General features: G+C 38.4%; 1 protein-coding gene across 1 annotated transcript; it reads right to left on the reverse strand.

Moving 5' to 3' along the window:
* Positions 1-26,716: 26,716 nt before the first annotated feature.
* LOC127451707 (heparan sulfate glucosamine 3-O-sulfotransferase 3B1-like) lies at positions 26,717-53,719 on the reverse strand. The gene is made up of 2 exons (XM_051716598.1): positions 52,902-53,719; positions 26,717-28,617 (listed from the first exon to the last, which is right to left on the reverse strand). Exons 1-2 carry the CDS (start codon positions 53,396-53,398, stop codon positions 27,999-28,001), a joined length of 1,116 nt encoding a protein of 371 aa, XP_051572558.1. The 5' UTR covers positions 53,399-53,719; the 3' UTR covers positions 26,717-27,998.
* Positions 53,720-67,913: the final 14,194 nt, after the last annotated feature.

The raw sequence follows: 67,913 nt of genomic DNA on the forward strand, positions 1-67,913 counted from the left end.
TGGCGATGCAATCGTTGGTGTAGAGGGAGAAGAGTAGTAGGGAGAGCACACATCCCTGGGGGACCAGTGATGATTGTACAGGTGCTGGAAGTGAATTCCCCTGTCTCACAAGCTGCTGCCTGTCTGTCAGAAAGCTGGTAATCTACTGACAGATAGATGTGGGAACAGAGAGTTGGTGTAATTTAGTCTGGAGTATAGCTGGGCTGATGGTGTTTAAAGCCGAACTGAAGTCCACACAGAGTGGGAGCAAGCCGGTTGTGATGAAGTACTGCTCCGTTTTGGCATAAAATATCTCATAGCCTGTGAGTGTTGCTGAGTCGTGACATAGCGCTCACCAAACCAATCCAAAGAGCTGCCGAAAAGGCCAGCTGGAGACATCGTAGCATCAAATAGAACAGCTTTTTTCATGCTTGTGGGGAGTGTGCCGGCATGAGGTACACCTTAAATTCATCCTGTTCAACCTTGTGGCCCCACCGTGCCTCCTCATGTGATCCCTCAGGAGTCACAGAAGAGGAGGGTGGGAGGGCACGGGAGGCTAAATCATCCCTTAGAACGAGGGCAATTCACGAGCGAAGCGTCTTGAGACTCATGCCCTCACAATGAGAGCTGTCTCTGCATGGGTGTTGCCCAGATATTGAATGCAGCTCTCATGCTGATCTGATGGCGGGATGTGTCCCTCGCATAAGAAACGACATCTTTAAAAAGATGCAAACGCATAAGCAGTGAAGATCCTGCCTGCTGACTCGTGTATGTCGATGGCGAAGTAGAAGGAGTCTAGACTAGATTAATCGCTGTCTTGAAGGAAGAAAATTCTGAGGAATGGTATTTGTGTGCCTGCTTTTATACCGGACAGCTTTGCACATAAAAGGGCGGGGCTTAAACACCATAGCCAGTCCTGCCCTTATTGTAGAAAGGTTTCAACTAGGTTGTGTAGAAGGACACTCCCATAGCATCAGCTTAATGATGCAATGTCAAGTGTACTGAATCATAAGGGAACCCTGGAGATCAGCAGTTACAAAATACTCAAACCAGCCTGTCTGGCACCAACAATCATGCCACAGTCTATATCATTGAGATCAAATTTTTTCTCCATTATGATGGTTGGTGTGAACATTAACTGAAGCTCCTGACCCGTATCTGTGTGATTTTATGCATTGCACTGCTGCCACATGATTGGCTGATAGATAATCGAATGAATAAGTTGGTGTACAGTTGTTCCAAATAAAGTGATCGGTGAGTGTAGTTATAATATCAAAGATTTGCCAGTGTAAGAGTCTTGTAAATGAGACAAGAGTTTAAACCAAAAGCATTTTAGTTGAGAGCCATCACCACATTTTTCTTTTTTTTTCTTTTTTTTTATTATGCCCCCCTCCGTAACAGACAATAACACAGTGGAGCAGGGAAAGCCTTTCAGATCTCTCCTCAAAAGTGTGTTGAATAAAGATTGAAAACAGAGCATTGCCAAGGTGACAAGGAGTGACATGCCCAGGCAAGAAACCATGGAAACATTTGGAATTCTGCAAAGTAGGTCTGTAACGAATCAGGACTCAAATGTTCAGAGCAAAATGGAGGAACAGAAGAGTTTGAGGGAACAGCAGTGTTCACAGAAATATTAAATACAACCTTCATGACAGCGGCTGAGAAAAAGTCCTAGGAAGTATTGCAAAAAGTGGTAACCTGCAATTGTTACTATTTCTACTTCATCTAATGCATAAAAATGGCCAGATTTGCACTAAGTGTAAATAGCAACTAAAAGCATCTTCTTTGCACTACGTGCAAATAGTGTTAGATACTATTTACACCCCTAATTAAATACTAACATACAGTATCGGGAATCACTGCAGTGTGTTTATTGTGTTTATTTATTGTGAGTCCCACAGACAATGTGCAATGTTTTGATGGCTCTGTGGTACTATAGTGGCTGCACCTTTTGGAGAAATAAACCTACAAATGGCTTAATTTAGTTTTCTCTAGTTCTGACAGGAAAAGTATTTTCCAGAAAATCCTGGAAATTCATTTCAGTCAGATGTTGACAGGAAGTGTGAGAATATGTAGGATGGATGGAAGTGTGAAAGTACATGAGACCAGAAGTGCATAAACGTAATTTCTTTGTATTTTTGGCAGAGATACGTCAATGCCTTGACACCTGCTATTGTGCAGCTGCTATTATTGTAACCTTTTACCAGTCAAGTGGCATGCTGGAGAGGGTACAGATGGTGATCAACTTTCAATAACTGCGCTTTCATCAGATTTACCTACAGGAAAAGCAGCAGCAGGGCATCGATCAATTAAAATCAAAGGGTTGCCAATTGCAAGTGAGGATGCGTGGTGCTATTTTTACAGTCCTCAGTGGCCTATTTGAGTCTCGCTTGTCTGAAATCAGCTGTGAAAGCGAGTAAATTTTATATTTAAACAATAAAAATCTAGTCTAGTGGATGGGCCATCTTGGAAAATCCACTGCTATGGCATTTCTTTAATTTATGTTTATTCCCATGAGGACACAATTAATTACATTTATCAAATTAAATCACAGAAAGACTAGAAATATGAAGAACATCAGTCGATTTACTCTACTACTGATTACTCATACCCTATAATACTACAACCCCATAATATCTATTTTGACTATTGATCAAGATCATTTAAACTGCATTTAAATAAGAATCTTGACCATGAATATTCTTGTGGTCACACATAAAATCCAAAAATAAAACCAGATAACAGAATTCATTTGGTTATCTACATTGGGGTCCAAAAGTCTGAGACCACATTGAATATCTGGGATTTTATTTAAACATGGAAATAAACATAAACCTTAAAGCTTTATAAGGTCATACAGGCGGTTCCTTTACAATTAAACAGGGGTGTAAAAAGTACTCAGAAATTATACTGAGGTAAAATTTTACTCTATTAAAATCTAGCCAAAAACAGACTTGAGTGAAAGTAAAAAAAGTATTCACATTAAACTCTACTTAACTGTACTTAAAAGTAAAAAGTAACTTTTTTTCCTTGCTAGAATGAGATCAAGAGATGAGATTGTGTGATGGAGGATGTTGTTAAATTTGATTGGTTTGTTAAGTCGCCTTTTTACTGTCTTTGACGACTGTCATATTTCTCCCCCAGTGGCATTCGCAACCTGGTCAAAGAATACATAATGATTTTATGTGGCCTGTTGTACGTAATACCGCAGTTTCCTGGTGGAATGAGCACAGAGGCGCAAAAACAACAATTACTTCTATCCCCTTTCACTCACATCATGAGTAAAATGGCAGATTATCAGTTCATAAACACTTACTTTCGCCCTGTTCCTCATACAATGCTATCTTATGACATATAAACACTTTTACTATAGTGCATGACTCATTTTAATGTTTGCATTACATAACCAACTACATTTACAAGCTTGTTCAAGTGTGATCAAATTACATGGAGCTCAACTGACAAAGTGTTGAATATACGATACAAAGGACCGGGGTACGAGTCCTGAAGAGCATGCAAGTCCACATGTGAATCCAAAGTGTCAAAGAAGCACCACAAAATTATGTGGTTACACAAAAATTGTGTTTTTCATGTCACATTTGCTTTTTCTGGAACTATCGATTAGGTTTAAGGTTTAGGGTAGGGAGTAAAGTTGGGGTACTCAAGTTTAGACACAGACTCGAGTCATGAGTCCAATTTTAATGGACTTGGACTTGTCACAAACTCGGATGCATTTTTACTCAGACTTGACTCAGACTCGAGACTTCGGGACTCTGGATTTTTTTCAGAGTCCATGACATTTGTGATGCAATGAAATAAAAAAAAAAAATAACAAATCAGAAATTAATGAACACATTTCTGTCTGCATGCAGCTGTATTAGCCCCTGAAGTCATAGACATAGCCAGAGTTGTTTTACTGTGTTTAATCAAACACACACACACACATACGCACGTGCACACTCATCAGTCAACCAATACGCTTGAATGTTACTACAGAGACTGCTGTATAACATCGACTACCGAGGTGGCTGGCACGACAAAAACATAAAGACGGGTATGTATCCAATGTAATAGAAACTAAACAAGGCAGATCACACAACATGGGAACTTACAACTGGTAAAACTGTGTGTGGCATTTGTGCAGCCAAGACGGTGCTCGCATTACGGTTTCATAGTGGTTAAAAACTTAAAATCAAGAACTTCATTGAGTCAAGTCACCCACATCATGTCTCTCACAGTTTACTAAAAACAGCATATCAAAATAAAAATACATAAAAATAGTATTAATATTGGATATTAAGTCTTTTTAGACGTAATGTATCTACACATGTAGGCTTCTGTAGTCTGTGGTCCACGCAGTGTTGTCAGCTTGAACTGGTCCATAATAGCTTGATGAATTAACTGTAACTTAAGCAGACAGCAACTCTAAACAGATAAATAGCACCTATTTATTGTTGATTGACTATTTTCAAAGCATTGATGAGCTGCTTAAAATACATTCTTTTACAGCATTTGTCCACCATTCACAACATTCAACCATGCACAATAAAATATTGGGATATTTTGGGCAGTGAAATGTTTTGTTTATAATTTAATTATAGACTATAAAATAAATGTATTATTCAATGACAGAGTTTGTGAATGAAGCTAAACTTCATGTTACGAGATGAATTTAGTTGGTTATGATGTTTTTATTTTAAATGTTTATTTTTATTGTAAACCACTGGGTAACTTTTGCACATCTTTTTTTAGCCTACATTTCTGACATTTTTGAAGGACAATTCTGTTAAATTTTTGACTCAAAATTATTATTCTCCATGTTTGTGCAGTAAAAAGAGCTCAATTAAATTTTCTTTGGTTGGTATTTAAAGATTTCAGACCGACTGCAGACCAACGCGGCTGCCGCTCAAGCAAATATCAATTATTTTTATTTTTTTATCTTCTGCAGCAGCTGCCTCGAGACGCACACGGACGCATCAGGGATTTAGGTACATGAGCAGCACGCAGAACTGCCCTGCATTGTGCGGTTTCCCGCAAATTAACTAGAAAATCACGTGATGACATGGCCCTAATATTATCAGTGGGCTTTTCCAGTGTTTTTGGATGTAGCATTTGCAGTCAAATCGTGAGACGTAACATCTCAGCGAGTGCTAATTACTACTGTGTTGACTCATTAGTGTTGGGCCTCATGTATTCAGATAGAGGACAAAGGCAGGCCTAACACAGTCGTAAAACCTAACTCAGCCCCCCACGTAAGTCATAAATTATACTGATAAAAATCACGCCAAAATCAAACAAAGGGAGTCCAAAACAGTCTACAAATCCCATGAAGCCTTGCTCACTTAAGGATCGAACTCTCAACTCCTATTGGATGAGGCACACAATAGAACGTCCCTCAACCATGACATCATCAGGAGTAGAAATACCTCTGAAATGCTTCCGGGATTTGCTTCCAGCAACTTCGCTCGCCGTGGGTAGACGCAGCTCATCGCTGCTCTCAGGTGCAGTCTCGTGGCACAAGGAAGTAATGTCCGACTTGAAACTGTGGCCATACAATCTCCATCTCGCTGGACAAGTTGAGATTACTCTGTGTTCCACCGATCTGAAGGAGACCGCCGAACAATCCGCATCTTTATCCGTTTGCCTGCAGAAGTGAAGAGATTAAAGATTTCTCTTCCATCTTCAATCAAGTCGATGTTTCTGATTTCTCCGCCAGCCCGCCGAGAATCAGCAGCCGTACCGCCCGCCGACAGAGCGAGGAAACGGCCTCCCGTCATCACCCAAGCCTCGAGGAACCGAGTCGGAGTTAAAGGACGGATGAACACACATTCTGCATCCTCATGCGATTCAAGTAAGAGGTTTACGTCTGGGCAGAGATAGAATATTATAGTGTGTTATTCTTGTTTTTCAAGGTTATTGCTTGTACAGTTTACGGACCGCCATGTCCGCTCATTAATACTCAGGGTATTAATTATCACAAATTTGCTTTGCTGTATTGTGGTCCAACCACATTTTCGCCATCGGGGGTGAGACTGGCAAACTGAGTTTATCCATTAAAGAATCAAAGAACACGGGACTGTTTACGAGCCGTCCACCGCGTCTCTGAGTGATAAACTAACAGCTTCTTTCTCTCCCACGATCACAAAATCGGCTTTGGGGCCGTCACTTAATTCTCTCCCTCTCTCGTACTAACCACACACACGCGCGCGAGACCCTTCACAAACATTCTGGCACACATTTTTGGCTAGTAGATAGCTTCGTGATAAAGCTCAGCTTTGTCCCTAAGCTACCATTGACTGGTTTCTCTCCGCCCACATTCGCGGTCATATTCCCTGGCTGGAAGTCTCGCATGACATACTCTCCACGAGAGTCACGTCCGCCATTTTGTGCGCATCCCTCCTTACACACACACACACACACACACACACACTCACACACACACCCTCATGCGTTACAGGATTATTTTGATTTCCATATCTAATCATATCACTGTTTAGTTTGTAGTTGTAAGTCGGAAGTTTATTGACTGCATTGTATTAATTATTAATTGATATTACTGCATAAATAAACTTTGTTTATATTACAAAAAGAAGTGTTTTGGTTTGTTTTGCATACGCCTGTGTCATGCTGACGGGATGTCAGTGCTCGGATTCAAGCCTTCATTCGTTGTTTTTCTCCCGAAAATCGATATTCTTCGGATGTTGATTTTCCTTAGAAAACAATCTAATATTGATACTGTTATACTATCTGGTTATTAGTCCCTGATTCCAGAGTGGTGCCCCGTCAATGTTAATCCTTATTAATATTCTATTGATTTTTGATAATTGATAATTATCTTTGATGATTGTTGAATTTGAATGATCAATAAACTAGTGTTAATTTTAATTGTTTCATCGATGTTAACAATTAGTGATTATCTTTGATAATTGTTGATTTAAAGGATTAAAAAAGCTAACGTTGATTCTCATCAATGTTCTATTGATTTTAATAATTAATAATTAGCTTTGATAATTATTAATTATTGCTAATAACCAAACCCGCTCCTAAACGTAGCGCACTACATTTACTGGAGCCCCATATGAGGTTTTAATGAGCTAGATTCAATTAATTAATTTAAATATTAATTAATAACTAAATAAATAATTATTATTTCTGATAGTAACACTGATCTAAACAACCAGTAAAGCCCTACAATAGTATGTACTGTATTTTCCCAAATCAGTCGGCAGATAGAGAAAAAAAGATTAAAAAAGAAATCTCAGTATAGACTATTATTTCTTTAGATAGGTATAATTTTAAATAAAACTAAATTAAATTGAATTGACAAATTGAAAATGAAGTAGAAATAAAAACGTAATTAAATTCGAAACATAACTTTGGTTGTAATGACTAATGCAGCTTTCGCTTTCTTTATTCTATGTTTGAGTGGAAACAAATAATTGAAATGTCAACAGAACGCAATAAGAATTGTGTTGAAGGACAGTTTTGTCTTCATACACCTAAAACATATGCTTTCATTCTGAAACCACTTTGAAGTTTGAGGGGTTTTTGTTACATTTATATTGACAAACAGTTTTTCTTATTTGTGAAGTTTAAAATAAAATTAAAATATTGATATTGAATTTACGGTTACAGTTTTAATTCAGATTCATGAACAGATTCATTCGGACTCGGACTCGACTTGGACTCGGCCTGTTATGGACTCGGTCCTGAGTCTGACTCGGCCCCTTTTGGACTCGGACTCAACTCAGACTCGATTGTTTAAACACTCGGACTTGACTCGGGCTTGATTAAGGTGGACTCAAACCCAACACTAGTAGGGAGGTAGGTTTTGTTGATTTAAATCTCGATAGAACATTAATCTTAAAAACCTCATCTCTTCGGGAGAACATTTCACTTGCTTTTAGCGCCACATTGTGGACATTTCCCCTCGGAACTGCCCTGAGATGTGTAGTGAACCACATAATTTTATTTTGCAAATACGTTGCCACAGTCGCAGTGTTCATTGCATGGGAGAAGGCACTCACGAATTGTGATTCCAGAGCACCCAGCCCCTTGAGACATAGAGAAAAATTCAAATGAAGCTTTGAAGAAAGTTAGTAATGTTGTTGGTTTTGCAAATTGTTTTCTGAGGTTTGCTACCAAAACTTGCTGTTTAGCAGATAAAATTCATAATTAATATTTACTCATATTCCATTATTTTTATTATCATTATCATTGCTGGTTTTATAGTCATTATTATAAATTATAGTTGTCTAACAACAACAATAAAAATTCAGCAAATAGGGAGTAGAAATTCAGAAATATGATTTAAATATTAAGGCAAGTGTAGAAGTAAATGACATATACACATTTATTTACAAAAGCCTTTTGTGTGTGTGTGTGTGTGTGTGTGTGTGTGTATATATATATATATATATATATATATATATATATATATATATATATATATATATATATATTGCAATGTGAATGATAATTTTTTACTTCAGAACTGTCCAATCTGTAGAAGTAGCAGGCATTTCAAAAAATGTTCAGTATGTTCAGTATTTCTCACTTTGTGCTCAGAGTTTTGAATGAATACGTCACATTCAGTCGGGCGGTCACATACGGTCTAGTTGCAGAAATATTTCAGTGTATCCAAAGCTCAAATCAGATCCAAAATTCCACCTCTGCAGATAATCAGAACTCCACACAGCCACCGTGCGACACTTCATTTGTTTATCGGATGCAGTGAAAAGGCAGCTTCAGTCCAGTAAGCAAAAGCAAATGATCTGCGAAAATGTAGTGAGTACTTTTCAAGTTTAAATAAAATTGTGAGTAAAAAGTACTATTTTTTCTTTGGAAAAGTAATTAAGTAAAAGTATAAGTATTCGGTTTAAATTGCACTTGAGTAAAGTACAAATCACAAAAAAGAATACTTAAGTATTTTTACTCAGTTACTTTACACCCCTACATTTAAAGCTTTCCTAATGGATAAAGGTCACACTGTGCTCGGGTCAAATGGTATGGAGTGATAAGGACAGACGGCATATAGGTAATTCTAATCCCATTGGGGTCCTCTTGCCCCAGCACTGTGATTATGAGGATGACAGTGGTTCAGGGTCACAGTCCTATAGTGGAAATATAGGGTCTTTGTCTCTTTTTGTCCTTATGAGCTGAGATCAGGCTTATTTTAGGTCTGTTGCCAGTAGGGGATAGATATTACCATCTGCTACTAATGTAAGAACACTGATTTGCCATCTTGACTAAATGAGGCTAGCGTTAGCTCTGTTAGAGGCAACCAGGAATGCTTGATCTTCATGGAGCAATGGAGTTTGAGGTTGGCATGCAGTTTAGCACAATCTTGTTGGGGAATATACTTATTTAAAAACTATTTTCAGTTGTAAAAATTTGTAAAAGCAAACAAAATTTGTTTGAGGGTCGCTGATGTGATGCAAATTTTTTGTCCTGATCTATTAAGTTATTCAAAACTACACTGAAAACTTTTAAACTTTCAACTGAATTAGAATTAATTGTAATATTTGTTTGGTGGGGCTTAAAGTAAAAAAAAAAAAATGTCTTTGTGATGTGGCCTTAGATTGAATGAGATTTTTTTTTTTTTTTTTAATCAATATTTGAAGGGTAGTACAAAACATGAAAATCCCACATTTTGGACCATAACTCCTGAACTATATGCCACAGACTCAGGTGCCTTATAATATTTTAATCCTTGTCTCAAGACGAGAAATTTGTTTTAGGCCATTCCCCCAATCGGAACCAAACCAGTCCAGAAAGATTCTCTGGACTCCCAATATCGATAATTATACAAATCCAGAGTTTGAACTTTGGATTCATTGGTGCAACGGTATGTCAGACATATGAAGTGTGGCCACATTTACTTCAACAGTTATAACTCTTAAACAGAATTAGATATTTTCACAAAATTTGGGACACTAATGTAGGCCAATCATTATGAAACGTGGGCCTATTTGTCTCTTGGCCCAAAAGGTCTGTCCAAAATGTGAAAAAAATTGGCCAATGTGTGACGTTTTACATACGTGTAAATGGTTGTATATTCCACGGTGTTGCACTCAGACACACATTATTCATATCATATGATAGATCTCCTGATTCTGAACAACTTCTCTGGAGTCCCAATATCAATAATTATCAAAAAAGTGTTTGAACTTTGGATTCACCCTTGCAATGATACACCAAAATGTACAAAGCAGGTGTGGCCACTTGTACTTAAATGGTTATAACTCTTAAACAGAATGAGACATTTTCTCCCAATTTTGGACACTTTTGAAGGAGGTAAATCTGAGGACACATAAAAGTGCACAACTCTGCCTCTTGGTGGCACTATACCAGTCAGGAAGGTAAAAAATGCCATATCTCTGTGCTACCTAAGCTGGGCCTCGTTTCCCAAAGGTATTGTAAGCCTAAGTAGATTGTAGTATCAATCTTACGATTCAACTTAGTTTGGGGCCCATTTCCCAAAAGCATCGTAGCATAAGTAGTACTTGAAAATGCTTGTAGATTAAAGAGTGCTCTGGAGTAATTGTACAGCGCTAAGAGCATCGTAAGGACACAGACTTATGCAGACATCTGCAGGACAATCACGAAATTACACCTATTACAATTTAAATACCTATAGCTATACTTTATGCTCATTTAATATCAGTATACATATGTTTTGTTTTATTACATTTATTTTAACTGACAAGGCTAATAATAATAATAATAATAATAATAATAATAATAATAAATGCAGAAAATGGTTAGTCAATATTGGATGAACAGACAAATTAATAAGTAAACAAATAAAGTTATTTTTGGACTAGTTGGTAACAACAAAGTGATGGCATGATTGTTGCAGAGAACTGTAAAAATTACTCTTCCTCTCTGACACCTAAGGGCTCTCTTGCCCACACCATGCATTGTGTAGTACCGCACATGATGTGTAGCATTGCTGTTAACGTTATCACTTTTGGGAGTACAGAGCAGATCTCCCTTTGATTGGTGAATATCCCTAAAGTGCAGCTTCCACGTATCTCCTTATTTTGCGCTCCGCAATAAATAATCTCGTTATATTCAATTAATACTTGTTGTCATTAGCAGGATCATACACAGGCCCGCCGCTGTCTTCAGGGGCATAGCCATAATTTTAAAAGTGAGGGGGACGAATGTTTGGCGCAAGGCTCATTTTTACCTAACACAAGCTACCTGACAAAACATTGTTACATATGCAGTAGACTCTTTAGACTTAAAATGTGCTTCATGTCCTAAAATCTAAATTACTGGTTATTGGTTTGAAGTTAAAAATATTATTTTACATAACTGAATTAACCCTTAAATGCATGGTAATTTTCCCAAACACACTTACATATTAAGGTCTTTAGAGACCCGGCACTTATATCTATCAAAAATGGATGTACAAAATGCCCAGATAGTGTAAAATTTAAAACATATTTTCAAAACAATTAGAAAACAATAAAATGAAATATATTTGGATATATTTGGATGTTTTATTTTTCATAAATTAAAGAGATAATGCAACAAATCTGTGCCTCGTTTCCCAATAACGATTGATATTAGCGATTAAGAGTGTTTTCTACAAGCGATTTTATGAATGTTCTTTATTTTTTACGTGCGTTTCCCAAAACTGCACTTAACATGAACGTGCGAGGAAGTGCTACTTAAGAGAGAAGCTGTCCATAAACGTGAAGTGCTGAAATGTGACCGTATAGTGCTGCTCGTTATTGCAACTTCATTATATTTGTGCATAACTTTAAAAAGGTTTGTAATTTAGCTCGCTGGAAATATTTAAACATATTTTCTTAAATGTACAACATAATTCACCACATAATTGCATTTTGTTTTGCAATCGTTTTGTGCAGAATGATATATTTCTTATACTCAATCACTGCTTCATTCATCAGATGTGCATTTTAATATTTCGTTTTCAAAATTTGCTCTGTGGGTCGAGATTAAAGCTTATAGGATCAGTGAAGACAGCGGAGGCCCTGTGTATGATCCTGCTAATGACAACAAGTATTAATTGAATATAACGAGGTTCACTGTGTTATTGCAGAGCGCAAAATAAGGAGACGCATGGAAGCTGTGCTTTAGGGATATTCACCAATCAAAGGAAGATCTGCTCTGTACTCCCAAAAGTGATAACGGTAACAGCAATGCTACACGACATGTGCAGATGGTACTACACAATGTGTGGTGTGGGTGAGAGCACCCTTAGATGTCAGAGAGGAAGAGGAGACGATGATGAACAGACAATATACTGTACGGACGATTTTTATGCACGACAGCATGTTATTGACTTTTTCCTTCTCTCTCTGATTGTAATTTTTACAGTTCTCTGCAACAATCATGTCATCACTTTGTTGTTTCCAACTAGTCCACGAATAACTTTGTTTACTTATTAATTTATCTGTTCATCCAATATTGACTAACTATTTTATGCATTTATTATTTTTATTATAATTATTATTATTAGCCTTGTCGGTGAAAAATTATAATAAAATAAAACGTATATGTATACTGATATTAAATGAGCATAAAGTGTAGCTATAGGTATTTAAATTGTGTCAGGTGTAATTTTAGATTGTCCTGCAGGTGTCTGCATAAGTCTGTGTCCTTACGATGTTCTTAGCGCTGTACGATTACTCCAGAGCACTCGTTAACCTACAAGAATTTTCAAGTACTACTTAAGTTATGATGCTTTTGGGAAATGGGCTGCAAAACTAAGATTAATCGTAAAATGGATTCTACAATCTACTTAGGCTTATGATGCTTTTGGAAAGGAGGCCCAGGACAAATCAAGAACAGGATTCATTATTTTCACACTGAAAATTCATGAGATGTAACTGGCTGTCAAACACATATTGAGCTACACATAACACATAATCTACACATGTGTAATGTATGTGTAACTTATATGTAGCTTATGTATATCTTATGTGTTTTTTCTCAGACACTTGTTGAGTCTAAATAGATGCACAGCTTACTGTACATTATTTAATTAGTACACCCAAATGACAATAGTCAAATCATACTTTTCATGTGTTGTACTTGCTATAAGTTTACTTTGATGTTGTTTCTTCATCAAATAGCAATGTCAAATGTAAATCAAGTCAATCATTGAAACATCAGTGCCACATTGAGTAAGAAATAACATGTATATTATGTATGTGTACATGCATATAAAATACTGATAATTCACTATTGTTTATAGTTAATTATTGCACAGAAAATCAACGTGATATCTATTTGTATCAATATAGTACTCATTTCTCTTGTAATACACACACACACACACAAAATAGATATCCTGTGATAGTAAACTTAAATAGATATGAAATAATTGGATGTTTGGGCACAACTCCAAAAAAAAAAAAAAATGGATGGGGGTGGAATGAGGTCCCGGATCTCTAAAGACCCAAGATATGCATTTAAATTTGAACAACTACATCAGGTTACACCACAGAAAGCTAGATTTGGGGTTTAGATCAAGTAGAGACTATGGCCCTTATGGTAACATTTGCAGGTTACCACTTTTTACAGTGATCCTGTGACAGACGGGTTTGGCTCAGCTATCCTACGATTAACAGTATATGAAGTGTGAAATGATGATAATGAAAATTTGTTTAGAAAAAACATTTGAATCCATTTTTCTCAGTTTCAGTGTTGGCGTAGTTACTGCATTTTGCCTTTGTGGGGCACAATTTGAAAGCAAATAGCTAGAGGAAAACACTCACTCTTTGGCTGGATAACTTCAGGTTATATATTTCAAACCAAGCAACAAAACGTAAATTACATGGCTCATTTAATTTACAGACCTACTTTTCTCTCAAAGTCCAGCAAACTATCAGTACTAATTTATTATACAGGTGCATCTCAATAAATTAGAATGTCGTGGAAAAGTTCATTTATTTCAGTAATTCAACTCAAATTGTGAAACTCGTGTATTAAATAAATTCAATGCACACAGACTGAAGTAGTTTAAGTCTTTGGTTCTTTTAATTGAGATGATTTTGGCTCACATTTAACAAAAACCCACCAATTCACTCTCTCAAAAAATTAGAATACATCATAAGACCAATAAAAAAAACATTTTTAGTGAATTGTTGGCCTTCTGGAAAGTATGTTCATTTACTGTATATGTACTCAATACTTAGTAGGGGCTCCTTTTGCTTTAATTACTGCCTCAATTCGGCGTGGCATGGAGGTGATCAGTTTGTGGCACTGCTGAGGTGGTATGGAAGCCCAGGTTTCTTTGACAGTGGCCTTCAGCTCATCTGCATTTTTTTTCTTGATTTACAAGTGCACAAGTGAGTTTTTCTACAGGTTTTCGCAAAAGTCAAGGCGGGAAGATTTGTAATGGGTGATGTTGGAGTAAATGATTAATCATGTATCAATGTATTACTACAATGGCATCTTAATGCCATTAATCAAAACGCATTATTGATGCTCGTGATAGATTACAGCTGTGCGAGGAAACAAGAAGAATTTGTGTGCATGTTTTAAACCCTCACGTGCATTATTGACATATATTACCAGTATACAACACTCGTGTCGAGCGATGTCTGCAAACAGTGCCTGTTTCAAAGTTTTTTTGACCATCGCTGTTGTAAATGACTGCAAAAATAAAAATGTTCCAGACAGTAAACCTGAATAACGCAGGGGACTTCTCTATCAGCGGCTCGTTTTCTCCACTTGCCATTTTCAACTACACACAAGGCTTGCAGAACAGTGATGTCATCAACTTGACCCACATGAGACACAGGTGGAGCATATCCACCTACAGATCCATTCAGGTGCATTAGCGGAGGTTGTAACTGTGCGTGTCTATCTGACGCTTTGTTTTCTTCACCAAACCTTGTGCTCCAAATGTGTCATTAAACTTGAGGTGAACCGACCGCGGTGCCAATGCTTACCGAACCGTGGGTGGCGAACCGTACGGTTTGGTATTTTACCGAGAACCGTTACACTCCTAATGGTTACTTGCTCTACTTGAAATTTTCAGGGTCATTTTTAATGATGTTTCGTATGTATGAAACCGACAGTTTTTCAGTACATTTTTAATACATTTGAAGATATATATACGACAGTAAGTTCCGGTCCTCGAATCTGATTGGACGAGAGACGTCCATGAGCACTGATGGTCTGACACCATCAGCACTCCGATGCTTCACTGTGTGTATCACTCCGCTTGTGTTCGTGCCATTCTAAACTAAAGTGTAAGAGCAGTGCAGATGTGTTAAAATTACTGTAGGCTATGTGTCTCTTTTTACATCATTTTTTTTTTTTTTTTTTACATTACATATGTTAGCCAGCAGGTGGTGGCAAAAGATCATTTTTGTGTGTAATATGAGCCAGTCGGTGAAGTGAATCTGTGATCGCTGCTACACTACTAAAGCTAGGAAATTTTAGAAAACTTTAAACGGCTTTAAACGAACAACTTCAGCATTAAGGCTCATCACAGCTGAGAGTCACAACAGACTGATTGATTACAGAACTCAAGGCGCTTACCTCTTACCGGATTTTCCACATTGGAGAGAAAATACTATTCAGAATGGCAGAGAAGTTTGCGGTTTCTATAGTGAATGACTCTTGCGCACCGGCTACCTCTATATAGAGAGGAATACCCCACTTGAACGGCTATTTTTCCACTGAGAAAGCTGATCTTCAGAAAGCTGACAGCATCTCTGCTTGGGTGTGGCAACAGGTGATAGATAGCACATGCTCCGTCTCTCTCTCTCTCTCTCTACACACACACACACACACACACACACACACACACACATATCCATCCTTGATACTATTTCTGAAGTGAAATTTTTGAATTACTAACGAAGGCTTGGACGCATCATTTGTTTTGAACCAGCAACGGCAGATTCTGATCCGCCGCGTAAGGAAGTAGTTCCATGCACAAATGCGTTTTTATGACCGTATTCAGTTTTTCCTAATTTTTTTAAAATGTACTTGTTCATTGAACTGTTGTATATAAGCAATATCACACTTGCAATTGTGCTATATGGCCCTAAATCAGCACTGCTGTGATTACCTAAGGCACTCGGCCTGCGGCCGAATCGCAGCCGTGCTGATGTAGGGCCATATCGCACTCTTGCTCGTGTATATATCCTTGTGGACGTCTTTATTTGTCATGGACTCTCAACAAGATACAGTTAAATTTAAATGAGAAATGAGAATTACAAATGGCTGGTTGAGAGAATATGGGCTTTGTAAAAAATGTACAGTCTCTTTATGTGGATTTATTAAAACATCTAGTATCATAATATTATTATAATCTATCATCCCATTTACACTTGCTGCCACATGTATAGATTAATTGTAAATAAAGCTTTTTTCATGGGTAAGTAATACTGAATTTATAAGAAGCTTATATAATCAACAATAAAGAAATTTTTATGACAGTAAAATTCAGAAATACAAGTAACTGTAAAACTCGGATTAGTGACCATGTTGAGTACCATATGTAAAATTCACTAATCTTATTTGGCAAAGCTTAAAGCTTACATCTCTGTTATTATGAAAGTCAACTGCTTTAACCAGCATACAGGAGCTTAAACAGCTACTGAAACAAAAGGGATTTAACCTCTGAGCAGAATGTTGCTCTTAATCACGTCATGTCCTGTGCTTTTCACCAGGCCTTATGCTGTCAAGCTCTAATTTGTATTAAACGTTTTTAATGAAGTTTATGGTGAGGAAATTCAGCCCAAATATGATAACACAAACTAAAATTAAAAAAGTTTAGTTCACTGGAGTCATCCTTTCCTGGAATTATATGAATGGGAAAATTGTGAAACAAAACCTAGAGCAGGAATAACTGTTTATGGAACTAATGCCAGCTTCTCTCTCTCTCTCTCTCTCTCTCTCTCTCTCTCTCTCTCTCTCTCTCTCTCTATATATATACATATATATTATATATTTCTACAGAATGACCAAGGTGCCTTTTTATCTGTAATATTTCAGGTTCTGTAATATAAACAGAAAAAGCAGTATCTTTGATTAACTTGCACTAGATGAATCTTTGATGTCAAACTTCTTTCAAAACACATTTGTCTCATTTTAAAGCTGCAGTGTGTAATTTCTGTACCACTAGCACAAATGGAATTGCAAAAATAATGAACCATTTTCAAAAAGGTTTCTCTAACATTTCTTTAGATTATAGTACAGGACTGCATGAGCCAGGTAAGCAACTGCTATGGTTTTTTAGATGTTTTTTACGTATTTCCACCTTAATTTAGTAGGTTAACACTTTAAGCTCTAAAGGTGTTTTTAAAGATGTCCTATTTCAGTGGCATGCCCAAAATTAAAGGCTTAACTCTACAAAAAAAAAAAAAACTAAAAAAAGTATCAAGTAGTATCAAGTTTTTAATGATATAAATTATGAGACTCTTAACCTAAGAAACTGCTGAAAAATTATTTTTCTGATTTGACATTATATATCTCAGGGTGTAAATAAGGCAGTTCCAAAAACTTGCTTTCGTTTTGTTCCCAGCAGTTGTGTAGTCCTACCAAAAAAAGTGGTTTATTATTGCCCAGTCCCTGTTCGTCTGACTGGAGGGTTGGGGATGTCTTTTACTATAGACTGTACTTTACTGTTACTGCAGACCGCGTAATCTGCGTGTAGAGAGCAGCGGAACTGCAACTCTGTACATATTGTAAATGGGTCATTCCTACATTTCTGTGACATTCCGGCTTTGAAACTTTTGAAAAATAAAACATACTTTTACAAGTTTCTTCATGTTTCATCATTACAGAGACATATTAAAGATTGTATAAGTCATACTGGCCAAGCTAAATTACTACAAAATTCAGATGTCAATCCAGTTAAATGGGCAGCATCAGGGTGGACAAAAACAGGGTGGACATTCAGTGGATAAATGAGCCACTACATGCTCTGTAAACACATTTACATATCTTACATTTTTGTAAACTAATATTTACAATTTTATTTTCTGTTAAAATAAATACTGTGTATTGAAATCCAATGATTTAGCATTTATTTTTGTCAAAGCAGTTCCCTGTCTGTCACTCACTCGAAGTTGTGTCGATGTAGTGACACTAGGGGTTCGCTCTTGAGAGCCCCAATCACCTTTGCTTTATTCAGAAAAGGCCAATGAAAATTGGCAAGTGGAATTTACATGCCACTCTCCACCCCAGACATACGGGTATAAAAGGAGATGGCATGCACCACTCATTCAGACTTGTTCTTCGGAGCCGAGCGCGTGTGTGTGTGTTCGTCCCATCACATTATTCCTTGCTGCTGGAATTTATGGTGCATATCAGCCCTTGCAAGGTCGAGTGTTGTGCTTCCCCTGGTCCACAGGTGTTAAAAGAGTATATTCCAAAAGAGTATATTTTCTCTAAAATAGCTTGCACAAACAATTGGCGTCTTTTTAAAGATGTCCTTTTGACTTTGTGCTACTGGGTGTGGTCATTATCTCTCCCCACCGGATGGCCATGAGATCTGTCTTGAGTGCTTGGGTCGCCAGCATGCCGAGGTAGCTTTTGAGGAGGGTCATGTTCTCACTGTGAGAACATGCCCATGAGAACGTTGCGGTCGCGGCTCTCTTCCTTCTTTGTGAAGCAGGGAGCCACCGCGGCTGCTTCCCGACCTGGGCAGTCCTGCGTTGAAACTCAGGCGACTGCATCGGCGAGTGCCACGGGCGATCTGGAAGTGGATATGGGAGCGTTTCCGCAGGCTCAATCCCCGCGGACCTCCCAGCCCCCAGCATGGTCGTTCTGCCTGGTAGAGTTCACGAGCGAGGTAGGCGGTCCACCTCAGGGCGGATTTAATATCTCGTTCGGGGTTCACGACAAGGATGAGTTATCGGTTGCAGCATCGGAGGGTGGGCTTCTGCTTTCGGAAGCGGATGAATCTTCTGAGTTCCCGATCTCGGGCAGTAGAACACAGGATGAGGCGGACGCTGATTTGGCAGCCGTGCTTGCTCCGCCCCAGTGCCCTTCTTCCTGGAAGTGCACGAGGAGCTTGCAAAGTCACGGAAGGCACCTTTCTCTGCCCGTACGCGCTTCACCGGCTCGTCCACCCTAACTACCCTCGACGGTGGACCGGCTAAGGGATATGTCGAGCTTCCCCAGGTAGAGCGTGCCTTTGCGGTGCATTTATGCCCGCAGGGTGCAGCCACCTGGAGGAACCAACCAAGGCTCCCTTCCAAAGCATGTACGTTTTCTTCATCACTCATGGCAAAGGTTTACAACGCCGTGGGTCAGGAAGTGTCCGCCCTGCACGCCATGGCCATTCTGCAGGTCCACCAGGCCAAGGCGCTCAAAGATCTGCATGAGGGTAGGACCGACCCAGGGCTTATGCAGGAACTGCATACCATGACCAACCTCGCTCTACGGGCGACGAAAATCACGGCGCGCCATGGGCCAGACGATGTCCACCTTGGTGGTCCAAGAGCGGCACCTGTGGCTCAAACTTGTGGAGATGCATGATGCCGAGAAAGTCTACTTTCTCGATGCGCCCATCTCCCAAGGGGGCTCTTTGGTGACACTGTCGAGGATTTCACCCACCGGTTCACGGCAGTGAAGAAGCAGACAGAGGCCATCAAACACATCCTGCCGCAGCGCGCCTCCGAAGTCCTGCGCCCTGTCTGCTTCTTGCCTGTCTGCTCCCCCATCATCGGAGCCTGTATGCCGGTCTTTGAGAAGAAGATCCTCCCGCAGGAAGTCGGCACCGTCTTCCAGCCAGCTGGCCACCAAGAACCATCAGGGAACAGAGGTTACACCAGTAACCAAGACGTTTTTGGGACATGAGAAAATGACACAGTGCAATAGAAAAAAAACTTTTAAATCCACAGAAGTGTGTAACATTATAAAAAGTTTTTATTCTTTTTAACAAGCCTATCAAACTTGTAATCGAATGAAATTAAACAATATAAATACCACACACACTTGTAATGGGGGACTTAAATGTCACAGAATTAGGAAAGACCCATATTTACAGGCGTTCCTATGCGTGACACAGCTTTACATTGAAAAACAGCGTGGACGGACACAAAAACATATTCAGTGTGAACGTCCTCTACTAAACTTAAAATGAAAAATGCTTTAATACAACAACCAGGAAGAAGAGAGAAAGGGCGAGAAAAGGCTTAACATGAAAATAGTGTATTTCTCCATGGGTTAGTGTCGTTGTTTTGGCAGTAAATAGTGTTTATCATAAGGGAAATGTAAGAAAATCACATTGTACATACTGTACTTTTATTTTCAATTAATGCAGTAATGCCATTTTCTTACCTCTCTCTGTCTCTCTCTCTCTCTCTCTCTCTCTCTCTCTCCCAGAACGAGCTCTGACATACGCAATAAAATGTAATGGCATGTCATGAATAGGTGCTTTTACTGGTGTTTTAAAATCCCAGTGGTAGGAAACAGTTAACATGCACTCAAATGCTATATGATTTTGAAAAAATTATCTTGCTTCTGACAGAAAACATGTGCTGATTGTCACTGATTGTTCATGTAAAGCAACAGCCGATATATCACACAACTCACGCGAAAGGTGTGTGTGTTTCAGGTCAATTTATCTGCATTTGTGGAACATTCTTTGCAGTTTGGGTGTGTGATGATAAAATATGGGACAAACAGCAAATATTGATCCTTAGAAGTGTTATACGCAAACAGCCCTGGGAAAAAATTAAGCATACAGCATATACATGTGTATGGTCCCGACTACACTACTGGTTCCCAGTCTTGTCAATTGTAACTGAGTACAATTTTGTGTTGATACGACAAAGCAATCAAAAGTTATAGCATTACAATCTAATTTATCGTAGTGTCCAAAAACATCTCCAAGTGTCCAAAAGCCTCTCCAAACAAATAAAACATAATAATTGTACATAACTAAATACACAACAATGAATAAAGGAATGCTCTCTCTGTCTGAAGCATGCAGGCATGAGTAACGTGATCTCAGTCAGTTCCATTCTGTGTCATTTGAGCCATTATTGAGTCTGTTTCATGTACTTGGTGCATCTCCTGGTTGCCATATGTAATTAGAGTGAACAATTAGCATTCCATGACTACACAATGTACTACACCATTTTCGATGAAGTCATCTGATCCAGGAAAGCTAACGTGTTTTTAGCCAGATAGCACATTATGTGCTATGTGCACACTGTGCTTCATGTAGATTATCTAATGATCTGTGCATCTGATTATGGTGTATGTGGCTTGTTTTAACAGGAATCCCCTCCTCTAAGGATTACCCTCTAATGGTATTTGATATTTTATGTTCTGTTAATTTTTCATGAAGTTATAAGTGAAAACGTGGCTTATAAACAACACCTGTTTACATGTAACATGTTTTCAAAGACATGTACTTTGCTACATTATTACACGCTATATTATTGTCTGTGAATAAAAAAAATAAAAATATATATATATATATATATATATATATATATATATATATATATATATATATATATATATATATGCTGGTTGTGTTCTACTCTTAGATAGCTTTCCAATGACATATGAACACATGGCTATTTGATCAGTTTGATGTTTTACTGATTACAATAAAAAATTTCATAAATTATCAAAATGGAACACTTTTGATTTGTCTGCAAATTTAAAAGAAATTGTTCACTTTTGGTCATAATGCCTACATGCATTGTAAAGTACAGCTTCTATGCTTTAAAATATGTATTTTATGTTGGTCATGACTGTAGTTATTGATATTTGAAAATTATTTTATTTTTTTCTCAGTGGGCCCAAGCTTAAAGAGTTAAATCTAGCAAACTTTTTATTTTTATTTTGTATTATTATTCATTTATATGTATTCAAATATTTTGAATTATATTACCCTGGCATTAAATAAAAAAAAATCTTACAAACTTGTCAGCACTGCTATGATGGGGTGCCAAATACAGCTGCTAAGGGAGTGTCAAGAATTTCACACACTATTGCACTTGTGTATATGGTTGTGTGACAATAAAGGTTATTTGATTTGATTTGATTTGATTTGGAGTGACAATAAATTTGGCATCTTTCTCTCTTCTGACTGCCATAATTAGCCATTCTCTATTCTCTATCCTTGTTTTGGAAAGTGATTAAAACTTAATAGCAGATTTTTTGTTTTGCTGTTGGAGTTCTGATGTTATGATGTTAACGCAAATATTATATTTGCTTTGGTCTCCCATTTACCTTTAAATATAGTTTAACCTGCTATAGTTTTCTTTTGTGTTCAAACTTGAAAATGTGAAAAGGGTCCATTGAGATGAGTGGGAATGCTAATGGTTAGCTCTCTCCAGATAAATCAGTATTCCTGAAACCATTTTTGAAAGTGCTGCAGAGCCTTAGTTTTTACACTTTTTGAGGAAATCAAATATGAATAGCTTATTTACTGCATTTTAAGCAGCAACAGGAGAAATATTTTAACATTGAAAAGTTACACACAGCAGTTTTAAAAATGGGTGGTGTTGCTACAACTAGGAATGAGGCTGATACTGAAGAAGCCAGAGAATCTTAAAGGATGGAGAACCCTGTATTTTATAATCCTGCAGTGTCATTAGAAAGCTATCAGCACCAGCAGCTAACTGATACCAAACAACCATTGCGACTGAAACATTAGCCGCTTTTCCACCATCGGGCTGAACGGTTCCAGTAGCATTTCCACATAAGCACTGTTTGGAACAGCACGATTACAAAACGTTCTCTGCACGGATTTCTCGGCATGGTTAGCTAACTGTTCTAAACCATGCTGGTCGAATGGCATTAGTGTGTGGCAACTCCCGATTGTCAATTTGCCAATGTCAAGGTAACTTCTTTGTTTCTAGGTAGCTGGCAAACTTCGCTATGGTGAGGTTAATGCATTTTTATTAAAAAAAATTGTGCATGTTTGGTGTGTCTTCTTAATTTTATGAAAATGGTTTAACTGTATAGTACATAATTTTTCTACACACCTTTTTCATCAGAGAGTTAGATTACGCTAGCTACTCATTAAAACTCATATATCATTATATTACCCATTTAATATGTTGTCAATGAATTTCCTTTTTAGCTAGTCAGGGAAATTTTCCTTTCTGAATGTTCCTATCCAGTGGCATACACAGCCATTTCACAAACCTCTTGCCTTTTTCTCTTTGCTTTCCTTTGTTGGACATGGGACGTGTTTCCCCATGTGCTTTAGCAGAGGAAAAACTCGGGGGATAGCCACGAGTACACTAATTCCAATGTGTACCTCTCATGCTGTCACCAACTGAGGTATTTGTTATGCACATTCAATCACCACAGAGGAAAAAAAAAAAAAACTGTAACCGTGCCAACTGGCCTGGATCAGCACAGAACGGTACAGTTTCACAACAAGAACCATTTGGCCCAACGGTAGAAAAGTGGCTATTGTTGTAATATATGTGAACTGAACTGATACATTTGTTAATTCATAAGTGATACAAATATAACATTTTATTATGATTATTTTCCCTTGATATTGTAATAGCAATTAATTTAGACTAATACAATTTTGTGTGGGGCATCTGCAGGTGTAGACCAAAATAGACCACTTTAATTGACACTTTTCACAATTAGTTAAATTTGAAGTGTGTAATTTCTGACCCACTATCGTCACCAAACGGAACTGCATAAATAAACATTGTTTTCAAACAGCTTTCCCAAATACTCTCCTCATCTGCCATTGATCGAACAAACGGGTAGTCCCACGTTTATGCCATTGAATGAGTCAACATTGCTGTGTCAGGTGGTTGCAAAGCTCAAACAAGCACAGCAATATTTTTTTTAGAGCACCAGCAATATTTTTTAGAGCACCACAGAGTGCTTCAACTGAAATTGTTACTGCTTCAATGTAGATTATTTATTCGATTAATTGTGCAGCTCTAACATAATTATTATTATTATTATTTTTTTTTCAGGTTTTAATGCAATGTGCAACACATCAGAAAGTTTGATACATGCATCATTGCATAATTCAGTCTCTTAACTCTTATGGCATGGCTTGTTACAAGTGTCCTTGAACTAGACAAGTGTTTTAAGTCAACCATGATCAAAGCCAGTTCACAGACTTCTTAGTCGACCAAGGTGAACTTAGACATTATTTCAGTCATCTATAGGAAAAGGTGGTCATCTCTGGGGTCATGTAATCTCTCTTAGTGCACATGGCCCTGTTAAAATATAGTATTTCTAAGCAGATCACTAAGTCACTCCATTTACATGTCCTCAAGACTGGCATCCACATTTCGCCATTCTTGACATCCAAGTTCCCAACCACAGGAAACACTATAATCACCATGGTGACTTCAAATTATCCAAATGGTGTTTCACCACTGCTGGATTTCACAATGCAATGCAGTATGGTTATTTTATTTTTTTACATTAATATGTTATGGTTTCAGAAAATAACCAGTGTCCTGCATCGAAAACACAGTAAAATTCTGAATACAGTATTTTATTAAAACAATTTCAGTTCAGTTTTGCTAACTCCCCCATCCCTCCCAGAATCCCAGAGTCCCAACTAGCCTAACAGAGTTGTCTAACAAACAATTTCATGTTAAACAATTTTGACATTGATTTGTGAGTTCCCAGCATGCATTGCAACATGAACAAATTATGTGGTTAGTGTCATAGGCTTATTTTTTTTTTTTATTTTTTTTTAATTGACATTATATATGCTGTTTTTGCTGTTTTTGTTGCCACTGTTAGTCAAATGTTGTGTGGTGATGTTAGGAGCTCATCTTTTAACTTATTAAGGTTTGTTGATTGAGGTTTACTGTATGTGTTAAGGGTTGAGGTCTATTGTGTGTCTATGTCTAACAATTGTATTTACTGCCTTGCCTTGCAAGACATACCTCTCTTCAGAGGCAAATAATGCAGTTAACGTCACGCAAATAAAAAATTAAAATGGTGACAAAATGAAAGTTCTTGTATTGCTAATTGATAGTTGGCTGAACAAGAAATTAGCAGTTCTCTCAACAAGAATTTTTGCATTTAGTGAACAAACAAATCTAAACAAAGAAATGTTATGAAGACAATTATTAAGACAGTTGTTGAGAGAACTCAAAAAATCTTACTGCATTATGTTGACTTGATTTTTATGTTTTCTTAACAATTCTTTTTTTACAGTGTGTGGTGCAGACCAACTACACCAAATCTGAGAAAGTATCTCCCAGAATGAACAACAAACCACACCCAGGTACAGTATATATCATTTTTAGAACACAGAGTTTTGGGGCCGTTTTGCTATTTTCTTCACTCTAATAGCAGCAGGGTTTGTGGATTTTCACTCATGTGGATTTTCAGGTGTCTATACTATGTTTTTCTCACCCGCCAAACAACAGCAGCTTAACACATATCAGCCTGCGGGTATCAGTGCAAACAACAACCTCCCAACTGGGAAAAAGCATTTACTGTGTGTTTCTACACACTCTGAGTATTATTGCTGATGAGCACTTCTCCACAAGTTCTGGCTGGCATTCTGTTATTGCCAGGGGTTTCTTTAATGACCTGCTAACAGCTTAATGAGGTCGATTTTTAAGCAGTTAAATATTGTCTGATAGATGGAGGTAATCATTTGCTTGTTGATCACATAAACTTGTCGGACTGAAGAGGAAATGCATTTTACAGATAAAAATAGCATCCAGAGTGAAGTCTTGAAGGGCTGTTCATATAGGAAGCGCTATTATTTAATTGTAGGTCTACGTAAACATGCTAGATGGACATATTTGTTTGTTTGTCATGCCATGATTGCTTTTAAGGCGCTGTGTCAAGTTAAAGCTGAAGTGTGTAATTGTTTTGTAATTTGATAAAATACTTTCTCCTATCCAAGCTTAATATGTAGTGATAGCTTTACGACACAGCAACATTGGCTCAACCACTTACTATCTATTTTGGGGCATCACTATCTGTTTGATCAATCGAAGATGGGGGAGTGTTCAAGAAAAAGCCATTATTATTTCAATTCTGTATAGTCTTGAGCTTTGAAAATAGTTAAACTTTTAAAGACATGTCTTGAGACCCTGTTTTTACCTCCTGTTTTTAACACAAGAGTGTGTCCTAGGTAACAGTGGTCTTGATGTGTCAGTTAACAGCAGGTGCTGTTTCAGGAGCCCAGGGGAAATGTCTCCTCCCTCCAAACCTCAGACTGTCTCCTATGACCTGACACTGAGTGCTAAAGGCTACACAGTCTCCTGAAGCTCCAGAAAACAGTCACCAGGTTAAAATACAGTGGGACTGAGTACAAACTGACAGTACTCTACTCTTTTTGGTACTGTATAGATAAACATGCAAGGGGCATTGAATTTGTAGAATTTTGTGAATAACAGGTGTTCCAATTCTGTGAAATATTTGCTGAATTCTGTATTGGCCTACTCATTAGCTAACTGTACAATAGCATTAAAGAAATGTAGTCACATCTAGAGCAGAGTTGCATGCTTCAGCCATATGCACTGCAAAAAAACTATATTTGAATCAAGGCTTCATGACAATTCTTACTATTTGAATTAACATTTGCTACAGATCTGTTAAGCATTACATAATGTAATAATACTGTGTAATGCTATTAATGAACATTATTATAAAGTGTAACCCACCCCTAATTTCCAATATGCTCAAGCACTGGCTGCCAGACTTTTATGCATACATGTATACACTGGTATTATATCATAATACATAAGCTGTAAACAGTTTATTGCATCAATAAAACATACAATAGAAGATAAGACATGTTACGCTCCGGTAAAAATATATTTATTTCATCACGGCACAGAAAAACTCAGTGTTTCGTGCCCCTGCCAAAACTGTTTGGTTTGCAGTTTGTAAAAAAACTAAAGTTAATACATTAATTTTGTACACATTTTTCAGATGAATTATAAAAACAAGTGGCAGACAACAACTGAGGCTGATACAATAAGGGTCAAATAAAACAAACATTTATGTATGACAAATGTATATGATGAGAAGTCCCACTTTCCATTTTAACTATTCTTTGAATTGAGTTATGAATTGAGTTAACTGAAATTGTCCCTATTATATTCATACTGAAAAAGCCCTCAGATTTTAAAATATTAAGGTTTTATAAAAGGTCTTACTGTAATATGAGGTCAAAATATAAACAGAGATGTTTGTGCTTGTCTGTGTATCAGCATTACAAAAGAACATGTGAAAGCATTGTCTCCATTTCTATTCTAGTCTTTTAACAAGAACTACAATAACAACGATGTATTCACTCCCCCAAAATACAAATATGGACCCAAAGTATTGGGCACTGCTGTAATACAGTTACTGGGGTGAAAGTTTAACCAGTAATTATTTGCGCTGGTATAGCGTTGCACCATGTGTATTTAAATTAAATCAAGATGTGGAATTGCACCATGCACATACCTTTCAGCACAAACTTTCAATTCATTATTAGTGAATTCCCTCCTTTGTGCGTAATGCTGAAGTATATTTACGTAAATTATGTTAAACATACAGCTGGTGTCCTAAAAATCAGTGCAAGACTATTTTTCTACCATATTGTTGTATAGCTTTGAGCATATTGATCCTTCAGAAGTGGCTTTCAAACAGCCGAGACTAAATACTGAATCTTTTAAACTCTGAGGTCAGTAAAGAAAATGAATGATGGCATGTTGGTATCCTTGTGAAACAGATGAAAGAAAATGTTTATTAAAATAGAAATTAGGGCCTGTTGTGCAACTGAATTGAGAAATGATCAGAATATTTTCCCTGTGCAGGATGAAGAGACTTATCATATACCCGTAATTAGTTTCATTGTGCTTTTTTCCTCTGTCAAACAGTGCTTCCCGTTTGAAAATACAAATTATCAAGCTTATTAAATATCAAGCTTACAGATTCGACTGGAATGTATAAAGTAGAAACTTACAGTTTGTACAACAACAGATAGGCAGCGGAGTGAGTATATTACTCTTAAATAAATTATGATAAAATAGACTTCTATATTTTTTTTACAATTAATTATCTTCCAAAAAAAATGTGTTCAACTGTGTAAAATCTTAATCCCAACCAAAATCATGACCTGTTATATGGTAGAACTTTTTGTTAAATGGCTTGTAGAAGTCTCTCAATCTTTGAATCACATCCGGATCAATGTTTGGGTGTGTTCGACCTTTCGTTTTGCCGAGGCAGTGCGGTTTGCTGTTGCTTTCAGGCCTTTTGAGGCAGGGGAAGCCCTTGGCAGGGTTAAAGTGGAAGTGTTTGTGCGAGACCACCCTCCTCAGGTCCAGGAAGTGCTGTACACGGGCCATCTCCCCCGCGGGGTCGCTGATCAGTCGCTCCCCACTCACAAACAAGAACTGGCTCATGGGGAAGAACTGCAGCCATCGCTCCAGATGTCTGGCATACATGCCGATCTGGACCGCGCTCCAGGAGGTGTCTATTAGGTTTGCTGAGATGTTCTTAAAAGTCAAGCTCTCAAAGGAGGGGATGTCGGGTTTCTTTGACCGGGTCTGCGTGTAGTCTGAAATCGCCCGGGTTACGGGGTCTCTAACCACAACTATCAGCTTGGTGTCCTTGGACATGGCATATATCCGACCTGGAACCTCCTTGGTTACAAAGTAGCTCGGTGTCTTCTCCATGGTCAGCTGACCCTCCAAAGTCTTTGGCATTAGTTCCCTAGGAGCAGAGAGGCACGGGGAGGGTAAGTATCAAAGGAAGATTCATACTTAAAACACATTCTGATAGACACTCTGATATGAAAAACAGCAGGATGATCATGGTTCATACACACAGTCTTTTTCTGTTGTCCTAACAAAGCTCTCAAAGCTGTTCCCTGTCTCAAAGAGCATATTCTCAGTCTCAGACAGCACACCTATGCACAAAATGGCAAAGAAATGTGTGCATTTGGAAGATGCTTTCATCCAAAGTGACTTACAGTGTATTCAAGGTAGATATTTTATCAATATGTTTGTTCCCTGGAAATCAAACCCACGTCCTTGGCGTTATTAGAAACACAACCTAGCAGTTGAGCCACAAGAACAAGAGCACTTTCAAGACTTCAAGCTTCAATCAGATTGGCTTAATGCAATTTGCATAGAATCGGGATGCACAGGTTTTTATCAGTCCACTGGTAAAGTTGTATTTACAATGTTTATGGGTTGCTACAATAAGGCTCAACAGTCTGGTTCTGGAAGTAAAAATTCCATGCGGGAATTAATTTTTAACGATAACTTGTAAACCTTTAAAGGCAGACCTACATTGAGATTGTTAATCGATGGTATATGCTTCCGCTGAAAACATCAGTCAGAGTTATTTCAGCTTCATTTAAGAAAAAAAAAAAAAAGTTTAGTAGCGTAATTCCTGGTGAACAACTACACTATCCTTGATTCTGATGGGGAAAATCCACCAATCAGATAATCGCGGCAAAGCACACAAAAAGAGCTCTGCAGCAACTGCCCACTGCCATGATGCACTGTATGATGAGTCCAGATTTACCCTATTCCAAAGCGATGGGCGCATCAGTGCTACACCCATCATGAATAGTGCCCACTCTACAAGCCTCTGGAAGCAGTGTTATGATATGGGGTTGCTTCATCTGGTCAGGTCTAGGCTTGGCAACGTTATGCAGCAATAAGTCAGCTGACTGAATGTACTGAATGACCAGATTATCCCATCAATGGATTTTTTCTTCCCTGACAGCACAGGCATATTCCAGGACAACAATTCATCGGGCTCAAATTGTGAAAGAGTGGTTCAGGGAGCATGAGGAATCATTTTCACACATAAATTGGCCACCACAGGGTCCTGACCTTAACCCCACTCAAAGTCTTTGGGATATGCTGGAGAAGACTTTACAGAGTGGTTTGGCTCTCCCGTCATCAATACAAGATCTTGGCCAAAAATGAATGCAACTGTGGATGGAAATAAATTTTGTGACGTTGCATAAGGTTGTTAAAACAATGCCACGATGAATGCGCGCCGTAATCATAGCTAAAGGCAGTCCAACGAAATATTAGTGTGGCAGGGCGGAGGGTGGGGCCGGGTCGTGATTCCGCACACCCGGCCCCGAATTAGGCTGATTAAGCCCGAGAGGGATAAGGCCGACCGGAGACGGCAGTGCTACAGAGAGAGAGAGTTACGGACAGCTGTCTGGCACCTGTGTGTGTGTTTGTCTTTTTGGTTCAGTTTCGTATATTAAACTATTATTTATATTATCAAGCCAGTTCTCGCCGCCTCCTTTCCATTGAATGTGTTACACTGGTGCCGATATCCGGGAAGGAGGAGGGATGCGCCGTAGTAGAGTCCTCGCCACTACCATCCACCCCAATGGAGCAGCCGCGGCCTGAGAGCGGAGGAATGGCCGCCGACTGTGAGGGGATGAGGGGCTCCTAACCAACCACCTGGAATGGTCAGGGCGGAGGAGACCCCAACCAGCCTGCTGAAATGCGGCGGGGTCTGAGACCGCCAACCGCGAGCGGGGAAGGGCTCCTGGCCGACCGCCTGGAGCAGGAGGACCTCTGCCAGGGGCGGGGGAGACCCCTTCTGTCCACCAAAAGGGGTGGGGGAGTGGCCGAGGAACAGGCTACGGCGTATCGGAGAACCGGTGAGTAAGTTGTTTTTTTCTCTCTCTCTCTCCTCTCTCTCTCCCACTGCCGCTCCGTGTTGGCCTTTTCCTCTCTTTTAAATATTATAATTGTTTTGTTTTTTTTGGTACGATCCCTGTTACAGGGTGTAGATACCTTATTTTTTGTTATTATTGTTTCCCTCCCCTTGTCCCCTACCTGATCCAGGTAGACGGGGATGACCTGCCAGATCCATAACCAACCATCACTAAATTCGAGAAATTACAGACGGCAACAGACACAGGAACCAATCTGTGGTTGAGTTATAGTGACTTATGCTGCCTTCAAGTGCTATTGGAATTATCCTACTTCCCACTTCTGAAGTGGTAATTACGAGAATGTTGCATTCAAGTTCTTTGTTGTCGGAAAGAAGAGGAAACACGGACGATGCCAGGTTCATTCATACATATTTCTTGAGGAACTTTTTTTTTTTGACACCATAATACATATTATTAAAATTTTGGTCAAATACAAGCTATTTTCACAGTGTAAAACTTTCAACATGCATCAAATGGTTGCTGATATACATAAATTAATTTGACTGAAATGGCAAGTACCAAAAATTAGCTGTATTTAGAAACATTTAGAAAACCTGTCATTCACTACAGAAACCTTACTCTCCTCCTGAAATAATCCTTCTCTGCTACATCAATGCTCTCACTCAATACAGAATACAAGCTGTTTCACACAAAAGTTTACTTATTGTTTATTATTGTTACATAAACAATACAACATTCTCCCTTTTCCCCAATGTTTTGTTTCAGCTAGGTTTGTGCATATGTATGAAGATTAGATTTCTCTTCAGCGATAACGGATTCAGCAGTTTCAGGCCAGCTGCTATATTTGGCAAATTAGCCTTTAAACTTTAGCTAGCAAGGGGGGAATGGCTAAGTATGTCAAATGGGGTTTACACAAGGCCAAACACTTGCAATAATGCACATAATGGTGGGAACAAACTCAGGGCCAATGCGGTATCAGAAAAGGTAAACAGATTGGTCACAAGAGGACAATCTCCAGATACTTCAGTGTATGGAAAATGCCATCAATGCTATCATTTACAGTCAAACCTAAAATCACCAAGTAATTTCTTGGAGTCATATCATGAGGAATTAAACTTGCCTTGATCTTTTGAGATAAAATAGTACATTGTTCTACGAAAACTTTATAGAATTCAACCTCCTCCCCATTGAAAAAAAAAAAACAATTTATTGAAACAAAGCTTCAAAAACAGCTTAATCTGAACTTCTGCAATTTACCGTCAGACCGATGAATATATTTGGACACTTGAGCACATGAACACTTATATTTACATGCCTAGATATATATACTGTACTTTTACAGTAGTCCTAAAAACCAGAGTTGGCCTTTTCAGTCTGATCTTAACCATTTGAAAGGCACGTTTATGCACATATTGTTTTGTGTATCTGTCACAATGCAAGGCAGGCTGTTATTGAAGGATGAGAGAGAGTTAAAAACGCTATTTTACCTGAGAAGAAACCACAGCTTGCAAACAAGTTCAGCAAAGCACTGATACTCATTTCACATTTCACAAGTCTTGTAGGCAGTGCAACAAAATAAATAAATAAATAAATAAATAAACACATTTACTGTAGACAACAATCATAAAAGGCAAAATTATGACTGTTTTTGGCACATAAAAACTTTACTAAGTGGACCTTAGGGAAAAATTATATAAATAAAAAAAACATATAATATGACTCTTTTAAACTCTCAAACAAGATTTATGTTTATATACTACACAGTTTGAACAAGCCTGTCCAGTATTCTGCCTGAAATAACAAATTATTTATTCAAAGCCATTATTTATAGTTTGCTTGAGAGTTTTGACAGTGACAGATGTTTCAAAATAAAATTAGCTGTGAGGCTGAGTGTAGGAAAAGAAACGTTGCCGCAAAGATTACGCCTTCAAATGAGGTATTTATATATATATATATATATATATATATATATATATAGACATTACTTGGTGAAGAATGTTGTCTTAACCTCTCCTACAAGACAAAGTTTAATAGATAATATCTAGGCAATTACTGGAAAGGAGAGGGGAGGGGCGAAAGGGTTTGTAGGAGCAAAAGGGGAGAGGAGAAGAAAGCAGCTTTGGTTCCTTAGTGTATTGAGGAGACTGGGGATGAGAGCTAAGACTGTCAAGGGGGTTGTAGTGGGCCAAGCTCATTAACCACCTACCACAATAAAAAAGCATGTGGTGCATCTTATATACTATAAGAAAGCTCTCTCTCGTTATTTCTCCCTGGACCCATATCAATAATATGGGATGTGAAAAAAAAATAAACCTAATGAGAGAGAGGGATGCATGTGGGGAGAGAGGGGCACCACTGTATCTCTGCAATTACACTTGCAGTCCCTTAGATATACAAGCAAAGCCTTGTAAGCCTTTTGCAGTGGCCCAGAGGGAAAGCACAATACAACTGATCAAACCATCCACATGGTCCCCAGCAAAACAGACCTGCATCAGAGCTGCATGCATTTTTCATGCAAGCAGACAGACACCTACATGGTGTCTTGTATAAAAGCAAGGCAGAAATGCTGTCAGGGAAGGTACGGCAAGAAAAAGGTTTTGAGGTATCATTCATCCAGTGTTAATCTCTAAATGACTAAGGGTTCTTTTATTTTGTCAATGATAAAGAAGACGAGATGAAAAAGATGCATCATGACAATTATTATCAAATGGTTTAATCACAACACTGTAGAAAAAAATCCTGTTGTTTTTACACACACACACACACACACACACACACACACACACACACACACACACACACACACACACACACACACACACACACAAAATTGGCAGCTGTGGTTGCCAGAATAATTGTGTTAACAACTTTACAGAACAACCTGTAAATTTTACAGTTTAAAACTGTTGTAATTTACATGACCACGCTGGCACTGTAAAAAAAAAATGTACAGAAAAAAATCATAAACATGATATTAACCTTCTGAAACTGTAAAAATCTGCTTTTTACTTTATAAGATATTGTTAATCACTGTAGTAATTACAGAAGGGCACATGATGACATGAAGTTCATCAATAGTGGCTCTTCCAGGAGCAATGACTAATAAACATGTAGAGACAGTGCTCAGTTGTTAAACACCATAAGGATAACACATGTGAAATTTAAATAATGCAGTAAACATTAACTAAACTACATTAAATATAAAACACAATGTATGTAACTGATATTAAAAATAAGAAGAAACATAACTATTCCCACAACATATAATGAAATATGATGGGTCATGCAGGGAATTGTGGGAATGCTGATTATTGTTTTTTACTGTAATTTTAACAATAATTTACTGTAAAAAGTACATTTACTCTCTTGTTAAACATAATGCAAATTTTTACCATTAATTATACAGGAAAATCATACTTTTTAACATTTTATTGTAAAAACTACTGTATGGTCTTTTAAAATATATTACACATTTTTACTGTATATTTTACAGGTAATACTCGTTATTCAATTAACATTTTTTACCATTAAAATTAGACATTTTTTTACAGTGAACATACTGCTGACAAAAACATGATGAGAAAAATTATACTGCAGGATATTAACAATGCACTAACCAGTTTTTTTTATTTATTTTTTAAGAAGGAACAATCTAGAAATATTTTTTTCAAATGATCCAGTCATAGTAGCTACATTGAACTTTAAAGGGTTAATTACCTCACTCAAATGCATCATATATTTATGAGATTAATCAGCTATATCCACAACATAAGCATAATATTACAACTTACATCAGCACAGACAATGAAGCAAATGATCAGGTGAACATCAGCTAAGTTACACACTAGTTAGAATGTTTGTTACCGCCACAGTAATGCAAGAACGCATGTTAAGCATGTTCAACCGGAACGAGCAATGGCAATGCCAAGCACTCGCATCTGCGTGAAGGATGTTTCTGGCCTTAGGGTTATGGGTTTTGAAAAGCAGGCACCACTAATACTGTACCGTAACAAATACTATTTATAAATGGGCATTTTAGCAAGCTAAAATGTATTTTACCGGCCAGTTTCAGATGCAGATTCCCTCTTGGACAGGCAGAGAAATAAAGTACACTATCACAGGGTTAAATTAGAGAGCCTGCTGTGTTAGATGGCTGTTATTAACTTGTGTTTTGTCTAGAGAGAAGTAAGCTGTGTCTACACTAAAGTATGTTTTTGAAGAGCTTTCAGTAAACCTGTGTTTACATTATCTGCTATCAGGTAGCACCTTCAAAGGCTCATGTTTATGCCTTTAAAGTCTGTGTGAGTTTCGCTGTTTGATGTTCCCTCAGGACAGTTTGAGATGCTGAGAAGATGTTTGTCATAGAAAAGCACTTTTCAGCAGCTACAACACTGTTTAATGAGTTCCTGTTTGTTTACGAAAATGTAGTTATTGTTCAGTGAATTTTAAATGCAGCCCCAATAGCACACCTACTGTATGTCTATGTGATATAAGTGTTTTCATCTGGAAGATGTCATTTATAAGGTGTTTGCTTATCTGCAGTACTTTGCTAAAACATTTTCTGTAGCATGTAAGAACAACCTTCAGCAGATGTCTTCAGCTCTAGTATGTAAATCCACTCTTTTAAAGTGGTTGTGTAATGCTCTTTTTTTATGGCTTTATTATCTTCCCTGAGGTCCACTGATAATGTTAGTTAAGTTTATTTTTTTTTTTTTTTGCCTTAAAACAGTCATAATTTATAATATATGATAATTTTGCACCCTGTCTCTGGCCCTCTGTCTGAAACGCTCGGTTTTGGCCTAAGCGCCTCCTTTAAACTTCAGTGTAAACGGCCACTGTTATGATTGGCTAACATCATGCAGCCCCTCAAATAGAGCCATTTTTGAAACTCAATCCGAAGAAAATGAATAAGCACCAAAACATAATAAATCTAAATGTCAGTGTTTACACATAATGCACATCCAGCACTCAAGCACAACTGTTAACCCTTTCGCATGTACGATCAAACCAGTGTGATTACACTAGGCTGGTCTCAGAAGCGTACGATCAAACCGGTGTGATCTGCATTCATGCTGCTGTTTACCAGCTAAATCGGTTGTCAAAATGACTGAAGCGGTTGTCATAATGAACCTGCTGCTCAAATAGTCTCTTCAACATCACAATATCTTTATTTTTATATGTTACAATCTTTCAAACAATCACTCAATAAGAAGTATAAAGCCGTTACATCGGAGCGCACTGTTTTGATGCAGTGCTGTGGCCATGTTTTCTGATGTCAAAGAATATATAAACTAGTCAGTCCACTCAAGCCTTCTCCCATTCCCTCCATCAAAACCACTGATGGGGCTGGGAGAGTGGACATGCTAGGTTTTTAGAACCTTCTATGCTCCTCCTTTTGTATGCTCCTATGACAATACAAACTCAGAATCCCATCTTGCATTGCAACGAAAATATGGCGGCGAGCATAGCCGGCAAGCACATTCGCGATCGTATCTTATCTATCATAATCGATCATTATAAAAATCTAAAAAACACATTATATGTTTGATAATATACACCGATTAGCCACAACATAAAAACCACCTGCCTACTATTGTGTAGGTCGCCCTCGTGCCGCCAAAACTGTGCCAACCCACATCTCAGAATAGCATTCTGAGATGCTGTTTTCTCACCACAATTGTACAGAGCAGTTATCTGAGTTACCATAGACATTGTCAGTTCAAACCAGTCTGGCCATTCTCTATTGACCTCTCTCATTAACAAGGCATTTCCGTCCACAGAACTGCCACTCACTGGATGTTTTTTTTTGTTGTTTTTGGCACAATTCGGAGTAAATTCTGGAGACTGTTGTTTTGAAAATCCGAGGAGATCAGCAGTTACAGAAATACTCAAACCAGCCTATCTGGTCACACAGTAATTTTATTGTAATTTATAATAATAATAATAATAGTAATAAAATATTTATTATTATTATTATTATTATTAATAATAATAATAATAATAATAATAATAATAATCATTTTACTATACATTGGTAATACATTTCAGTTGTAATTCTTAACGCTTTTATTTTGAAAGTCCGGTGCTGAGCGCTCCAGGAAGTCTGTGTTTGAGTATTTGTTTGTAGGCTAATTCACAGTAGTGTAATATGCTTCTCATTCAACATCTGGTAAAATGCTTGTCCGGTGCTGTTCTCAATGCATGTTATAGGTGGACCGAACTATCAATCATCTACATCTGAGTTTGTTTGGAGCGACCACATATTGCGCTGAGCAGCGCATCACGAGCCTCTGCATGTGTTTATGTGTGTGTGTCAGCAGAGCGGCGCTCGTTCAGTAAAGCGTGGTGCCAGAGACTACTTAGCTGTGCATACTGACTGTATATTTATTATTGAATGCAGCCTTTTGCAATTCACAAAGCTTTTAGATGACTGTAAGGCCTGAATAAAAACACGAGTTATATGGACTACTTTAATGGTGATTTGAAGGTTATTTATGTCATTCTTTGAGCTTGATAGTAACGTCAATGACCAACATGCGGTATCGGATTTGGATCAGGCTCGTCGGACCGATATCTGATCCGGGTAAAAACATCAGTATCGGACCCGATACCAATCCAGTTATCGGATTGGTGCCATCCCTACCATAAACTATCACACAGTCATGGCATATGAAATATTCATGAATGAACCCGTTTACTCACGGTTTTTGCAATCACGTCCTAGTGTTTTAACTGCCACATCCTTCAATAACAGTTCCTTTGCAAAGCCTGAATCGTATTATGACTAGTATGATATGAGCAGAACATACAATCCACTCTAAAATATGCTGAAGACACATCCACATCCAGTATCATTCCATCATGTATTCATACACCAACAACTAAATAACACAGATGGACGAAAGAATGCGTCCATTACACGTTTGTGCTCAGCTGAATGACAGAGAACTTCTCCTCTTCAGAGATGTAACTTGACCCCACGTCTTTTAAAAGCAGCCTGAGATATGTATCAAGCGGTCAAAGACATCTGTCTGCGCATATTTAAGTAGAAAAACATTTTATTCCAGACAGGCACATGAAGGTGTCCTGTGTAAGTCCACTTAGGATGAATCTCCCATGACAGGCTCTCTTTCCTCTTCACCTGTGTGTGTGTGACTGACTGATAACCACTGGGCAGTGCCAAGGTTATAATGACGGAAAAATAGGCGTTGCATATGCAGACGTCACAAGTTCCACAAATTCCAAATTAGCCGTTTGTGCAGCTTGGTTTAAATAAATGCTCTTTTTCTAATAAGGAGGAAGTTTTCAGTTCTGAAACTTGCAGTATGTTTTTATAGTACAAAGACCTCTTATGTCAAAAGATCAAGGAAAATTTGATTCCTCATGTCATGACCCCTTTAAAGATGTTTATCAGATGTTTGTACACCACAGGGTTGTCACAATACCAAAATTTCAGCAGTCTCTACTATTACCAGTAAAATTTCACGATTCTCGATACAAAAACATATGTAATATGCTATTGAACACACTCCTTTAGTCTATTTAACAAGTTAAATATCAATGTAAACAATAAATTAAAACAATTGCACGTTTCCTTGAAGTGCTTCTTTTTTTTTTTAAGCAGGACCCTATGAAATCAATTTTATTTTTTCTTATTTCTGTTTTATTTTTTTCCCACAAATTCTGTGTTTTCCAATCCATGTTTTAAAGTTTAATTAAATTTAATCATCAAAATGGTGTCTAATCGAATGAATTAAAAAAACTTCAAAAATCCTCATATAATCTAAAACACAACATTGGTCTTATTTTTGTAACAGAGCATCACAGTATCACAGAGATATTGCTTAAATATAATAATAATAATAATAATAATAATAATATTATTATTATTATTACAGTAAATATTACATTTTACTATACAGTAATAATATATTACTGTCATGATTTCAAGTTCACGCGTCAAGCTTTTATTTTAAATTTAACTTATTTTGAAGAGAAGGCTTTCATGTTTCTGTGTTTTTGATGGTAGCATTACACCTCCGTATAAACGGTTGTTCCCTATCTGTCACTCACTCGACGTTGTGTCGATGTAGTGACACTAGGGGTCACTCTTGGGAGCCCGAGACACCTCTGGTCTTTGATAAAAGGCCAATGAAAATTGGCGAGTGGTATTTGGATGCCACTCCCCCAGACATACGGGTATAAAAGGAGCTGGTATGCAACCACTCATTCAGATTTTCTCTTCAGAGCCGAACGGTCATGCTCACTGAGCTGAATACTACTGTTCATTCACCTCTGCTGGATCTGACAGTGCATTTCAGCGACTTCTCCCCCCTGTGCACTAGTGCACTGCAGAGAATGCCCCTGGGCGTTTCGGCAGAAATAAAAGAGTATATTTCTCTAAAAGAGTATATTTCTCTAAAAGAGCGGCACACACAGAACGTCTTTTTAAAAGATGCGTCTTTTTAAAGATGCTTTTCCCGATTGTGTGTTATTCCTGGTTGCGCTCGTTATCTCTCGACTTCTGATGGTCACGATTACTGTCTTTCGTGTCTGGGCACTGTTCACGCGGAGACAGCGTTCGTGGATGGTCATGTTCTCATTACGAGAATATGTCCATGGCAACGTTGCGGTCGCGGCTCACCTTCGTAAGAAAGCGAGGGTATCCCCCTGCGGACCTCCCATTCCCCAGCACGCTCGTCTGCCCCGATCGGGCTTCCGGATGAGTCTGCCGGCTCGTCTCACGGTGAGTTTGACCTCTTATTCGGAGCCCGCAAAAGTGATGAGCTCTCGAGCACAGCATTGGAGAGCGGGCTTGTCCAGTCGGAAGCCTCAGCTGGGCTCCTCCCTTCGGGGTCGATTGCCCAGTCACAGGCTGACGCGGAGATGACGACATGCTTTCCCGGGCAGCCGCGAGCGTCGGCTAGAGTGGAACTCACTGCTATTCCCTGAACCCTCGCGGCTCGGTGATTGGTTCCTGGGCTTGCGGCGCCACTCAAAGCCACGCCCCGCCCCTGTTCCTTTCTTCCCGGAAGTGCATGAAGAACTGACAAGGTCGCGGGAGGCACTTTTTACTGCCCGGTCCTGACCTTTTCAGCTTCCCCGCCCTCACTACCCTCGATGGTGGGGCGGCCAAGGGCTATTCGGCAAACCCCTGTTGGATAAAGGCACTCGTGGTGCACCTATGGCCGCAGAGCACCGCCACCTGGCGCGGGTGCCCAAAGCGCCCGTCCAAGGCCTGTAGGGTTACGTTGTCACTGACGGCCAAGGCCTATGGTGCCGCTGGACAAGCCGCCTCCACCCTGCACGCCATGGCTCTCCTGCAAGTCCGCCAAGGCGCTAAAGGAACTGCACGAGGGTAGTTCCGCCCCGGGATTGATGCAGGAACTGCGCTCGGCTCGGCGCTGTCTCTCGGGCGGATGATGGCCACACTAGTGGTCCAAGAGCGCCACCTTTGGCTCAACCTGGTCGAGATGGGTGAGGCCGACAAGACACGATTCCTTGCTGCCCCCATTTCCCACTTTGCCCAGCAGTTTTCGATGGTAGAGTAGTAGATGGATGCTAGCCAGCATTTCCTGCCCCGGCGCAGCTCAAGATCCCGCACCCCATCTACTCATCGCCAAGGGCGTGCCCCTGCAGTGACTGCACCGGCTCCACCGCAGCCCGCCCCTTCAGCCTGGCCCCCGCATGGAGCCCACCACAGGAAGCAGACGCCACCCGTCTCGTGGCCACCCAGAACCCGTGAAAAGGCTTCTTGAGACGGGCGACCCAGGGACAACGAAACCCGCTGCTCTGGAGCTGGTAAGCAGATCTCCATCTTTTTGTTACCTTTTGCATTTATTTTGCTGCATGCCCAAGTGGCTGCAGTACTCAAGAGCTCAGCAAGAGCGGTTTCCTTGTTCCCTGGGTCACGTATCCGGTGTGCACGGCCATCATCACGACCACCGTCCACCACTCTATTTGGCAGGTTTGGCGCTCCAGCGGCGGTCTCCTGCCCCTGAGCGCCCAGCTGTGGCACAAATCCACCCCCGATGTGACAGTCTCCACGGGTCACGAGGACAGGCCTCTTCCTCCCCCGTCCCAGGCTGTTCCGGGGGTGGACACAAGGAGCCAGGTAAGTGCTTCGATGTCCTTAGACACAGCACGGCCACGACGTGGTGTGGCACCTCAAGCTCCGCCCCGCCACGAGGCCCCACCTGCCGGTACGTCCGATGACGTTGTCCCTTTGGTCCCCCTTGCGCGGAACTTGGACGCATGGCTTGCACTTTCCAATCCGTCGCGAGGGCTGGTCCGGACCGTCGGACTTGGCTGCGCGATTCACTTCACCGGGTGTCCGCCCAGGTTCAGCGGTGTCCACTTCACCTTGGTGAAAGACGAAAACGCTGCTACCTTGCGTGGAGATCGCTACCCTCCTACGGAAGGGCGCGATAGAACCTGTCCCTCCAGCCGAGATGAAGAAGGGGTTTTTCAGCCCCTACTTCATCGTACCGAAAAAAGGCGGTGGGTTGAGGCCAATCTTGGACCTGTGAGTTCTGAACTAGGCTTTACACAGACTCCTGTTCAAGATGCTGACGCAAAAAGTCGGTGCTGGCCTGTTTGAAGGCGTTCAAACAGAAAACAGTGGTTCCACTGAAACTTTTTCAGAGGCTCCTGGGGCATATGGCATCCTCGGCAGTGGCCACCCCACTCGGGTTGATGCATATGAGGTCGCTTCAGCACTGGCTCCAGACTCGAGTCCCGCGATGGGCATGGCGCCACGGGACACGTCGCGTGGTCATCACGCCGGTCTGTCACCGTCTTTTCAGCCCTTGGACTGATCTTTCCTTTCTATGGGCAGGTGTTCCTCTAGAACTGGTCCCCAGGCACGTCATGGTCACGACAGACGCCTCAAACGGGCTGGGGCGCTGTTTGCAACGGGCACGCAGCCGCCGGCCTCTGGACGGGTCCGCGACTGCATTGGCACATCAGCTGCCTCGAGTTGTTGGCAATTCTGCTCGCCCTGCGGAGGTTTCGGCCGTTGATCCAGGGCAAGCATGTGTTAGTTCAGACAGACAACACGACAACGGGAGCATATGTCAACTGCCAAGGCAGTTTGCGCTCTCGTTGTATGTCACAACTTGCCCGCCGTCTCCTCCTCTGGAGTCAGCAGCACTTCAAGTCGCTGCAAGCCACTCACATCCTGGGCAACCTCAACACTACAGCGGACTCGCTGTCACGACAGGTTACCCTCAGGGGAGAGTGGAGACTCCACCCTCAGGTGGTCCAGCTGATTTGGAGTCGATTCGACAGGCACAGGTGCACCTGTTCGCCTCCCAAGAATCCTCCCCACTGCCCGCTCAGGTACGCCCTGACCGAGGCCCCCCTCGGCATAGACGCGCTGGCACACAGCTGGCCTCCTGGCATGCGCAAATATGCGAGTAGCAGGTCGTCCTGGTAGCACCCTACTGGCCCGCCCAGATGTAGTGCTCGGACCTCACGCTCCTCGCGACAGCTCCCCCCTGGCGAATTCCCCTGAGGGGGGACCTTCATTCTCAGGGACGGGGCACCATCTGGCACCCGCGCCCAGACCTCTGGAATCTCCACGTCTGGCCCCTGGATGGGACGTGGAAGACCTAAGCGGTCTACCATCTGCAGTGATAGACACAATCACTCAGGCTAGGGCCCCCTCTACGAGGCTCCTGTATGCCTTTAAGTGGCATCTGTTCACTAAGTGGTGTCCTTCCCGATGCGAAGACCCCCAGAGATGTGCAGTCAGATCAGTGCTTTCCTTCCTGCAGGAGAGGTTGGAAGGGAGGCTGTCCCCTTCCACCTTGAAGGTGTACATTGCCGCCATAGCAGCACACCACGACATAGTCGACGGTAAGTCCTTAGGGAAGCACGACCTGATCATCAGGTTCCTAAGAGGTGCCAGGAGGCTGAATCCCTCCAGACCGTGCCTCGTTCCCTCATCGGACCTCTGTAGTTCTTCAGGGTCTACAGAGAGCCCCCTTTGAGCCTTTGCAGTCAGCCGAGCTTAAGGCACTCTCCTTGAAGACTGCCCTCCTGACTGCGCTCATTTCCATCAAGAGGGTAGGTGACCTGCAAGCGTTCTCTGTCAGCAAAACGTGCCTGGAGTTCTGTCCAGGTTACTCTCACATGATCCTGAGACCCTGACCGGGCTATGTGCCCAAGGTTCCCACCACCCCTTTAGGGACCAGGTGGTGAACCTGCAAGCGCTGCCCCAAGAGGAGGCAGAACCAGCCCTGTCGTCGCTGTGTCTGGTGCGCGCTTTACGCATCTATTTGGATTGTATGCAGAGCTTCAGAATCTCTGAGCAGCTCTTTGTCTGCTTTGGTGCACAGCGGAAAGGAAGCGCTGTCTCCAAGCAGAGGATCGCCCACTGGCTCATTGATGCCATAACTATGGCATATGTCGCCTAGTACATGCTGCCCCCAGTCGGGCTACCAGCCCATTCTACCAGGGGTGTAGTGGCTCCCTGGGCCCTGGCCAGGTGTGCCTCTCTAACAGACATTTGCAGAGCAGCAGGCTGGGCAACACCCAACACCTGTGCAAGGTTATACAACCTCCGGGTGGAACTGGTTTCGTCCCAGGTAGTGGCACGCAATACAAGCGGATAAGCCCGGGATAGCTGGCCGGGTGTATCGCTTGCACCTCCCTTGGAGCTGAAGACGTGCACCATTAATTCCCAGTAGTGTTCACAAATTGTGTTCCCTGGTTGACTTCCTCCGAGCCCTGTGGCAGTCGAGTTTTCGGAGAGACTCGCTGCCGGGCCAGTACATGCGCTAACTTAGAGCCCTATTCTGGGGTAGGTGCTCTGCATGTGGCGGTTCCCTGTAAGGCTAATCCCATGCGATATATATCTTCCGCTAGTTCGTTTCCCTGCTGGCAAACTGCGTCTCCCTTGGGCAGAGCCCCTCTGCCCAAGTCTCTATGTTTGTAGTAACTTCTCCCCCATTGGGCAGGATCTACCTTGAAGGCTCTCCACATGGTTGGAAAGACCGCGTGACCTATCCTTCCACTTAAATATCCCCCCCTCTCTTTGGGTGAGGTGTGGTCTCCGCAGTGTCTTCCCCTTGGGAGGGACATCCCCCGACTAGACCTGGCGGCCCAGTGGGATAATCCCCCTTCTTTTTTAGGGAGTGGAAAAAGAGAAGGGGAAAAGAGGCCACGACTGGGTTAAGCCTGTCTCTATCTTTGGGTAGTCGACTTGTCCCCAAAAAGGGCCGTTCGACACTCATAACTACGTTCGGGGAGGTTACGTGTCAACCTGGTGTGCTGGCTATGAGGCACACAGCAGTCTGCCCACCACACACTGCCAGTTCACGTAACACAGTTCAGCCAGTTGTGGTGTTTCGTATAGGGACCCCTAGTGTCGTCACATCGACACAACGTCGAGTGAGTGGCAGATAGGGAACGTCATGGTTACTGGTGTAACCTCCGTTCCCTGATGGAGGGAACGAGACGTTGTGTCCCTCCTGCCACATCGCTGAACTACCCGCTGAACTGGCCGGACCTTATATCAGCTCCTCAGCATAAAACCTGAATGAGTGGTTGCATACCAGCTCCTTTTATACCCGTATGTCTGGGGGAGTGGCATGCAAATACCACTCGCCAATTTTCATTGGCCTTTTATCAAAGACCAGAGGTGTCTCGGGCTCCCAAGAGTGACCCCTAGTGTCACTACATCGACACAACGTCTTGTTCCCTCCATCAGGGAACGGAGGTTACACCAGTAACCATGACGATTATATGGCCCAGCGTGATTATTCAAACACAAAATGCGATTTAATTATATAAATCTATAGTCTGCAGGTGCTGTGTGCTTCACAGTGAATGTGCACTCTCTTCTGTCATCTATTACAACACGCGCAGCACATGATGCTCATAAAATGTGGTGTTTTCAGCTTATGAGTGGCTTCACATGTTCACTTTGAAACACACAGCAAATGCAAACTGTATATTTATTTAATTAAATTACAGCCTTTTGCAATTTAATAATCACACTAGGATAAATCATGATGTTAATTTGATTAATTGTCTGATTCAATGTAAAAGGAGTAACAGAGCAAGCAATCAAATAAGCTTGTGAGCATTTGGAAGCAGTCGTGTGTCAGTCAGACAGTGCGTGGGGACCGAATTGAGTCGGTGCTCATTACTACCTGTACTGCAGAAACACTGGTATTATTACATCTTTTTTATTTTAGTATCGACTTGGTACCGAAGTACCGATACTTTTGACATCCCTAGTACACAAATATGACACTTAAAATAGAAACACTTTTCAAATGATGCACTCTTTCACAGAAGTCTCCCTGTGCAACTCCCGTAGCGGCCAACTATTAACATTAGTTCCATGAAAGGAAATATATCTTCTAATAAATTACTTAATAAATGAATTACTTAATAAATTCAAATTTACATGAAATATTTGTATCCTTACTATTTTTTATTATGTTTTTTTTTTTTTAAGTAGCAAGGCACTTGATGCAGTGCTATATTGCTAATATTTATTTACGTCATTATTATTTACATTATTAATATTGATATTGTAATATCATTAAAGCTGAAGGGTTGGACACCCATTATAAATGACTATATTCACAATATAACACAGTCATTTGTACCTTATTGCTTTACTATATTAATAACTGTTGACAAACAAAATGGATGCTTATCATGGTCATTTTAAGAGCAGAGACCCAATCTATATTTGCCACAATGGGAAGAAATTCCTCTGGGAACGTCACTTTCTCAAAAAACCCAGTAGGGTATGAGAGGTGGTGGTATGCAGCTACTTCAAATAATCTGACAGTGTTTCTAAGGGATACGTTCCAGACCCACATCAAAGCACAAGGTTGGGGGCTCTGGGTTCTTTTATGACAGTAGTATAACGTCTTATGATACATGTGAAAGCCTTTTATTTTCTCCTTCATGCAGAGTCTTCTGTGTGCTCTACAAATCTGTGATTTTACAGTACTTCTGTTTGCAGATCAAAGACAGAATTAGAGAAAATACAATAGTTTTTGTCTAGTCTGAAAGTCTGTAATCCACCTGGATTTTGTGTTACACTCCCATTTCCTCTTCAACATTCAGAAAGAACTGAGCGGTTGTCAACTATACATGAACACAAAACATCAGCCTGACTTTTGTTTACATTAGACCAAACACAGCATTTAACTATGAGATGCAGATGAAAACTGATCTTTCTGTTGGGAAGTATATGACATGTTGCAGATACTAGAGTGGATGATTTATTTAAAAAGCATGTTTTTAAGAATTTAGTTGCTAAAACTACATCTAAAGACACAGGCTCTTTTCCAAAACCTAGTGAGTTGCCTGTGTAGACAGCATATAATGCATCATAGGCAATTTCTTGACACGAAGGCCTTGTAAGGAACTTTCTTTTGGCTAAATACCAAGGTGGCATCGCATATATCCTTCACAGAGAAAACAATAGCTAAATGCTTTGAGACAAAATCCAAAAATCTATCCAAGATGGAGGACATAGCGAGAGGTATGTTATAGGCTACTTATAGTGCATTCAATAGTGATAAGTATTGATAAACATAGTTCAAACATATTAAAAATAGACTATTTTTCCCAATCTTTGTGTGTGCTATGTTTTTTATGCTTATTAATAAATAGTTTTGTTAGCTTAGCAACATGCTAACCCCAAACTCTATTCAAATCAATTGTTTGTCGAGCTTCTTCTGCAGTTCGCGAGGTGTGCTATTAGTGTGACGCACAGAATTGCTGCCTATGTAGTGTTCTAAATTAGTCACTTATTCCATTTGAGTTAAGATCCTACTTTAGAAGGCAGCTGCCTATGTAGGCAATAGACAGCAAGGCAGCTCACTAGTTTTTTTGGAACAGATCTGTCTATTCAGTTTAATGTTCCAGTGAAAAGATGAGCCAATGGTTTATAAATAATTAAAAAAAATTTGCTTTGTGCATTTTCACATAAAATATATCCATCATTCTCTTCAGTCTGCTTGTGTCTTATGATCCTACCCAAAGTCTAGCTGCAGTTTTATCAGCAAACATAACAGCAATATCTATTCTTCAACACAGAAGAAAAGTTACGAGTTTGTTTTTAAGAATACTCTACCATTATTCTTCCCAGGGCTTTTTTGTGAGAGATCCTGCTGTGTTTCTTAAAAAGCACTTTCACCCTCTGAGCACATTTGCATACAAAGTGAAGAAAGAAACAACACAATTCACTCTAATCGCCTGCTCTTTCTCACTGTGGATAATGCAGAACCTCAGGGGTTCCACACAACTCCTTGTGAGACATTCACTGTTTTAGCACCGCACTCAATAGAATCATTTTCAATTTACTGCCAGCATCTGCCATCCACAAACAAGCTACTGCCTGTTAAGGCCCGGACATACTTCGTCCCGGATTGCGCCTGGTCGACTGCGTTGCCTTTTGACCATGCACTTCGACTGCTTTGTCCTACTCTTTTAGTACAGTCAATGGCAGGCACATGTGCCGGCGATGCACACAGACGTGGACTGTTCATGTGTCGAGAAAATCTTGGCCACATGCGAACAGTCCGCACAAACTGTGTTGATTGCGAAATTTGTTTCATAGCGTAGTTTGTCCAGCAGAACATGCTCCAATTCCATTGTTTACAGAGCTGACTCTGAGCTGACGGTGGCTCCGCAGACAGGGTGGAGTTCAGCGGTGTCTCGGTAAGTTAACTAGTTTGTGAAACACATACTGGAAACTTAATAAACAATGACCCCATCATTTTCCCTTTTCAATATAACTAATATAACATTAACCTTGTCCCTGACAACCATGTCACTCATGTCTGTAGTTTGTCAGTGCAGTAAGTAATGTAGCAGACTGAAAAACATCAGAGCATCTTTTTGCAGCTCAGCAGACAACGGTGTGGTGGTGGATTGTGTCTGATGAGTGTTGATTTCATGCTATGTTGATACCTAGTTGGTGAGACACAATGCTGGAAAGTAAAATAAACGACGTCTGTCTTTTAATTTCCGTGACAACGAGCTTATAGCTAACTAGCTAATCACATAGCTACTTTCATTGTTGTCAGCTGAGTGGAAGCTAATCAGTAAACATGTATTCACCAAACTGTTTTATTCAGGATTCACAGTTTGGTACCCCCTTCAACCGAACAATTCGTCGTTGCATTTATAAAATGTAATATTTAGAAGTCTGATTTTCCACCATTGAAAGTTTCGCCTGAACTTGTACAGCAGAATACGGTGTAACACCGCTGCTTATCTGTTTATCTTGACTCGGCAGTATTAATATAGTCAGCATTTGACTGATACTAAACAGTACTGATGTTTATTTATCTATTTATTTTATTTTATTTATTCTTTATTTTCTCAGTGTTCATTTCTAGAATTTGTTGACAATGTATAATAATAATGTCAAATATTCTTTGATAAAAATATTTATTTAAGAAAGCAGCCTTCTGAGTACCTTTGCATAGTCATATCGGTGCAAAATCGGTGAACAATCCACATAGAAAAGGTCTGTTTTCATTCCAGCTCAAAAATTAAATATATCGTCCACCATATCGGTATTCAGTGAATTTTCCCTCTCTAAAATCAGTATCGTCTCAAAAATCCCATAAAAAGCTCTGCTTTTCACCAGGTCCTTTTCTCAAAACATATCTATTTTTGTGTCATTTCAAAGGGATAGCTGTGTTGCAGTTGTGTTTTTACTCAAGTTATTAATTAATCTTGACCAATGTACCTACTGAATATTGATTATATTATATTTTGATTTTAAGTTAATATTATAAAATAATTTTACAGTTTGTTTAGTGAAACTTCAGGGAGAATTCACTAACAAAAAGGACCAAAAAGTACTATGGCACTTCTGTTTTTTTTTTTTTTTTTTGGACATGTACCACAGTAATACCACATTGTTCTTTGAAGTTCCTGGGAGTACCATGTAAATACTATGGTATTTGAATATGGTGCTAATTCAGTACCACGGTATCTATCTATACTGTACTGTACATTATATACCATGGTATTCCCATCCGATTTGATCAGAAAGTAAATCAAATGTTAAGGGATAAATATTTCAGATTTACAAACAAAATCATAAAGATCAACAAATTAATGTCCTATATAACAACAGTCAATGACTTCATTATGCCTTATGGTTCTTTCAAAAGCTTTGTGTGTAAAGTCAAGCTGCATGTACAGTTTTAAAGCCCTGCTGTGCTCAGTCATCTTTCTGAACACCTCCTGCAGGGAGCACATGGAAGCCTCCTCTATGTTGGGCTTACAGAGCAGCAGAGCTTGATACCTCCACAGGAGACTCGGCCACCTGGCTACATGCTCCTCTCTCCATGTTTCTGCTTCACAATTAGTCTGCTGGGTCCCCTGGATAAAGGGGCTCATCCTGCTCTTTGCCGCTTCATTGTATTCCAACTGTGCTGGTCATAGTGAAGGAACTGGGACCTCAAATTCTTCCACAGAAAAGTCTATATCAACGTGAACAATGACAAAGTTAATGTATGCGATGCATCTTTCTCTGCTTATTGGTCCAAAAGAATGGGGAAGTATTTTGAGTATGTAAAAAACAGTGATTGTAGTTTATATGGAACAAATTTCATAGTTTTATTAGAATTTTCACTTTGTGGCAAATGGATGTAACAGGTAGTAGAGCACAATAAAAGCTGTTATGTTTGTGCTACCCTAAATACTTAGTATTTTAGTATTTTTTAAGCTTTCTTTGAAGATTTTTTTAACACACTACCCCATTTAGACTCTGATATTTTACCTTTATATCAGGGTACACATGATTAAACAACCATCAACTGATCTACTCATTTTTTAAAATCTATCCTTTTACAATTGCCATGCTGGCTTTAATAAAGTAAACTTACAACTAGCTTATACTCAGCCTCAGATAGTACCTACAGAATGCCCACAGTCCGTTAACTGATTGTCTGATGAATATTGCAAATAAAATGGCAAGAAAAAGTATGTGAACCCTTCAGAATTACCTGTATTTATGTATAAATTTATCTTAAAATCTGGTTTGATCTTCATTTATTCTACAATTATAATAAAAAAATAAATAAATAATTAAAAACTACTGTTTTAACTAATAACACACAAATTACACAGTGTAGGTTGGAAAAAGTATGTGAAACCCTAGGCTAATGACATCAACAAAAGCTAACTAGAGTCAGGAGTTGGCAAACCTGGCATCCAATTAATGAAAAAAGACTGGAGGTGTGGGTTAGAGCTACTTTGACTGAAGCACTCAAACATTTTGAGTTTGCTATTCACAAGAAGCATCTGCTGATGTGGACCATAGACCTCATTCACGGTAGTGGCATCTTTGCTTTTTAATGGGAATGACAATGAGGCTGTGAGGGAAAGACTTATCATCCCTTCAATGGCATGCACGGTATAAAGCTGTAAAAGCTCCTATATCACATTTGATTTTCCACAACTCATGTTATCTGGATTTTTTTGTCCACTCAATGTTCTTGAAAATATGTTTTTTCAATGTTTTGTTCGTGGAACGATCCAAAAACATTTTAAACTGCAGTATAGCCCATTAAAGAGACTTTACATTTATCCTTCACAGCCTCGTTGTCATTCCTGTCAAAAATCAAAGATGCCGCTGCTGTGAATAAGGTCTGTGCCTAGTTAAAAAAGAGATCTCAGAAGAGCTACGATCAAGAATTATTGCTTTGCATAAAGCTGGAAAGGGTTACAAAGTTATTTCGAAGAGCTTAAATATTCATCTGTCCACAGTTAGACAAACTGTCTATAAATGCAGACGATTTAGTACTGAGGCTACTGTCCCTAGAAGTGGCCGTCAAGCCAAGATGACTGCAGAATGCTCAATGAGGTAAAAAAGAACCCTAAAGTGACATCTAAAGACTTGAAGGAATCATTGGAACTGGTCAACATCTCTGACCTTGACACTCCACAGCCCTAATGGGAAAATGTTTTGTGGACTGATAAAATTAAGGTTGAATTGTTTGGGAAGTACATGCAGCACTACAAATGGCGTAAAAAATACACCGCATACCAACATGAAAACATCATCCCATCGGTGAAGTACAATGGAGGGAGCATCATGATTTGGGGCTGCTTTTCAGCAGCTGTCGTTTTTTGTCTACTGAGAAACAAAAAGTAATATTTAAGTCCTTTTTTACTATAAATTCTCCTCCTTGCCCAGTCGGTGGCGATCTGCATGAAGAATGCCAATGCGAATCGACAAAAACAAAAGAAGTAGAATGTGGCAGGGAAAGTGGACATTTATAGTTAAAAAAGACTTAAATATTGATCTGTTTCTCACCCACACTTATCATATTTATTAGCTTAATTAGCTTTTTGAACCTTTAAAGTTCTGACCATCATTCACTTGCATATTCTTCAAAATGTCTTTGTGTTTAGCAGAAGAAAGAAAGTCATACATATCTGAGATGGCATGAGGGTGAGTAAATGATGAGAGAATGTACATTTTTGGGTGAACTATCCCTTTAATGCTGATGGTCCAACGTCTGGCATCACATGTAAACCACAGAATGGAAAGACATGTATCATTTCAGTCCACATCTAATGTTTCATGATATAGCTGTGTGGTAAAAGAATAAAACAAACCACGAATCATGGGTGAGGGTCAAACTTACCTCCAATGATTGATAAAGTTGACTATGAGAGGTGTTACACAAGCAGAGAGCATTCTGTTTATTTAGGCTATGCTTGTCTTGAGCCTAAACATTTTATCTATAGGTCTAGTCCACCATTCCCAAACTTCCCAGACTGTACTGGAAATATTTTATTCCCACAAGGCTAACATAACTGTGGGTGACTACATGTTCTCACTCAACAAGTTGCCATTTATCTCTCTTGATTTCTGTAGTAGCTATACCATACCCATCAGCTTTATTCTGTTTATAATAAGTTATCAACCAATGAGAACTGTCTAGAACAGGCGTTTTCAATCTGGGGTCTGGGGACCCCTAGGGACCCAGAGGGGGGTGTATGGGGGTCTATGGAAAATTTCAGAGAAAAAAAAATGGTTGTAAAAAAGTGTAAAATGGGAGAAAGCAAAAAAAGGTAACATTTAATGGATTTGACATTACTGTTTATATCCGCTTTAAGACTGGCAAGAAATTATATGATTGACTGTCTTTTGTCTATTCTATTGAGAGTCCTAGTTTTTAACAATAAGAAATAAAAACTAATTTGCATATAGTTTTGTGAATTTTTGTTCTTCTCTACCTCTTTTCAATATACTCTATACTTTCTAGAATAGATTGTACTTTTGTATCTTTGTTTCTTCTTACCTTTGTCAACTTTAGCTTGATCATTGGGGTTTGTAAAGCTATATTCTCTGTAAAACGTCTTTGGAGCAAAGGTTTACTGTGAAATATTCTATAAACCTAAATTTAACTGAACGTTTCTCCTCAGGTTTATAAATCTAACATGACAATAATAGTGAAAGATATGATCTCTCATGTCAACTTATGTCTTATTGGAAATATTTATTTAACTTGTCTTTTGGCTTTAGTGCAATGATAATGTAAAAGCCAATTATTTAATTTAGCATACAACATGTTGTAGTATACTGTAAATGGGTCCTAAATACATAGCTGTCTTTATATTTTAGAAAGGGGTCCTTTGCGTAGGGATCATGTTTATTAAAAAGTTTGAAACTCCTGGTCTAAAATTCCTTTATACAACACATTATTAACATGGAAACAGTTTGGGTCAATTTCAGCTGAAACTGTCATTCTAATAGCCAACGAAAACTGACTAAAAGAAAACAAACAGAAATAATAGCTTTTTATTTGATCATAAACACTAGACTACTAGCTTAATAGTCTTATATGCAATTGAAACCAATACAACAAAGATTCCTCAGTTTATTCATTATAAACTTCATCAGCAAATGTCAACTTTTTTTTTTAGATTTATTTTATTTATTATAATCTCTAGTATTGTTTTATTTTGTATATTGTATGAACATTATTGGACACACTTATCCTTTGTTATTCTTTTCGGTTACTTTTTTTGTGTATTGATGCCTTTTCCAATATTGAATATTGAAAATATTAACAATGATAAAATGCATAATCAAAGACTCTTGTTTAGTGTTCTTTTTTTTTTTTTTTTCTCATAGTAGCCTATAAATTACTCTGCATTGACGCATGTGAGTCACCAAATTCCACGATCATAACGGAAACTTAATCCGATTATCTACCGAGTTTGACAATAATGCGGTAACCGTAAGTATCAGTAACAGTTTGCACTGTTTGCTCTGATTCCACCTGAGGTTTTTTTTTTTTTTTTTTTTTAAATTTAAATTTAAATTTACCTGTACCACTCGAGTCCTTTCTCATAGTTGCGATCAAAGAAGTGCGGCTCCGCTCCCACCGCGCGGATATCCGGATGGAGTCGCAGAAACTCCAGCAGCGCGCGCGTTCCTCCCTTCTTCACCCCGATAATAATCGCTTGGGGCAACTTTTTTATCTCGGACCCGTTCGGGGCATTTGTCACTCCAGAGTCCTCGTCATAAGTCACATCGCCCTTATTCTCCTCCCAGCCTTCTCCTCTGCTGTCAGCATCGCTCTCGTTATTTAATAAGTCCCTCGTTTGGCTTTTGAGGAACATCTCCAGTTCTTCCGGCTGTTTCTGGAGAGCTGTGGGTGGCGGCATCCTCCTGCTCCGTTCATCCAGCATGAAAGTCGGCGTGGTGGAGCAGTAGCCCACGCAGCAGTAGAGCATGTACACCCACAGAGACAGCATGATGCACAACACGAAAAGTTTATTTTTCACCGGCTGAGAAGTGTGGCAAAGCGGACTATATTCCATAGGACTCTCCGGTGTAGAATACCAATGTCCAACAGGGCATATTGGCAAAGTTACTTGTTCCTCCGCATAAATCCCTGTAACAAGCAGGCATCTCCGCTGGAGAGGGTAAAGAAGAGGATGAATCCCCAGCAGATGTTAAATTCATTTCATTTTGGAGTCTCAGACAGTGCTGGAGATGTAGAAAGTCATAGCTATTACAATGGCACGAGCGCGTGTTCGGCACTGGTAACTGTCATCTGAGTGCATCAGGGGCCTGCACAGTATTTAAATGAGAGGGGCGTGTGATTGGCAGTGGGATTGACCAACCCGAGGGCATCATTTATACTTCGTTCAAGACATTTCATAAACAACAATGCAAGCATGTTTCAAAATTTTTCTAATTGAATTTACTTAAATATTAAATCATTAGATATCTACACTGTAAAAGTAGTTTGTCAAGTATCTGCTTCATATATATATATATATATATATATATATATATATATATATATATATATATTAAGATTTATGCATTTCATTTGTATGACACATTTCCATTGAGTAATCCTTAAATATTGTACATATTATGAATTCAACATAAATGAAAAATATTCAATTAAAATGAATGAGAAATATTATTATTATTTTTTTTTATTTTTTTTAAGTTTATAAGTTTTATACAATAGTAAATGGTAAAGTATACATTTGCTTTGGAATTAATTAAAAAAAATAAGAATACTTAGCAAATTTAAGCGTATTTCAATACATATTTCAATAAATGTAATATTTAAATACAAATAATATTATTAATACTTTACTACAAATATGTTATAAATTATTTATATTTATAAAATATTATTTAATAAATGTCTTTCAATACATTTCATTTAAACCATTTTTAAATCATACTTTTGCCTAGGATATTTTTTTTTTTTTTAATTGATGATAAAAGTTACAATAAATTAACCAATTAAAGTAAAATACATTAGGTTACACCAACAAAAAAATGGGGTTAAAATATTAATTTTTCAGATCAGCCCATAAATTTCTCCTTGATGTAGCAATTGGAACGTTTGGAATTTTCACTTTTCACAGATGTACTATATGTAAATTAATATATTTATTTGGTTGAAGATTAAGACATTGTATGAAAAGAGTTGTCTCATTTAATCTTTACTGTTCCACATTAATAAAATAAAATAGGAAAAATATATATAATTAAATCAAAGTTACGATAACTATCTGGAAAAAAAGGTAAAAAAAAAAAAAAAAAAAGATAAGTAACATGAGCCCAGACAGCTATTTCTAAATTTTACAAGTATGTGAACTTAAACATGTAAACATAACATGTAAGGTAAATGCATATCTAAAGGAAAGGAAAATATCAGGCTTTACGCAGATCTGTTCTTGAGGTATAATTTAAAGCAAATTAACAACAATTGTTTTTACTGTCGTCTCATGGAGTATTCACGATACAGAATTGTGTGGGCACGAATCCAGAGATGCTTGTAAAACACCTAATGCTTGTCTCTTGCTTGTGGCTATAAACATGTCACAGTGGCACCAAACACTTAACATGAAAAGAGATGCAGAGTGTAGATGATGTTATTCTAAAGACACATGATGTTGAGTGGGGAGCCAAAGTTAATAGAGAAACATTTGAACAATTGAGAACTGTGTGAGTGTGTGTTTGGCCTCAGGTCAGGGGCCGCTGGACCTCTGGCACCTGTAGCATTCTATGGGATTATCAGGATTACGCCAGAGCTGCCACGTCAATCAGAGTTTGAGTAGCACACAGCCACTGCCCACTAATCCCTTTATCTCATCTACCACATGGTGTGTATGTGTATATCTATATTTCCTGCATGCAGTAGTATCTGTGGTGAGACACATTTTCTTCCTGTCAGATCATGCCTTCCACAAACAAAAAGCGACAGGACAAACACTTGCATGTCTACTAAGCAAAATAGTTTGGATCTTCAAAACTAGATTTTATACTTCATTCACCTACATTGAAAGTTATTCAAGGGAAGACAGGTGCAATGGGCGACTTTGATGATTTATAGAAAATCTTAGATATGCTCTGAGTAAGATCAAGATTATTTACAGTAAAATGCTTAATTCTATGCAAAATCCAATCAATAGGAAATGCAGCTTTTGGCCCTTTGAAATATAATTTTGTGCGTTTAGACTGGAGCATGGTTCTCTGCTGGCTTTGCTTCAGAGCCCAGATTGGAGATTGTGTATGTAAAGTATGCATATATGTATATATATATGTATATATATATATATGTATATATATATATATATATATATATATATATATATATATATATATATATATACACACACATATATATATATATATATATATATATATATATATATATATATATATATATATATATACATATATACACACACACACACATATATATATATATATATATATATATATATATATATATATATATGTGTGTGTGTGTGTATATATGTATATATATATATATACACACATATATATATATATATATACATATATACACACACACACATATATATATATATATATATATATATATATATGTGTATATATGTATATATATATATATATATATATATATATATATATATATATATATATATATATGTGTGTGTGTGTATATATGTATATATATATATATATATATATGTGTGTATATATATATATATATATACATATATACACACACACATATATATATATATATATATATATACATATATACACACACACATATATATATATATATATATATATATATATATATATATATATATATATGTGTGTGTGTGTGTATATATGTATATATATATATATATGTGTGTATATATATATATATATATATATATACACACACACATATATATATATATATATATATATATATATATATATGTGTGTGTGTGTGTGTGTTCTATGCATTGATGAAAGTCATAATATATATAGGGATGATATATGATATGTGTGTGTTCATAGTATATATATATATACTGTGTCGATGTATTTATTTCATATTAATATGTGTTATATATATGTGGTCTGTGTCATGAATATAGTGCATATATACTACTATGAAATATATATATAATAGTAGTGTGTCGACCATATCATAAACTAATGATCGATATAAAGTATGTAGTAGTGTATATGACATACAGTATATAATATAAAAATAATTTTGACACTTGACAATAAAAAACAAAGCCACGGCACTTACCGAAATAATGCATGGATTGATGACAAAGCACACACACACACATGCATTATGGGGAATTATGTACATTTCATATCTGACTGCACTGAATTGCATATAGTTTGATCTAATTGGGGCACATTGCAACGCAGCGTTACAAAGTGCCCCGTCGGCGCAACTGGGATTTAAACCTAGCTGGTCACTTCTGCTGGCTATATGAGAATTAAAAGACTATGTAAGATGCTAGCTAAAAGATTGGAGTTTAAAATGATACCAAGTTTGCCTCATTATAAATAAACAGTAAAAACAGAGATGAAAATGTACTTTTGTGTGAATTTTAACTTTTGCTAGTTTAAAATGAACTTTTGCCGATATCTTCCAAAGTTTATTGAATTTTTCCGCAATTTTTTTTAATCTACACAGTGTTGATTTGGCAACAGGTAAACAAATGAAGTTTCGTCTTACCAGCGTGTGTGGAAACGTTTAAACCACGTGTCTTACAACAAGCTCTGTGTTAGTTTGTGCTCTGCTCTACCCTATGGAAAGCACCCTTTAACCACTTCAGACCCGAGTGTGACTGCTGTGTGCATTTTCCATTCGCCTTTTTGATTTGTTGTAACTAGTAGCACTAAAGAGTCATGCAAAAAAATAAAATGTATGTCCACGTATGTAGAGAGTGGGACTAGGTTGTGAAATTCTAAATAATACCAAGCTATAGAGAGTCCATTTTTTTATTTTTTTATTTTTAGAAATTCTTTGTTTCCAGGAGTGTTGGTTATTCATGTTTTGAGACATTACATACATTAAATCAGAAATTAGCATAAACAATTCTGAATAAAAGTAATGGCCAGCATCATCCAATCACTGCCAACCATGTTGAAATAAAATTATACATTATAAATTCTGAATCTATGTACTGACTACCATTGTTCCATGTCTGCCAAACATGTTGAGTGGTCCAAACATCATCTGCAGCCTGAAACTGAACTTTTTTACCAGATTTTAGGAATGAATTGACTTGGCTGCATTGGAAAGCTATAGGATGCTCCCTTGCTCCCTTGCTCGTTAATTAGGGAATTACTTAATCCCCAGTGTGCTGTCTGTCTGTACTGGTCTCAGAATAGTTTAAATGCACCTTATTTTCATCCTTACTCCGTATAAAGCCTCTGAAAGCAACATTTTCCAGCATTTGGATGCATCCATTGATTCTCAATGTGATAATGCACAGTGAATATAGGATTTCTAATGAAAAACTTAAGGTATTGTACATATTATTGTACACTGTGGCTTTTCATGATAAATGGATAAAATAATAATAATAATAATAATAATAATAATATCGGATGAAACTAGAGACTCAACTTTTGACTCAAACAGGTTTCAATGTAAAAACTTAATTAGGTTTCTTACCAGATGTAGTTTTGTTGGCATTTCTGTTAAAGACAAACTCATTGTTTTGCCACATGACTCGGTGCGTCGAAAGTTTAACCCTTTAATGACAGCCTAGAGTCTCCTGAACTGAGATCAGTTGGTTTAAATGAAATTAAATTATGCATAGCCGATAGTGAATCCAAAACGTAATGTCCACACATTTCTCCGGAGGTTAAAGATGTTTTTTCCTTCTTTTAATAGCTGATAAACCTATTTGTTTCGCTATGCTAATTTATATGGTTTGTTGCAATTTCATAATTCCATTTAACATTATTCTTTCCTGTTGTCTGTAACCATATCAGAACAGACCTGCAACCCATTTTTTGGTCATGATCTGCAAATTAAGAACCACTGACATTAGCTCATAGGTTCTTAGCTGTTACAGTACATTGTGAGATATTTCAGACCTACACACCTGCCAATATCATATGTTCACCTTGTTTCATATGTGCTAATAATTTCATATCTGGTGTTAAGGAATTTGAGAAAGTGGAGAATATGTGCACAAAATCATAGTGAGATAGACAAAGAGAAAAGCTGAAAAGTAATATATTCTGTCCTGGTGGTTTGTCCTTTGTGAGCCACTCCTTTAAACATGACTGGCACTTCAAAGTGACTCTGGGACTAGAAGGCAGGAGATGCCATGTTGGGAACAAAAAACACCTGAGAGGTAAGAGTGCAGAGATCTAGACCATAGACCGCTCCAGCATCCGGAAGACATATGGGCAGATCAGTTCTGTCCATTATGCTTTGTGATGCGTAGACACACACAGGGTTGGGAAAGTTACTTTTGAAATGTATTCCACTACAGATTAGAGAATAATGCTGTAAAATGTAATTTGTAACATATTCCATTAGATTACTCAAGGTCAGTAACGTATTCTAAATACTTTGGATTACTTCTTCAGCACTGGTAGATTTTATCACTTGTTTTGACTAAAAAAACTCTGCCTGTACAGTAAGACAAAATACACGTTAAAAATACATTCTCTGAAAAACCTAAATATCTTATGCAGTGTTGTTACTAAAACAAGATAAATCAAACTGATCTTGTTTTAAGGATTTTTAGATATTTTTACAGAAAAACAATACAAAATTTATTATCAAGAATATGATTTTACTAGGTCTTACTAGAAAAAAAGAAATTATTATCCAAAGTGAATTTTCTTGATAAAAAAAATCTGATCGTGCCTGATAACATGTGCAAGTAAAATGGCTAGAAATAGCATTTTAGCTTAGCGTAAAGCTGACAATTTACACAAGGTTTATTTCTATTTCTTGTGCTTCAAACTTACTTCAAACTTACTTCTCTGTCTGCTCGTATGAATGTAACACATCATAAGAAAGTGTTTCACCGCTGTTCAAATGCACTTTGGATCGCATCATTTATATGTATAAATGTTTTCCATCTGAAAGGACTAAATATTAAATGAAACAAATGACAATAAAATGCAAAGTAATCTCTTCAGTAATCAAAATACTTTTTGAATGTAACTGTATTCTAAATACCAATGATTTAAAATGTAACTGTAGTGGAATACAGTTACTCATATTTTGTATTTTAAAAACGTAATTACATGTATTCTGTTACTCCCCAACCCTGGACATACACAGCCTGACTGTGTGTTTGCAGAGAGATTTAGAAGCTGTTCAGTTGACACATCAAAGGACTTGTGGTCTTGTATATCTCCCTCAATGGAATATCTGTAACTGTACCATGTTAACATGTGTTCCTCTGATCCCCCATTAGATCAAATACTAAAGCTATTTATGCATTGATTTGCCTGCTTTCCTATCATTTATGGCCAAAAAACTGCATCCTGGTGTAACTGCTAGTTGGCCTTTCATGAAAGTAATGAACTTCAGGGTTCCTCACACTTTTTGACCAATTAATATTCATGACTTTTCCACGACCTTTCCAGTCAGTCCAGTTTTTGTGTAGTCGAGCTACAGTCTTCCTCTGTCTGTCCAAGTGAACATGACACAATGTGATTTCAAAAATGTAAAGGAAGGACATCAGCTGAGGAAGTGTCAGCAATACATTAACTCTTTTGGAGCATGAACACACCGCCTAGTCCAATTGTGGTCCATTCAACGTGTATACATGCTGGAAGAAGCTGAGCTACAATTGCTGGGTCTGTTAGTCTGACTTTGCAAAATCTGACTGGTATGATTTCAGTCGGACTCAAGCATTTACAGTACATGACATTTTAGAAAAATAACTGTTTAAGTCCAACTGAAATCAAAATTTTAAAGAGCATATAAATGTACTGAGTATAAGGATTTTTAAAAAAAACCTTAAAATTCAAAATTTGTCAACCGATTCATTGAAGAAAAAAAAACGACGTTTGCAAGAACGTTTGCAAATCGGACCTCACTACTGACTTGCAAGCAAGTTTTATCCTACACAAGAGCGATATCTAGCTGATTAATATTTTTGAGCAGAACATTACTAGAAAAATTTATATTCACTAGAGATTTCCATGACTTTTAAGATTGTATGAAGTTCCATGATTTTCCTGGCCTGGAAAACACAAATACAAAATTCCCGATAATTTCAACTGATCACACTGTGAATTCGCCAACAGTTGGTCCAAAGTTCTTCAACTGAAATTGGTCTGTGCTTACTGAAATTTGAATTACTGCCTCCCAGTGGCCAAATCTGGAAGTATGGTTGATCGTATGGGCACATGGGAGCTCCAGTTTTTGCAAGTACCCCAGAGTGCATTCTGGACGATGGGGCGTGGCAACACATTGGGACGGGGCGTCACTTGTTGATCCGCCCACATCTCATTCCATTGGTTTATTCAGCAGAGCTTATTGGTTTTTGGTGTTGAGAAGTGTGACGCTTTAAGCTAAAGTGTACACAAGGGGAGACTAGTCTCTGGTTTTATGAGGACATACATAAATCATTAAGTCGGTGTATTACTGAATGATAATAAAGCGCAAAAAGTATACAAATAGAAAGTGCTAATAACCGGCGCGTTTCTCATAATTGTAAGCAAATGTGACGTTCAGAGCAGAATTCTGAGTTATTTTAATGCAGTACCTGTAACTGAGATTCTAATGTGCATGCATGCCTCTCATATTTGTGTCCCTTATGTTGATAGACACACTGAATAATTTCGTGAAGTTCTTGTGCATGTTCATGCATTTGCTTTTTAAACTTTTCCAATCGTGTGGTTATTTCCCTCTTAAATCTTCACGTAACCGACAAATTGTAAACTCTTGTTTTATTATGCAGCGCGTCGCTGCTGTGGCACAACAAGCCCAATGTCTGAATGTGTTTGAAGTGGATAAATCTCAAAACAGTTTGGACCCCGTTACAGTTGTCTTTAGCGTCGTCCCGTTTCAAATGGATTGCCCAAAACATGTCTTAAAATTATTATTATTTTTAAGATGCGTTAACATGCAAAGGGTAAAAAAAGAAGAAAAACTTAATCAGTCTCTCTCCTTCTGCCCCTTCTACGCTGTTTGGAAGGACGAGGCGAGGATCCAAACGCAGTACTATTTATATATATTAAACTCAGAAGAAGATGAAGGAACAACAATGAAAATCAAACATTGGTGCAAAAGGAAACAAATTGCAACAGCAGTTTGCTGGCTAACTTTGTATGTAACGTACATCAACTAACATGCTAACAAATGAACAAGAACCAACAAAGACTAAGGGAAGCATGAGGGCTATATATACAAATGGGAACTAAAGACATTACAAGGAACAGCTGGGAACAACTATCAGAGGGAATTGGGATAGTTGTATGTGATGAGGATGTCTGGAAGGTGCATGATGGGAAATGTTGTTAGGGGGAAAAACGTCAACATAAGAGTCCTTGGACACAGAAAGACGGCAAAAAGGGGTTCACACTGTGACACTGTGAGCGAGTTTTATCACTTTAGTATAGCTGCTATAGCCTCTTGCTGCATATGTTCTGTCTCTGATAAGGCAGTATGGTGCTTCATATTTGCTGTGAATGACACTGAGCTATGCTTAAGCCGCATTCGATTCTTGAACATCGCATTACATTGAAAAAATATATTAACTAACTTTACACCGACCCGTTTCTCTCACCTCACGCAACGACAACGTCCTCATGTTCCCCCTCCTCCTAAATTGTTTAACTGTTTTAAGTTTGAACTGCCCCTTGTGTCTAAGCTATTTGGTAGTTAGTGGTGGGGCGACACATGGCGCTCCACCCCAACGTGTCGCCCTGCCCCATCATCCAGCCTGCATTCTGGGGTTACACAGTTTTTGGGTGAAATGTCCACATGGTGGCGCCAAAAGCTAGTCGTATTTTTAGTTGTAAATTATGTAATACAGTCAGCAAGAATGCATGTTTTAACTCTACCCTTAACCAAAACCCTAACCCTAAACCTAACCATTTATGGAGCAAAAAAGTAATTTTATAGTGAAAAAGCAACCTCCGAATCGTGCTCATCATTGTTTATGCAAACGTGCTTACTTCCTGTTTCCCACTGGGCTAGAATCTGTGTCTCTAAAGCTGCTTGTGCAACATGCTTTCAGCAATGCCATGAGAGGGGGTGAACACATTTGAAATGATGAGCTCTGCTGAGTTAATGGCTCTGAGAACTGGAAAAGCAAATCAAACTTGTTAGAAAAAATATTTCTGTCACCGAGGCGGACTCTTGTGGTCTCGTCAAGTGACCAATGAGCTTTTTTTTACTGAAGAACCAACAAGATGTCATGCTCTGATCTGAACGTTTTCATCAGCGATCACACTCAGCCGCATATCATCACAAACACCGATTGTATTTCAGAGTGATTCTGTCACCAAGCTTTTTTACTGGGTTCTCCTACAATAAAATGACTAATAAAATCAGAAAGTGGAGGCAGAACTTTCTGTTTTTGGATATACATGTTCTACAACAAGCCTGAAGGGGTTAAATTCAAACTATACCTTTTATTAGTAAATGTCTTCCCTTGTTCCTGTGTACACTGAACCCATCACCCTCATGTTGCTAGCACCGCACACTACCAATTCAGCTACAGGAACATATTTAGTAAATTACTCTTTGATGTTTAATCTATAGCTTAGTTCAAATGTTTTCAACATACTAATGTTGTTCTGACAACATCTGAAGGAATTTAATGCATTAATTTCATCATTTGTGTCAGCAAATTACTTCAGGAATGTTATCTAAATGAATTTTCATTCAACATCTTGTACACCTTGTTAGTTTGTGCGAGTGAGTCACTCTGATAACCAAGGACAACAAAGCAGTCGGTGCCCTCATTAGTTGCCATCTACAGCAGGAGCAAAAACAGCACAACAGGAAGAGCAGATTTCAGTGACGCTAATGACAGGCTCATTAACTCGACAGAAAAGCAGATCAGCACACTGCTCAGGCTCAAGTCACGCTTCAGAGTAATTTGCTCAGGCTAAGACTGTTTTAAATGTTTATAAATTCCCACAGGCCTGCTGAACTTCTGTCTTATCTCCTCTACTGAGGTCCAAGTTCACTTGGATTCCAGGGCATTATCCTTTAGAGACAGCTTTATCCAGCTGTTCTGTCCTTCTGTTGCTGCTGACAAATGTTATAAAGCAAAGGCCACTTAATCATTAGAGCTCAGAGGCTCTTCAGCAGGATTGTGTGTTCAGTGTCTCTGACCTCCGACTGCTGCCCTGGTTCACATTCTCAGAGACTCTACGACGACTCCATCAAATCTATGGCACAATGCAATGACACTGTACCGTAATGGCATTGACAGTTACAGTTATATTAAAAGTTTGGTGGTAGAATACCTCTTTTACAGAAGTACAGCCAGTTATATTAGCAACTGGAAAATGAAAGTTCATCAAGACAAACTTTGATGGTTGGCTTGACAAAGTGTGGTCTGAAAAATTAAAATTAGTAGAGGCCTTATGTAGTTTGAATACTGCAGTAAAGATAGACTTGACATTTAAAGCTACTTTATGTGGTTGCTAGAGAGTTCTGGGTGGTTGCTAAGGCATGATTAAGTGGTTGCAAAGGTGTTCTGGGTAGTTGCTAGGGCACTGATATGTGGTTGCAGGGGTGTTCTGGTGGTTTTTAGGTTTTCTTAAAGGTTGCTTGATGGTTGCAAGGGCATTCTGGGTGGCAACTGGGGCATAATGGGTGGTTAGGGACAGACAGACAGACAGAGGTTTGTACAGTAGCAGTGAAGGGTTTCTCAAGCCAAAATAATAATAGTTAGATGTGTATTAAAACAGTGCAAGCAAAAATCTGAGGGAATACTTTGTTCTTTTTCAGTTAACACTGGGTTTACAATGGCCCGCCATCGGTCATAATAACCACTGTAAAGGAGTCCAGATGTAATCCATCCACCCAATCTGACAGAGTTGATTTAGCAACACAGACTTTAAAAGTGTCTCAGAAATGATATTTTCATGCACTTTAGGGTTGTAAGAAAAACATTTTTTTAATCCAGGCATTTGTTTTTAAAGAACATGTCTCGACAGTGTGATATTATTTGTTTAGCAATACATTTTACCAAATAAGGGAAAAAATAACATAGTATCAGGCACAAATCCAGCTGCTGGGTTCGTATTAAACATAATTATTTCTGTAATGTTCCCTTGATTAAAAAAATGTGTTTTGCTTAACTATCCTAATGAGGGATAATGACAAATTCCATAACTACAGAAAATGTATATTTCTTTGTGGTAATGGCAATATGAAACAATCCTTAGCAAAAATTATATTTTAAGATAACATGCATTCCTTTAAAAAACAGCAGCAAATCGTTAAATAAAATGCTGAATTTCAGCAATGTCATCTGGCCATATGAAAAACATTGTGGTGCAGTGTGGAATTATAACATACCAATATTATTGGTCACGCCATAGTAGTAGTGATTTAAAATACAGGAATTGATCGTTAGAACTTGATTTGCATTTCCTGAGGGAAACATCAATGCTGGCAATACAGCACAAGAATAGTGTTAAAGGTGCACTCAGTAAGTTTTTGTTCATGTCGTCTTGGACTTACACTGACACCTAGTGGCGTGGATGCAGCATCTTTCAATCGCAATCGTTTTCAATTACAGATGCCATTTGTAGAAATTCACTATTCATAGTCAGCCATGATTAATTGTGAACAAGTGAAAGTGTCCCTAACAGGACAGTTACTGAAATTAAGTAAGTATTCAGCTGGTCATGTGATCCTGTGGTAGCCCCTATGAGGGGACCCTCGCCACGTAGAATTAAAGCAGCTTTTAAAAGGTTACTGATATGACTGGGGTCTTCATCTCATCTGAGTCATCATGATTATATACTGTACATATACTTCAAAATTTTCATTAGGAGTAGAAGTTTTTAACCCTTTTATGGTATTCAAAAATGGCGCCTTCCTTTGGTATTCATGTCATTTTTGACCAGAAGGTTTAGATGTGTAACCCTGTTTTTTTTTTTATGATGATGATGATGATAATTATACCATTGTTTTCTTCCCTGAAGAATGATAAAATTATGCATTTCTTTTGGGATTTTATGCTATTTTGATCTTATGTTCATGTAAATTTATGAATTTTACCATTAATTTGCATCTACAAAGAAAATTCAAATTAAAAATTCAGAACCTACACTTCTGTAAGTTGAAACATGAAGAAAATTTGAGAATGTGACATAAACTGAAGGCAGATTGCTGCCATCTGGTGAACAAAATATAAATAACATAACAAAACCATGTCATGCCAGTAACAGCCAGTAGATGGCTGTAGCCACCTACTGTGTAGTCTGATGGATTGTTGTAACCTAATTTTATATTTTATCAAAAGATATATGTTTGTATACACTACCGGTCAAAAGTTTTGAAAAACGTATTCATTTTTTTTTCTTTTTTTCTTTTTTTTACATTTTAGAATAATAGTAAAGTCATCACAACTATGGAATAACATAAATGGAACTATGGGAATTATGTTGTGACTAAACAAAATCCAAAATAAATCAAAACTGTGTTATATTTTAGCATCTTCAAAGTAGTCACCAAAATGTACTCTTGACATTTTCTCAACCAACTTCTTGAGGTATCACCCTGGGATGCTTTTTAAACAGTATTGAAAGAGTTCCCATCTATGTTGGGCACTTATTGGCTGCTTTTCTTTATTATTTGGTCCAAGTCATCAATTTCAAAAACGTTTTTTTTTTTTTTTTAAATTACATTTGAGTTTTATAATGAAATTAATTAATATGGTGGCACAATTATATTTTTGTCTACAAAACTAATGTCAAACATTTAAGCATACACCTTCAGATCAAAAGATTTTTAAGATCAAGTGTTTCAAAACTTTTGACTGGTAGTGTATATATATTTAGACATAATCAAACTATTATTTGTCAGAGTTTAGCATTTTAAAATTGATTTAAAGTGTCAGTGTGGCAGCGGGGGCATGGTCAAGCATCCGTCTGGAGAGAGAGAAAGCGGTAAGGGCGCTTGCACCTGAGCTAGATTATGTCTAACACCTGTTTCTAATTCCAGTGAGCATGGGGAGATGGGCATATAAGCAGCCACGCCACCAGCAGAGAGAGAAAGAGAGTCTGGCACAAGGAAGGCCACGGTGCTCCTGAAGCTGCTACGTTTAATCTGTTATGTTTGTGAAGCTGATGTGTTTAAGTTACTACGTGTCAGTGAAGCTAATGAGTTTAAGTCTACGTGCCTGTGAAGCTGATGAGTTTGTGAAACTGAAAAGCACTGAAGTGGCCGATTAAAAGTCCTACCTGAGCCTGGAAAAACCTGCTTCCCTGTGTTCTCCTTCCCTTCTGTTTGTGAGTTGTGTTACAGTCAGTTTTTGCAGTTTATGTTATTATGCTTGTCATCAGACCTGACCATGGTGTTACAAAGAGAAGACACAGAATAAGCAGTTTCATACCAACAATTTATTTCAAACATAAAAATGTAATAACACAAAGTAAATGCATAATAATGTCAAGAACATGAACATTAAGAAACAGAAATCAACTGCATAATTCTGAAAATTCAATTAGAGTATTAAAAGAAGAATCAAACATAGAAGTAAACATTTTGCAATTTCAAACTTTCAATAGAAAAAATTTATTTTGCAAACGTGCGTGCGTGTGTGTGTGTGTTTGTGTGTGTGTGTGATTGTGAGTGTGACAAATTTCTGTCATCAGCAGGAAAACAACAGATGACTTGTAATGCCAACAATGACCAAAAGAGGCTGTAGAGCTCCATTTATTGATGCCCTGGTTCTCTCTCTCTCTCTCTCTGTGTGTGTGTGTGTGTGCGTGCGTGCGTGGGTTTGGGTGGTTTATGAGGAAATTGTTTTAGGTTGCAAACTGGTAATTACAAGGGTATTATGCTACAAATGTGGTTTATGAGGACATTTCTAGTGTCCCCATAATTTAAATCACTTAACATACTAAATAATGTTTTTTTGAAAATCTAAAAATGCAGAATGTTTGTTGTGAGGTTTAGGGGTAGGGTTAGGGGATATAATCTATAGTTCTTACAGTATAAAAATCATTGTCTATGGAGAGTCCTCATAAGGATAGCCGCACCAACAAACAGTGTGTGTGTGTGTGTGTGTTATCGTCTCAACCCTTCATTTCTGAGAGTGTATGTTTAGCATTGTGGCTGATTTAATGGTTTTATTTGACAAATGTAAAAAAAGTGTTGTGTTAAAGTCTCACCAGTTCATTCTTGTGTGTGTATGTGTGTTTTTATTTTTTTTTATGCATTGTGGCTGATTTATTGATTGTATTTGACAGATCAAAGAAAAAAATGCTCTGTTTTTTGGTCTTTCCCATTCATTTTCAAAGGTCGGTCAATTTTGACTGCAAATACCAAAAGTATTATTATTATTATTATTATTATTATTTACAACCACTTGGACTTATTAAATCAAGCCC

Source organism: Myxocyprinus asiaticus, chromosome 14 (genome assembly GCF_019703515.2).
Source record: "Myxocyprinus asiaticus isolate MX2 ecotype Aquarium Trade chromosome 14, UBuf_Myxa_2, whole genome shotgun sequence".
Classification (NCBI taxonomy): Eukaryota; Metazoa; Chordata; class Actinopteri; order Cypriniformes; family Catostomidae; genus Myxocyprinus; species Myxocyprinus asiaticus.

Coding starts and splice junctions, on each gene's coding strand:
- LOC127451707 (XM_051716598.1), bottom strand. CDS start 53,398: ATGGAATATAGTCCGCTTTGCCACACTTCTCAGCCGGTGAAAAATAAA. Junction 28,618..52,901: donor AAAGGACTCGAGTGGTACAG/GTAAATTTAAAT, acceptor CTCTGCTCCTAG/GGAACTAATGCCAAAGACTT.